We start from the raw sequence: 62,660 nt of genomic DNA, 5'->3' as shown, positions 1-62,660 counted from the left end.
CCTGGAGAGGACTCTAACCTCCCCTTGGACAAGACAACAAATTTAGGGACTCTAACCCCTGGAGAGGACTCTAACCTCCCCTTGGACAAGACAACGAGTTTAGGGACTCTAACCCCTGGAGAGGACTCTAACCTCCCCTTGGACAAGGACAACAAGTTTAGGGACTCTAACCCCTGGAGAGGACTCTAACCTCCCCTTGGACAAGGACAAAACACAAAAACGGTTGATTTCCCACCACTGTTGGTTTGACTAGGTACGATGAAACATAGTAATCGTCTAAATTTGGTTCTCAGTTCCGAATAGCAGTACTTTGAATTAACAGGTGTCTGCTTACCTTTTTTTATGTTGAGGCCTCTGACGATTACGTCTGTCTCTTCGCACCGGTGTATGGATCCGTCGGTCGGGCCGGAACCCTCTGGACTCCCTCTATTCAGCGTCGGGGTCACCAGTTGAAGGATTCAAAAATATCTATGTGTCTATTCCAATATGTAATGATAGTATTCAATGACACAAATCTGTGTTCTAGAAAGAGTGGTCTGGAGTCGCAGAGGTCCCATAATATCAGCTTTAATGCAGCAGTTGGAAATCAACAAGTACAGAGCTCTGGGGCTGTCTACGTTTCCCTACCCGCAACAGAGTTTGGGCTGGTTCACGAAGTCCAACTGGCTATCTTTCCCTGCCCCAGCATATCATATACAATGCAATTGAAAACACAAGTATCAAAAAAGGGTTGAGCTTGTTCTCTCGTGCATCAGGGAGTTGTTCTTGCCTACGCGTCCCACCTGCTCGGGTGCCGTCTCCACCCAGTTTCAAGGTTGTTTCTGAAAATGAAGAGATAGAGACACAAAGAACAGCCTGCTTCCCACACCCAGTGTGAGACCCAATGTTTAAGCCTGAGCACACTTCTAAGTTCATAACTTTAATAAGCACAATGCATAACTTTAATAAGCACAATATATTCTTTACCCCCCCCCCCCCCACCACACTCGTTCTAAACTAATTTCTCGAACTGGCTTCGACGGGCTCTGAAATTAGCTCCTTAGCCTTGTAGCTGAAAGCTAGCTGAAAATGCTAATACATTATTTGTATGTGTCTGTGGAGCTTTCAAAATAAAAGTCAATTGCGCAATATGGTTGACAGAATCAGTGTTCTTTGTGCGCCAATCCTGGGAATCAGATAAAGCACTCCAATGTGTTCATGCTTCAGTTTTTGTGTTTCAGTAATACTAATTAGGGATTTAGCTATTATATATGATAGTTCTAAGTACCACCTTTCATTAGAGATAACAATTATGAAAAATAATACCTTTTTATCTTTTTTCTTTTACCTTTTTAAGTATTTGACCTTGGTTACAAAGGGTCATTTTGGAGTCTCCTGGATGTACTCTTATAAAAACATATGTCAAATATGAATATATTGTGGTATTATGTTTGAATTTTGATTTGAATTGGATAAGGCGTCAACCTGTGGTCCAATTTAGTCTTCCAGCTAATACCTACCACCTCTAGGCCTCTTCAGGCCTCTGTTTTCAAAACAATATCTAGGCGGAAATAGAAACTTTCACTTTCCTTGTGTTCAAGCTTCTATTACTCCACGCCAGTAGGACTGACAGGGGTCCTGACAACAGGGGAAATAACTTCAGAGTGTCAGCTTTCAAAAGAGATCATTTACATGCATGTACTCCAAATGGTTCAAGAACAGCTTTATTCATTTAAAGCTTTACTTTGGGTATGCTGTTTAGGCGTTTTCAGGCAAATTTAACAGGAGTATGAAAAGGATATTACATTAGCTATTAGACTATTACAGGGGGGAGATGCAAAACACCTGCAAATAAAGAAAATATTTTTTTTTTCGGAGCACCAAAGACCCATTTTGACCCAGGAAAAACCCTGGTGAATAATGTAAGCATACAGGAAATCCCAATTTCTTCCACACTTGACAACTGGGTTCCCCTTCGTCATTTTGGTGAGCTGTCTCACAAACCCTACTTACCCGGCGTCATGGAGCCGACCAGATAAATAGTTGTTAAGCCCTGTTGTTTAAGTATATGCAGGTAGCAACCTTTCACTGGCAGCTGTGCTCCGTTTTGCTCCTAGATTCAAACCTAACCCCGGTAAATTGTAGAGCTAGCTAACTACTAGACTTCTGCTGTGTGGGAATCGCAGGAGCTAACCAGTCGACGGGCGTACAAAAATACAGGAGCACACCCCACAATTTCCCCAAAAATGGTACCCTCTCTAGTTATTATTTATTATTATTACTTTCCCACCCCTAAGGATCCCTCAATATTTGGACTACATAGACAATGTCAAAATGTTCGTATTGATCCCGATTGAGTTGCTTGTATTTTTATTTGTGTTCCATTGCACTGTTTAGGCTTGAATTAAGTTTTTGTGGCAAAAAGTGCCTTGGTCGCACAAGGGAACTCAGTGCTAGCCTAACGTCACAACGTCAGCACACGTTAGCAGCGATGCATAGATACGACGTTCTAGTAAGACAGACAGTGATAGCAGCGAGCCCTCAGCATTAGTACCGTAGCTAAAAGTCTAGGAAAGTTGAGGATACATTTCGCAAGGTACCTAGGAACATGTTTTAGGCTGTGTCTACTACCGCGCACTTCACTAAGTACACTGCAATACAGTGCACTGCAATACAGTGCACTTACATCTGTAGTGCACTCCGTCGCTGAGTAGTGCTGTCTCAAATGGAACACTTAAGTTAACCACTTGGCGGGAAGTGACGGACGCAAATCTGATTGTGACACCTGCGAATCTAAGGCGGAAGTGACAGACTCAAATCTGCTCGTGAGTCATTTCGTCCGCCATTATTTTAGAAATGAAAAGCTGCCGAAAGGGCTCCTCCTCTTCCGCTACGTAGCCAATATGGCGCCCGTTTAGGGCGAGTAGTGTCCATCGTTGTACACTGCATTTTTGACCGTTTGCAGTGCGCCATCCGGGTACTTTCAGTGCCCTGAATTCTGCTGGTTTTGTGAGTGTAAGCGCCCTAAGCACTGAAAGTCAGTGCTCGAAGTGCACAAGTGTGTGGTAGTAGACACAGCCTATATCTGCTAGTAAAGTGTGTTCCCCTTCGTTTTTTTGGTGAGCAGTCTAACGAGCCCTACTTACCCGGCGTCATGGAGCCGACTAGCTAAATAGTTATTTAACCCCATTAAATTGTAGAGCTAGCCAACTACTAGATTTCTGCTGTGTGGGAATCGCAGGAGCTAACCAGTCGAAGGGCGTACACAAATACAGGGTGTTTATATTCACAGCCTGGAAACATACCCACCTGCAACCGATGCAAGCACACCCCACAATTTCCCCCAAAATTGTACCCTCTCTAGTTCTTTCATGCTTCCCATGTCAGCTCTTCAACAGGAGATTTGAAGTCATATAAAAGTCTTGGGACATGGCAAGCAACAGCTGCAGTTGTACTTTCTTTTTAGCCTACTGTGACAATCCAAATTTATGCTCTTGATCTTCACCTTGTCATCGATGCACAAACTGTGTATAATGACGAAATCAGTAGCGAACCGTGACTCTTAAACTTTGTCCCTGTGACCCCAATTACTCGTCCAAAAAAACACGATACAGCGCGCACACAGCATTAGGCCTACATTAAATTGTGTTGGTCATTGAGCAGTATTTGAGCCAGCCCTTGCGGCACTATTCACGGTAATTGTGCATAATGATGTTGCGTTGGTACATTTAGCCTACAGATTGACCGGTCATTCTGCACAACATTATAACATATAGGCTCTCAAGAGTTTTGGTTTTCTGCACAAAATTAAGTTCTGGTGTAGGTTTTCCTTTGCCGATTAACTCCAACTTCTCATTAAAAGTTTACCTTGAAAACGGCGCATAACAAATATGAAACAATGTCCTCCTCACTAGCGGGAACGTAACTAGCTAGTTTATTAGCTTGTGATCGCATTCCCCACAGCGGGCGGAACTTGTCATAAAGTTAGCGATAACAAAGCCCACCCATTTAGAGGGAAGCTATTATTGGTCAATTTTACTGTCAATGGAAATTAGTCTTTTATTGTTTCACTATTAATCGGCCCTCTGTAAATTCATAGCTGGATCACCAATCACAGAGCTGCATAGCATTTTCCTCCCAACAACGGAGATAAAAAAATTCTGATAGGGTGACAAAAGGATATTTTTTCACATTCCAACACAAACTGAATAGGCAGGATTGAAGGGTTTATTTCAGAAACTTTGTCTTTAGCCCTTAAGGTTCCCCCCTGGACGGAATTAACCATGGAACAACCTTGCTAGATACAAACTAGCTATGCTAGTTTGAGCTATGCTAGTTTGAGCTAGCTACCCTTTTATTGTAGTCAGATGTACGAATTAGAGAAGATAAACTTTGTACCCTATGCCAACCAACATCAATAATTATCCGACACAATTGGCATCCGTCTTTTTTCTGTGATTTTATTCTACTAACTACAGTCAAAATACCGATCTCACCCCCCAAAACATTTTGTTCTCGAACCTGGTTAAAAAAACTAGGTTTTTCATAGAATAAGCTTTGCTTACCGCTTTGCACTACGTACTGCACTGGACTAAGACTGGACGAGCCAGAAGATGGTGCAGACTGTATTTCGGGTTGTCATGCATCAATATACCATTTAGCACTTTCAATAGACTTTCTGCAAGCCCAGGCTGTTAGTTTCTCTTCCAGCCACAATGGCTTCTTGATAAGGCAGACTTTTGATAATTAAAGTCTGCAATTATTTTTTATCTCATGGATGGAACATTAAATACAATAAATTACATTTACATTTAGTAGACACTCTTATCCAGAGCGACTTACAGTAAGTACAGGGACATTCTCCCTGAGGGGACACAACGTCATTTGGCACGGCCGGGAATCGAACCAACAACCTTCTGATTAATAGCTCGACTCCCTAACCGCTCAGCCATCTGACCCCCTAAATTATTTAAATGAAGACTCCAGGCTGAAACTCAGACATCAGAGGTGCTGATGGTCTTTCTCTGACTAAAGGTCCTGGCTCTGTAGGTGTGCTTGGAGCTCCTCACCTCGTGGGCAATAAAGTAGTAACAAAAGGCGTCTAGGCAGCAGGTGATGTTGGCAAGGCTCATAGAGACCTGCAGGAAGAGACTGATCTTTGTCTGGGTTCTGCAGTCTTTAATCACACCATGACGTACCTGTGGTGTAAGAGAGAGGTCTTAGACAGTACAAGCCACAGGCAGTGTAAAATTCCAATAGAAGATGAAAAAGTAAAAATATCATAGTGAGTGTGGAAAAAGGAAGAAGCAGTCACAGGCGGTTCCATAAAGCGAGTTTACCGAATAAGCTAGGATTCTGTGAGTTAGTCGGACTCATTTCCAGTGGATTCAGTTCCACGAAGCCAGTTAAATTTCAATCAAGCTGTTACTATGACAATTTATGCTGCAAATCTAATCTAATCTGGTCCTTGGCAGGCTGTCAGGACGTAACTAGACGTTCCTGTAACATTGAGCCAATTGGAAAACTATGATTTGCAACTGACTTTTGGGCAGATTCCATTTTTTACTTTATTAACCACTATCAGTCAAAACATTTAAATTGATAGAAAATGTACTTAAATAATCTAATAAATTATACAATTTAAGATAAGAGCCTACAAACATACATATGTTTTAATCATATGGTAGATTGTGATTTCAAACGTTTAGACTGATGCTGAATTTTCAACATGGTTTTTGAATCGTGAAAATAGAGGATAGAGACATGGATTTAGTTAAAAGAATTCTGATCAAAATGGTTGGGGGCAATTGTACTGTTAAATAGCTATGATCAATCTATTGGATTAATTTAATCTCAGTCTAAATTACCCCAATAGACTGATCATAGCTACATAAATAGTTAACAGTACAATTGCCCTACCTTTGACCAGATATATTGGTGAATGTATTGGTTGATAATCTATTTAACACAATGTAAAAAAGTCAATTGAGAGATGTTTATTTCAAATGTATTTTTTTTTTTTTTTATCAATGAAATCTGTAATAAAGGACCTCAACCTATGAATCGGTAATGTCAATCATGGCAAGTAATTTTATTTTGATGAGGTAGTGGATGAGCGAGCTGTAATTGTATGCATCTTAAAGAGAACGTACTTTCAGGGAGAGATCACATGGATGTGAACATTGCTTTTTGCAATGCTGGATTGCTAAGATCAATATCCTGCCTCTCGGGCTGTTTAAGAATATCATGTCCACCCAATTATCTTCACTACTTGAACATGGCTTAAATTAGTCTGATTATGTGAACTAGAATTGGCCTTTATGGAACTGCTTTATCCCCAACTGATTTGTTAGGTTCATTAATCCCAGCTTTTTTGAGCAGGCTTTATGGATAAGGCCTCAGGGAAGAAACCATATATACACACAAGGATCAAACTAGACACATGTGAAACTACTACCACAAACAAGCAAACTTAAAACCTCACACAGACATTTAACCAGACACCTTATGTGCAAATAATCACAGACACATTCTGGGAAAGACAGACAGAAAATAGGTGGCAGAAGTTACAGCCACACCGTCAACAGTCAGAAAGGTAAAGACACACCACATGTACAATCAACATATTTTGCCATCAAACTTAATTTAGATAATTTAGTACCATACAGCCATATCATGAAACCTTCAAATACTTGTCAAAATGTTGTGTATATGGTTGTAGAACAGCCATACCAGGAACTGCAGCAAGATTGCCAGATGACTGGGTGTGAAGGGGAGTAGAAAAGCACACAGGCTGCTATAAATGATCCTCTCACAGGCCCGTCTCTCCTGGCCAGAATTCTTGAGTGTCTTCACACTCTGGACTGAGCACCCCACCAACACCAGTGCAGGTCCCAGGAACCCAAACACCTCTAAGCAACCAACTACTGCCGGGGTCCAGCCCTTTTCTGAGAAACCATGGAAGCAGTGGAAGTCCTCATCCCTAGCCTGGCGAAAGCCATAGATGGGGGAGATGCCTCCTAGGGTCAAGAACCAGACTAGCACGCAGGTCCCCAGGGCAGCTTGAGGGGAGCGCAGCTGCTTGGCTCTGAATGGGTGCTTGATTGCCACCCAGCGGTCCACGGCGATGCACACAATAGTGTAGATGCTACCATACATGCCCACAAAGTACATGCTCTCCAAAAAGGAGCAAAGAAGGTGATGTTTAGCAGACCACTGGTTGTTGGTGGCATGCATCTTGAAAGGGAGGAGAAGAAGCAAGAGGAGATCCATCAGAGCCAGGTTGGTCATGTAGATTGTGGACTCAGTCCACTTGCGGAGGAGAACACAGAATACAACCAGGGCCAGTGTGTTAAGTACTAGGCCCATCAAGAAGATTGGTATATATATGACAAGTTCCAGTGATGTCATTAGACGGTCCACCTCCTCAAAGGAACAGTAGGTTGCCATGGTGCTGTTGTTGGACATAATTTACCTTTATAAAAGCCCTTTTTAAAAGGTGCTGTGATCACGAATACTGTGTTGGGACAGAAATGAAAGTCTTTCAATTAATTACTTGATTTTCCCTGCAAGTAGAAACACAAAGCACATTTTAACACACACATGCAAACGCACCTACACAGAGATGTATTGCATGGTTGTCAACTATAAGCTCTCTTTACATTCATTTGAGTAAGTACAGTCCTTCAGTACAGTGCAGTCTTTCAGTACACTTAAATACAGTGTTCCTTTTAAGTGTGCTGTGAGGAAGCCATGACACTACCAGTCTTCCAACTGCATCTAAATTGATAACAGTAGTGTTTGAATACTAACTGACCTTCAAAACACCTTTTAGATAAAGTGTATAATCTAACACTGGATAAGTTTGTATGTTACATTTCCTATGCTATGCAATCTCAATTTAAATGAAGTATTAAATTGTATGGACTGTCCTTGCTAATCTTGAGCTAAATTCGATTGTGAATTGCATTTTGGTACTTCATAAGGGCGCCCTTACCTTCCTGATTCAAGTCTGCTGGTATGTGTGTCTGTCTGCTTCGTGCTAGACACCCTTGTTTTAGACTTCTGCTTTTTCAACCTTTTCCATGACCACTTCCTGTTTGGGTCTGATGGCATCTTATTCTTCCGGTTTGGGTCTGAATCTTACCCAAACGTTATCATTAATAGAAAATGGTAACACTTTACATGTTTCCCTTTAGTAAATGTATTGTAAATGACAAATGTAGAATTTGACATTGAAAAGCAGTTGTATGCAGTGGATAAAAGGAGAGGGAGAGAGGGAGTCAGGTGGCTGAGCGGTTAGGGAATCGGACCAGTAATCAGAAGGTTGCTGGTTCGATTCCAGGCTGTGCAAATTATGTTGTGTCCTTGGGCAAGGCACTTCACCCTACTTGCCTCAGGGGAATGTCCCTGTACTTACTGTAAGTCGCTCTGGATAAGAGCATCTGCTAAATGACTAAATGTAATAAAAGTGTCAATAGCAAGCAATGCTTAAAAATGCTTATGTAACCATAGTTGAAACCAAGCAAAACAGGTGTTTGTAGAACACCCTAAATGAGCGATGCTTTCGTTTCATATCTTTTGAAAATACGGATTTACTAAAAATGTTGTCCCCAGCAAGTAAACGTGTAATGAGAGTACCACTTAACGATAGAACTTTCTTTTAGTAGTCTACCAATTCAAATGACTTTGCAAATACATTTTCAACCATTTATAAACTAGGTAACCTTACATGACATTGCACAGTATAAAGATAGCCGATTAATTACTAATTAATTGTGACTTGTGGTGATAATTGAGCCATTATCAAAACAAGATTTGTGCCTTGATTCTTTACATCGTCATCATATTTGTAATAACACCACTTCCCTTCACATCAACATGTAAATGCTGGTGCACCATTCAACCACAAAAGCACTTCTCTGAAATCAGAGAAGCGCTTTTGCATAGTTTCTGCATAGTTAAACAGAGACCATGTCTTTGATGTTTTGACTTCATAGCCTACAAAGAGAGCCTAACCTAATTTCTTAAATTAAAAAAAGTTTATTCAGAAGATATTAGAAGCTTGTAAGAAGTTCTAAAACCAATATAGATTCAAGACTTGACTGCACTCAGTGTCATTATCTAAAATATGCTCAAATCAAGTCAGAAGAAAGTCTCCTGACACTGCAGCTGATAGCAGTTGGTTGACGTCATTGAGGGTTTCATGGTTTGTGGTTCTGACTGGATTTCAGTCACATGGCCTCATTAACAACGAGACAGTTAGTCATCAACAGTCTTCCATCAAATAGCTTGCTCAGTAAGTATAATTCATGTAGTCCAAGACTGGAAAATATCCTGCTTAGGCTGTTGCCTATTGAATGTTTTACTATTGGTTAACTTTTAAACACCAAGTACAAGATAGTACCATACATGGTTGTTCTATCGTGTTAACTTGTATATTGTAACCTATGATGCAATTTCCTTCATATTTTGTTCCTCTTTCTTCAATGTTTCTGCCAGTACACAAAATAGAGCAGTTATGTGGCCTATTTCATTATACACATATATAACAGACTGCAACCCAGCACCCTCTACTGGCTAAGATATCTATATTATATCTACACTATAATGCAACTAGAAAGTGCATTTCCTGCAGAAAATGCATTGTTGAAAGCTGAAATGAATTTAAAAATATTGAAAAAAGTTGAATAGATATCAAAAAGCTGATTTAAAAAAAAATGGTTTAGGGGTTTGTCAACATTTTAAAGTTTAAATGGTGGCGGTAGCTGAAAGATTGAGGAAGAAGGATTTGAAAGTTTAAGAAGTTTAAGAAGATTTGAAAAAAAAAAACGTATGATAAATATTTATTTATATTAATTCAAGCATAAGAGCTGAAAAGTCACAACTGGAAACTCCTGAAACTTCGGAATTATTTAATAGCTGAACGGTTTTAATAGCTGAAAATGTGAAGGAGCTGAAAGGTGCGACGGAAGAAATAGAATAATAATATGAAGAAGTTGAATAAAGATTTGAAGAATAATAGTTGGAATTAGGGATGGGCGATATGACCTAAAATCCATATTGCGATATACATTGCGGCATATTGCGATAACGATATATATCACGATATATTAATTATAATAGAACCATTTCAGTACAGGTTACATAGACCCTAAGAAAGCCAAACTGCTAAATGTATTATTTTCTTTTAATAAAGAAAGAAACGTATGTAGTTTTGAGAACATTTATTGTGCAAAAATGCATTATGTTGTAATTATACAACATAATATTGCAGAGTGTCTTTTTAGTTAAGGAACAGACACTGTACTGAAAATACTTTCAGTATTAGGCAAAGAAAATTATTTTTTGTAATGCACAGATACTTTAAATAAAAGCCTTTCAAACAAAGTTTGAACATGCAGCCTAATGTAACGCATTTGGTTTTAAACATTTTGTTCTTGTAATGAAATGAAAACAGGTGTCTTGTTAATAAAGGAACGGATACTATGAATTAGTACTTCAAATTAAAACATAATAAAGTGCAAAATTAAATAATATTTTTTTGGAATAAAGAAAATACTTCCAGTATAAGGCACATATGTCAACTAAAGAAAATGTTTCAAGAATAAAAGTTTCTTTACAGTAGTGCCATGCCATAGACAGTAAAAAGAGCAAAACGGTGCAGAAGGCACCAAATGTAGTTTTAGTTATTTTCTTAAAGGACACACAAGATGCACAGAATAGGAAAAACTGGTGTCTTCTCAATTAAAAAGCAACACAACAACAAATCTTAAAATCGGGCACTCACTGAGATTGTGTTTACACCATCAGAAATCAGAAAGGGATTTATTCGCCATGAAAGTTTGCACAGACAAGGAATTTGCTTTGGCAGGAAGGTGCATACAATAAACATATACCTAAAATTTAAATATGTAGACTAACTATACTAAGGGTACATAAACTAGCAGTACTAAGTGGGATAAATATAAGTTGCCGTAAATTACAACATAAAAATACAAAAATACAAATATTACAAAAAATACAAATGTACAAGATACCATGTTATGGTGCAGTGCAAAAGCAGAGTGTTTTAGGCAATAAGTCATTTGAGTCAGTGTGGTCCCTTGGCCTTGTTGAAGAGGCCAACAGCGGAAGGAAAGAAACTGTTTTTGTGGCGTGAGGTATTGGTCCTGATAGACCGCAGCCTTCTGCCGGAGGGGAGTGACTGAAACAGGGAGTGTCCAGGGTGGGAGGAGTCAGCCACAATCTTCCTCGCTCGCCTCAGGGTCCTCGAGGTGTGCAGGTCCTCGAGGGTAGGAAGATTGCAGCCAATCACCTTCTCAGCAGTACGGATGATACGCTGCAGTCTGCTCTTGTCCTTGGCAGTGGCAGCAGCGTACCAGACGGTGATGGAGGAGGTGAGGATGGACTCAATGATGGCTGAGTAGAAGTGCACCATCATTGTCTTTGGCAGGTTGAACTTCTTCAGCTGCCGAAGGAAGTACATCCTCTGTTGTGCTTTCTTGATGAGGGAGCTGATGTTCAGTTCCCACTTGAGGTCCTGGGAGAGGATTGTGCCCAGGAAGCGGAAGGACTCCACAGTGTTGACTGGGGAGTCACACAGGGTGATGGGGGTGAGTGGGGCTGTGTTCCTCCTGAAGTCCACAACCATCTCCACTGTCTTAAGAGCATTGAGCTCTAAGTTGTTCTGGCTGCACCAGGTCACCAGGTTGGCCGCTTCCCACCTATAATCAGACTCGTCTCCACCAGAGATGAGCCCAATAAGGGTGGTGTCGTCCGTCAAACTCTGGAGGTGCAACTGTTGGTGTACAGGGAGAAGAGCAGAGGAGAAAGGACGCAGCCCTGAGGTGATCCGGTGCTGATGGACCGGGAGTCAGAGACTTGTGTTCCCAGCTTAACGCACTGCTTCCTGTCAGACAGGAAGTCTGTGATCCACCTGCAGGTGGAATCAGGCACGTTCAGCTGGGAGAGCTTGTCCTGAAGCAGGGCAGGGATGATGGTGTTGAAGGCAGAGCTGAAGTCCACAAACAGGATCCTGGCATAGGATGCTGGGGAGTCCAGGTGCTGTAGGGTGAAGTGGACCATTTGTCATTTGTTAGGCCCTAAAGATTATTTGCCAGGAACACAAGCTTTTCCACAGTCTCTGGCTTCAACAGAGACCGGTGGCATGTAACAATGTTGCCACCAATGCTAAATGCCCTTTCTGAAGGAGCACTTGTGGCCGGGATACAGAGATATTTCTGGGCCAGTCTTGCCACCCTTGGAAAATTAGCTTGGTACACCCGCCACCAGTCCAGTGGGTCAGTCTCTCCATCAACCTGCATTGTCTGCAGGTAACTTTTTAGCTCCACTTCGATGGCCTCTCTGTCAGCGAGAGCAGCTGTGCCATCGGAGGCCTTTTTGAAAAAGCTTCCCAGGCTCCGTTTCACCCTCTTGGATTGCCTCTCAACAGCTACTTCAGCAGCTTCAGCACCACCAGCAGCTTTAGCACCATCAGCTGCAGCTTCTGTGCTTGTGTGTGGCTCTGTGACCGTTGCAGCTTGCACCTCCAACAGTGACAGAATTTCTGCTACCGCTCTGGTCTTGATGAACTCTTGGTGGTCATCAGCTATATATTTACCTTTGAACCGTGGGTCGACCAAGGAGGCTATATCCAGCAGGTCAACCGTTTCTGGGTCTGAGTATTTCATGTTTAAGTACCCCAGGATGACTTTTTTCATGTCTGTGGTCAGCTCTGTGTCATCATCAGATGCAGCAAGAACAGTGTTGTTGAAAAGATGGAGAACAGGTTTGATGTACGACACACTGACATACTCTTCTCCAGACAGCGCATCTGTGAATTCCAGCAGTGGGCCGAGGGTCTTGTTTATAGATTCCAAGACATCTCTATCTTGCCAAGTGGGTACCAGGTGTCTGGTTTTCCTGTTTGCTTTCAGTACCTGTGATAGGGCCTTCTCTTGTTCAAGCACCCGCTGGATCATCAACTGGCGTGACCCCCACCTTGTTGGTGTTTCTGTGATGAGCCGATGAAAGGGAAGATGGTACTCTGCTTGGGCTTTCTTCAACTCTTTTCTTCTTTTCCAATCTTCTTGCATACGGCAACAGCACGGTCAATTCGGGGGTCTTTCACACTTTTTTCTGTTGACAAATTTGTAAGATAATATTAGTTCATTTCATCTATAATCTTCATATGAACATCCCTTAATGTTAACGAGTGAGTTTTAAATATTTCCGACGCTTCCACCAGAGTGAATTATTTGTGCAATACGGAAGCTAGCTAGCTTTAGTTAGCTTCCGTTACCTAGCAACCTAGCATAATACTCGTAGCTATGCTACTACCTGCTAGTGATACTTGTTAGCCTCCTAATTGTAAATTTTAAAGCCATAATATAGCGTTTGTCATATAGTTTTTGTCAATCGGAAAATAGTCGGTTGGAATGTTCAGAATCACACATGTGTGACGGTACTCTGTGGGGCCCGCTTTCGAACGATCACATGTGTGACGCTACTAATTAACAGGTTAACACAAATGCAACAACATTAAAATAGCATTGGCTATACAACTGAACAGAGGCAAATTCTACATCTCTAAACGCAAATGCAACATTATATTATGCACAAAACTTTTTAACCTACCGATGGCGAGGTGCAGCCTGTGCCCGAAGCACTGCAGCCTGGTCCAATCATTCAGAGACGCTGCCTTGACCACGTTCGTTCCATTATCAGTAGTGATGCATACTTCTTCCCTTTGGCACTTACTTTGGTTGTTCACAATGTGTGCTTCATGTTTTGGCTACTCGCGATGTTTTTTGGCTATCTTGTTGTTATGATCAGTGACCTATGCACTTTGTAAAGCTCTCTCTTGGAAGTCGCTTTGGATAAAAGCGTCTGCTAAATGAATAAATGTAAATGTAAAGACACAGACAGATGCAGACAGACTGAACAGTGTCAAGGCTTGGCTACAGTGGGTTTGCTTCCTTGTGTGTGATTCCAGCAGACTACATAGTCTAGGCCTACCTACATAGACTGCAGTCTACTACCCTCCTTTCTACTATTATAGTCTACTCTCCTTTCTATTACTTTTTACAAAGGATGGTAGGCTGCTCTTATGTGTTCATTGCCATCCTTAAGAGTTGCTAAAGTGTTATTTCATATATATATATTTATGTTTTTTTTTTTTTTAAGAATGACAATTACATTTATCTAGATAAACTATGCTGGGCCTAAAGAATGTATAATACATTACAACACATATTCTAGAACTGTAATCACCAGCTGCATATCAGGCACGACACTAACTATGATCCCAGTTATTAATATGTGTGGCATTTTAATCACTGAATGCATCACGGGCACTGTGCACGAGTGAATATAACAACAGGATTTATGAAGGAGGCATGTCTTAAAGAATATATTGTGCTTATTAAAGTTATGCATTGTGCTTATTAAAGTTATGAACTTAGAAGTGTGCTCAGGCTTAAACATTGGGTCTCACACTGAGTGTGGGAAGCAGGCTGTTCTTTGTGTCTCTATCTTTTCAGTTTCAGAAACAACCTTGGATCTGGGTGGAGATGGCACCCGAGCAGGTGGGACGCGGAGGCAAGAACAACTCCCTGATGCACGAGAGAACAAGCTCAACCCTTTTTCATCTTTCTGTTTTAATTGCACTGTATAATATATGCTGGGGCAGGGAAAGATAGCCAGTTGGACTTCGTGAACCAGCCCAAACTCTGTTGCGGGTAGGGAAACGTAGACAACCCCAGAGCTCTGTACTTGTTGATTTCCAACTGCTGCATTAAAGCTGATATTATCGGACCTCTGCGACTCCAGACCACTCTTTCTAGAACACAGAATTGTGTCATAGAATACCATCATTACTTATTGGAATAGACACAAAAGATTTAGAATCCTTCAGGCCTGCTGAACCTATACTTCTTCCACAGATACTGGTCAGGGAACCATTACTTCTGTCTCTGAAGACCCTTGGGGCTGGTGGGATAAACGCTCTTTGTATAATCTGAGCACCTTCATCCACCACAAGGTTGTCAAAGAACGGATACGCCATAATTGATTGTAACTTGTCTAGACGCTCTGCTTAGTTTCTAAGTCCTTATTTTATGTCAATTAACCAATGGCTTTTGAAAACAAAAGTGACATTATTTCTTAACTTGTTTATTTAAATTAATATATTTTTTGGAGATTAAGTAAACATGTAGCTAAATCATTAATGTCTGCACTTCAAAAAGTCTGAATTTACGTTTCCGAACACGGACTAAAGTGGTTTGCGCGCAGGAATTTACTCGACGGAACTGTCTTTTGAGATTCTGTTTCCGCCTGTTTGAAATTATTTGCAACACATTTTAGTTTAGCTTGACTTTTAGCCTGACACGGATCAGGCTAGTTCCGAAGTATAAGTTACCTTGGTTACGTAGCTAGAACTAAAATAAGCCACCTTAATGGAACGGAACTCTCGCGGAGAGTGAGACTTGGCGAGATAAATCTAGCTTTTCCTTAATCGACGTTGATGGAACACCCCCCTGGACGACACGGAACCTTTGAGGGTAAGTAGAGACGTTTGGCTTTGTAAACAACACCAAAGTGGTGACTGGACAAAGACGTTGACTAAACTTGTAGTTGTGACTCGATCGATCTTGAAATTTTTTACATATCTACAAGCACAAGAATCGTAGCTTTCCAATGATGTATAACATGTGTAGTAGTCAAAAAAATATTTTTATTAACATTTAGCGCGTAGTAACTGGGGGAGGGGGGGGGGCAGTGTTTCGGGCCCACGGGCGTGCCTGGTCTAAAAACAGGTTTATGCTCATCGCCTGCGTTACTAAAATGCTGCCCCCCCTCCCTCAGTTACGACGCACTAAATTCTTAACAAATATATTTTTTAGACGCTACACATGTTATACATCATTGGAAAGCTACGATTCTTGTGCTTCCATTGAAATAAACCAATTCAAGATCAAGTCGCAATAGCAAGCAAAGTCAACGTATTTTTCCTGTGAACATTCCTTCAACAATGCCAAAGAAAAATGTTTTACTCACCCTAAATGTTTCAAATAGGTCCAGGTGTGCAAATCATGGCATCAAAACTTGATCTGCTTACAGTCCCAAGGGTTCAAAGTATCTACAGTGTTTCCCACACATAGACAATTTCGTGGCGGTGCGCCACAGGTTAAACACCGGCCGCCACACATTGAGTTTCGTTTTTTTAACGCTATTACGAACACGCAGCGTACTCGTTCAGTTGCATTTCCTCTGCACACACAGCCCCTCCCCTCCGTGCACACCACGTCTGTCTCGCGTGTCATGAAAACGACATCCTATTCGGCCTAATTGGTGCAGAGAAGACGGCTGGCGAAAGTTTACGAAAGGTTGGTATCTCTTTACACAATAAAAAGTGCTATAAAAAATATTATATTTCAATACAATGTTGTCAGTGTATTAATGTTGGAGTCCCGACCCGATCCTTAGCAAATAAGCGATTCCCTGAAAGTTATCTAGTCGCAAGTTTTCGGTAAAATGCAGTTGGGTTGTCGAGGTAAAAACATTATGCTAGGTTATATGTAGCAGCTGTGAATCCAATAAACGTATTATAAATAATATTATGTTATGTTTTTACTTTAACACAATGTTTGCTGCTTCAATCCAGATGAGTATAGAAAAGTACTTTCTGAAAAAGGCACGTATTGAGGATGAGGACCAGCCAGAACCGGAAGTATCAGTCTGAAACAGCGCTGAACAGTCCGACCAGTATAGTAATTAGTTTTGTTCTTAATTTGTTTACAATATTTTCAGGCTTCAACCAGTGCTGCTCAGGCAGAAAGACAGGGTCAGGGAGAGAAAGAAATAGTTTCTTTAGGCCTTGAAGAAAGAGTAGGAGAGGATGACAGCATCCATGCTGCTGTGAGAGAGACAGCTGAAACAACAGGTAAGGTGTACAAACAGATGTGGAAACAGGCAGGTAAGAAAGCAGGTTCCAGGACAAGGGAAATAATTTATATTCTTCTGTTTCCAGCAGACAGGACTTTGGCAACATCCAAAGGCACCAAACACAGGGGCACTGGACCATCTATGTGACCAATCGACCATCTCCTGAAGCCTTCCCGTATAATAGGGCATTAGAAACTTTTTTTAGCAAGCCCCGCAAAATACGTTGCTCTAACAAAAGTTGCAGACTTTGCTCATGTAACAAGAAGTAGTATAGGGTGTGACATGTGTACTGTACTACAGTTTAGGGAAGTTTTATATAGTGTGAATAATATAGTTCTATCTAGTGATGTGTTTTTTTTATATGACTTTACGAGGCCTTATTTTAAATTAACGCCAATAAAGTTCTGTGGTAATTAATATTGAACGAATGATTCCTCCGCCCGCACCCCCCCCCCCCCCCCTCCCCCGGTCGGCACCCGGTCGGCCCCCACACATTGAGGTTGGATCTGTGGGAAACACTGATCTAACCATGTAAAGTAATTCGTCCAAGTACAATGTTTTACGTTCATGAATAGCCATTATCCTTTGTTTCATTATGGGAGTCAGGTGGCTGAGCGGTGAGGAGGTCGGACTAGTAATCCGAAGGTTGCCAGTTCGATTCCCGGTGATGCCAACTGACGTTGTGTCCTTGGGCAAGGCACTTCACCCTACTTGCCTCGGGGGAATGTCCCTGTACTTACTGTAAGTCGCTCTGGATAAGAGCGTCTGCTAAATGACTAAATGTAAAGTTAGCCGACGGAAGAAACAACTTGTTCACATAAAAGTGTTCTTTTCTCCGGTTAGCAACAGAGTATTTACGATGTGAAGGCATCAAAATGTCCGTTGAACCCTCCCCTTTCGATTGACACCTTGTTTTACCCAATAGGATAGTTTTAAGAACTCATTTGTTCCAACTTCCATAAAATTTCTCAATGCTGCTTGAGGATGAAATCTATGTAATAATTTTTATAGTGCCTTTATTACGGTGATCTTTTAGCATGTATTATTATGAGGTGTATGTATGTGTTATGTTATGGGATATGTGCAATACTGTTATGTAACTGTTGACAATGTTTGGCTGAGGATGTATTGTTTTATTGTTTGTTGTTATTGTGACTGTCAAGGCATTTATGACGCACCACAGAGACCAAGACAAATTTCCCTGAGCGGGACAATAAAGTTCACCGCATCGTATCGTAATAGGAGCTTCCATGCCCCGTTGCCAGCCCTCTAAAGCCAACTAGGTCTGTGCGTCCTGCCCCCCCCCCCCCCCTCTGAAATTAGCTTGTTAGCCTTGTAGCTGACAGCTAGCTGAAAATGCTAATACCTCATTTGTATGTGTCTGTGGAGCCTTCAAAATAAAAGTTGATTGCACAATATGGTTGCACAGTGTTCTTTGTGCGCCAATCCTGGGAATCAGATAAAGCACTCCAATGTGTTCATGCTTCAGTTTTTGTGTTTCAGTAATACTAGTTAGGGATTTAGCTATTATATATGATAGTTCTAAGTACCACCTTTCATTAGAGATATCAATTATGAAAAATAATACCCTTTTATCCTAAGTATTTGACCTTGGTTACAAAGGGTCATTTTGGAGTCTCCAAAAGGCCCTTTTAGAAAATGCCTGGCTGTACTCTTATAAAAACGTGTCAAATATGAATATATTGTGGTATTATGTTTGACTTTTGATTTGAATTGGGTAAGGCTTCAACCTGTGGTCCAATTTAGTCTTCCAGCTAATACTTACCACCTCTAGGCCTCTTCAGGCCTCTGTTTTCAAAACAAAATCTAGGCGGAAATATTAATTTTCACTTTCCTTGTGTTCAAGCTTCTATTACTTAACACTAGTAGGACTGACAGGGGTCCTGACAACAGGGGAAATAACTTCAGAGTGTCAGCTTTTAAAAGAGATAATTTACATGCATGTACTCCAAATGGTTCAAGAACAGCTTCCAATTTACTTTGGGTATGCTGTTTAGGCATTTTTAGGCACATTTAACAGTAGTCTTAAGAGGTTTTTAAGTATGCTTTGAAAATAGTTCACTTTTACATTTACATTTATGCATTTAGCAGACGCTTATATCCAAAGCGACTTCCAAGAGAGAGCTTTACAAAAGAGCTTAGGTCACTGATCATAACAACGAGATAGCCCCAAACATTGCTAGCAAGAATTTGAAACCGTTACAACTAACCAACAAGAGCAACAAGTCTCAATACAAGTCATTGTGATCCTGGAGGAAACTAACATCAGGTCCAGCCAAGCATTCCTAAGTGCCGTTGTACTCCTGGAACAAGTGCATCTTGAGCCTTTTTTGATATACTTTTAAGAAGTATGCTTAGAAACAGAAAATGGTATACATTTCTTCTGGAGTAGGATGTACGTTTTCTATTATTCAGGTGTCAGGTTGCTGAGCGGGTAGAGAATCGGGCTAGTAATCAGAAGGTCACTGGTTCGATTCCCGGCCGTGCCGAATGACGTTGTGTCCTTGGGCAAGGCACTTCACCCTACTTGCCTCGGGGGAATGTCCCTGTACTTACTGTAAGTCGCTCTGGATAAGAGCGTCTGCTAAATGACTAAATGTAAATGTATTATTATACAGAAAAAACAGTCAAAATACTTTTAAAGTACATTACAGGTAACATTTTTTAGATCCAACTTGTATATTCTAATTATTCATGTCTAGGAAAATTTATTATGGATTGCATATTGAATATTTTTTTGTAACCTTAATTACTGCCAAAACATTTTGAAGCCATATACTCTTATACTAATAATTATCAATTGGAGTATTAATTGAAAAAAACGAAAAAGCTACTTGAGAAAGAAGCAGGCAGAAGGGTTGCATTATGCTTGAAATGCAGTGAAAAAATGAAGATAGCGTGGCTCATTTAAATATATTAGTAAATCATAGTTAATGGACATGTATTTACTTCTTGAAGTACTTACATTAATTGAAAGTGCACTTGAAAGTATTAAAAAGTATACTTTGAGGTACTTTAGGAAGTATACTTCATGAACTGAAAGTGTTCTACACAGGCTACTTTGCAGTATTCAAAAGTAAACCTCAAATACACTATAAGTGTACTTGAAAGTCTACTAAATGACCTAAAAAGTGGGCCAATTCAGTTTACTTAGTACAAAAATAGTATATAAATAAGAACACTGCTACTATACTGTAAGTACCATGATAATAGTATAATTTTTATACTTTAAGTATAAGTATACTTACAAATTAAACTTGAAGTATACTTCTTTTTTGTAAGGGCTAGTATATATCCGCTATTGCATATTTGTACAAATCTGGGATGTAAAGGAAGATTTTTTACAATCTTATGAGTAGCTGGTGGTTATTCTGTGCTTACCATCCACTACAATTAACCACAAAGTCACTTATTTTTCTTATACGAGTTACAAAACTATGTCAGATACAATCAGGGACATGTGATCAATAAGTGCCCTTATCGTAACAGTAGATAGCACTGATCACATTTGGGAAAGAGGAGGAAGAAGAGGAAAAATAAATTAATTGTTTACCTCATTCACCTTCACTTGACTGCTAGGTTTTGCTCAATATCTCAAGTCCTCAACCTGATTTTTTCAAATTTGGCCCAATGATGCAACAGGTCAGTCAATACTCCCAGATGGCTAGTGGCCCACAGGTTACGCTATAAGCCACGCCCAAAATCTACGTGATTTCCCCTGCGCCCCATTTCTCCAAAATGCCTGAAAATTGGTATGCATGTTTTATTTCTCATGGGGAACATAAAAGCCTCAAGGACCCATAAGGTCTGCCATGATAGATTTAGCTCTACTGTCCAAATTTGGTCCAACCTTCAAAACCATTCTCCTCATGAACCATAGATCCAATCGAAATTAGTTACAGATGTGTAGAATACATATCTTTATATAGGGTGAAATGGAATAAGACATGCAATACAAAATGGCTGAAAGGGGTGTATTTATGTAAATGTCCACATCAATATCTTTGTGTCAATAAATCAAATATAATTTTGACTGATGGTTTTTCAAACCTTATTAGCTTCAAGATTACATCATTCTGCAGTACCATGCGCAATTTCACCTTGATATGTCAAAAGATCACTGAATTACAGCTGTTTAAACTTTGGACGAACCTAACAATGCGTGCTACAGGAGAAATGGCTTCCTTTTTTATACAGTTACTGACCTCTTTTCCTCCAACACTGAGAATAGCTCAATGGGCTAGGGGAAGGTCAAAGGTTCAGATCTACCTACAGTCTTTGGGCCTGTCATAATTTTGAATATCTGTTTAGTTAAACAGGATGACATCATTCTGAAATACCATACGCAAATTTCACCTTGATAAGTCAAAATATTATTGAATTACAGCTGTTTAAACTGTAGGCCAAATCGAACAATCTGCCACAGGAGAAACGACTTACTTTTGTATACAGTAACACACCGACTCTCAGCACTGAGAATAGCTCAATGGGCTGAGATGATGTCCTGCAAAGTGCATGGTCACAGGTTTGAATCCAGCCTCAGCCTTTGAGCCTGTCTTAATATCTGTTTAGTTAAACAGGGTGACATCATTCTGAAACACCATGCGCAATATCTATAATCTATTTATAAAATCTCAAATTACATTTAGTCATTTAGCAGACGCTCTTATCCAGAGCGACTTATAGTAAGTACAGGGACATTCCCCCGAGGCAAGTAGGGTGAAGTGCCTTGCCCAAGGACACAACGTCAGTTTGCATGACCGGGAATCGAACTGGCAACCTTCGGATTACTAGCCCGATTCCCTCACCACTCAGCCACCTGACCCCCCAAATGTTGGTGTGTAGCATAGAGGATAGAGAGGCTGACTTGCAACCTTATGCTCCTGAGTTCAAATCCCCATTCAGCCTATTGTTGTTGGCCAGACATGAAGTAGTTTTGCTCTCTTGTTGTCCAACCCCTTGATCTTCTACAATGTACATTTTTATAATATTTTGCCATTTTGCGGAGGAACCCGCATCACTGCTTGCAGCTATATTTACATTTATTTACATTTATTCATTTAGCAGACGCTTTTATCCAAAGCGACTTCCAAGAGAGAGCTTTACAAAGTGCATAGGTCACTGATCATAACAACAAGATAGCCAAAAAACATCGCGAGTAGCCAAAACATGAAGCACACATTGTGAACAACCAAAGTAAGTGCCAAAGGGAAGAACCATAAGAGCATGTAGTTAAACAAGTTACAATTAAACAACATGAACAGCTATAAGTGCAAGTGTACCTGTGGAAAAAAGCAAGCAACAGTAATAAAACAATATATCACAGCGAGAACAAAATTTTAATCAGTTACCACTAACCACAAGAGCAACAAGTCTCTAAGCAAGAGTCATTGTGATCCTTGAGGAAACTAACATCGGGTCAAGCGAACCGTTCTTTAGTACCGTTGTACTCCCGGAACAAGTGCGTCTTGAGCCTTTTCTTGAAGGTGGAGAGACAGTCAGTGTCTCTGATGGAGGTGGGGAGTTGATTCCACCACTGGGGGGCCAGACAGGAGAAGAGCTTGTGTTGGGACCGGGCGGTCTTGAGCGGTGGGACCACCAGGCGGTTGTTTGAAGAAGACCGTAGGTGGCGGGTGGGGGTGTAAGGCTGCAGGAGAGACTTGATGTAGACGGGTGCAGTCCCGTTCACTGCTCGGAAGGTCAATACCAGGGTCTTGAATCTGATACGGGCCAGTGGAGAGAGATGAGGAGCGGGGTAACATGGGAGCGTCTGGGTAGATTGTAGACCAGGCGGACAGGTTTTGTTTTTTAAACTTTTTTGTCCCTTACTAATTTACTGTTCAGTGTAATTGTTTGAGTGATGATTAAATGTTAGTGCAATAATAAATGACCATTTAAACTTTCATGATGCATTATTTTAATGTAGGATTTTTTTTATAAAATAGTATCTGCCACAAAAATGTGTAATCTTGGCAGATTTAGATGCACTAGCATATATGAGAATATGTTTGCAGTGGACGTATTGAGGCCAGGGGATAAGATATCAAATGCACCCCCCCCCCCCCCAATCAACCCTCAATCGTGTGATGCCGAGGTGTGGGATGACATGATCCGCCTGCGGTTGGCCAGGCCAACATTAAGGGTAATTCGCAGCAAAAACTGTTTTCCCAAATGTAATCAGTGCTATCGACTGTTACGATAAGGGCACAATGGGTTGATTAATTCATTTTTCATCAACCATGATAATTCCATAATTTCCTGTGGGAATTGTGACGGTTGCTTAATGGCAAAATAAGTTACACACTATCATCACAAGGTGTTTTTCTGTAATTCGTCGGAGCTTCCGGATGATTTAGGGCCAGTACAAAGACTCAAAATTAAAACTGATCCTGAGTCTAATAATAAAACACGGAACACCATATTTGGTGGTAATATTCACAATAAAAGACTTCCGTAGACCACTAATTCAAACTGTGATGTGTTCTGTGGAGACGACTTTTATTTTGACATGCGAAATTATTTATTTTCACTCCTACACGGTATTGCCCGTCACTGCGTACGCTTCGATGAGGTCAGAGAGACGGTACTATTCAGCGGGGGCGCAGTAGGATTAAAACTATATAATCTCCATTATTTGCATGGTAAAATCAGTGTGCTATAAAATACAGACATGGTGAAGATTACTTTTCAGCCAGTCTCGTCGCAGAAACCCGATAAGGAGAACGATGGCGATAAAACCGATATTCTTATGCCTCATGCACACGTGAGTTTACGCTACATTGCATTTCTTTCATTGTTCTAATCTAGACAGTTGACACTGTTGTTGTTAAAACCTGGCGGGCTTGCTAAGGACAAAGGTTATACAAAATAGTTGTCTTCCACCTTCAGATGCATTATATATACGCAGTTTATTTAATGCAAATTAGCTTAAACAATAGTGTCTTTCGACAACATTCCACATAAAATGGTGCATCTAATCGTTGTTACAGAAAGTAAGAAGAAAGTAGGAAGAAAGTAACAATCTCTAATACAGTCAAAAATCCTGCATTCGAGTATGTAACTAAATATGCTCCTCGAGGAGTTTGACGCCATATTTTGGGGACACAGCAGATGCTAAAATGATCTGGGTAGGCTGATCTCGTTCCCTATACAGGATGCCTCTTTAAATACATTCAACTGCCTTACAAAACGTTGTTTGGACAATTACTTATGTTGAGTGTCGTAAGGGACAGTGTCATTAGAGGGTACACTCTAAATGGGAGCAATTTGCTATGCGTTTATCGCACCGTGCAATATATAAATATTGATCACATTTGATTATAATATAGGCCTAAATAAGGCTAATTTCCATTTGTCATATAAATGAATATTAGTTCTGCGATGTTTTCACCATCCTCCTCTCTGGGCTTTGACTTTAAGGTTGTCTTTCTGTTGAAATGTGTTGTGTTGATATTTGAAAAGCCTACAACAAAAAAACATAGGTCTGGTACCCAGATAGTATACTGTAAAACAAGAATTTAGCTACTCTTGATAGGTGGTGGGTGAGAGGGAGCAGTTGTAGAAAGGCATTTTTCTGCATCAGAGTAGACGGTGTGTTTGTAGAACTAGTAATACAATTTCTAATTTAGGATTCCGGACCCCCGCAATTGTTCTGATTTACCTCCAATGTTGGGTGTTCTGAATGAATATAGAGTGTGGAAGTGAGGCTCCATGAATATAACTCCAACATTAGCGTCCCTGCTACAGCGTCATACTACCAATACAATCTGCTTATTTTCCTTCGGTTGTCCATGGCATCAGTGTCAAATGTGTGTACAGCATGTGCGTGTTGCCTCATTAGTAGATTGACTGAGAGACTGGGGATCATGTCTGGTAAGGTGCATCATCTCAGCCCAATTATGTCCTAGAGATGTCCATACTGGCGACTAGTGGGGCGTGTCCACTACAGCGGAGCGGGCAGCGCGGGGCGTCAGCTTCCAATTAATTTTCAATTAAACTGGGTGTTGACGCTCGCCTAGAGCATTGTGGGAAGGCGAGCGGGGCGTTGCAAGTTGAAATTTCTCAACTTTATATAAATGAGGAGCGTTAAACGCAAGCGTTGGCCAATCGGATTGGTTTTCTTGTTTCTTGTAACGTAGCAACCGCTGGTCATGGTAAACATTTCTAGGTTTTACGATTTCAAGATGGAGAAACTTATTGTATGTAAGGCTGCACACCCAGTCCTGTTCAGAACAAAGTTACGTAATGTGACAAGCCTGAATTTAAAGATTACATTAAAATAATAATGCATGGTGCAGCGTTGCCGATGGTGTTCCTGGTGTGTTTTTCATACTTTTAAATTCAGTCTTGTCACATTATGTGACTGTTCTGTGCCACTGCTAGCTCGCTAGCCCAGCCGACTAACGCTAAGGTTTAGTGACCGGTGGCTTAACATGTACTGTAATTTTGCACTAGTAAAATATTGTGTATTTTTACTAGGGCTGTCAAGCGATTAAACTATTGAATTGCGATTAATCGCAAATGTATTCAATTTAATTGTTCAAATTTTACCCAAATAAAATATTTTTTTGTGAAATAACATTAAAAGGTTGTAGCCTACTTAAAACTTCAAATAACTGGAGGATAACAAGGAAATTGTGAGGGAGTTTTATTCACTCAACATTGTCGAGTGTGTTGTCTGCCGTATATTACCGGAGCGAACGCTGCTGCTGCTACCGCTGTTACTGCTAACGCTGCTGCTGCTAGCTGTGTGCTTTACTTGCATGTGATATATTAGGCTGGAAGTACTCAGGTGATAACTAAACTCAGCCTGACAATCAGTACACACAGCCTTGGTTTTGTCACCAAGCCATCTGGCAACTTTTTGAAATGGAACTTCACATCTAAAAGCCCTCTCTCCATCATTCAACTACCATCGGCAGTCGAAGTCAAGGTGATTCCCAGGGTCAAAAAGAAACCTCCGTTAGAACTAGGAATGGGCCGGTATCAGATTTCTATGGTATGATAAGCTTGAGAAAAAATACCACGGTTTCACGCTATAAGGGTATTGCGATTACAGCTCTAACATATTTTTGTTGAACACAATATATTTAATTTTTAAGCAATATACAATTGTTTTAACAGTAAACATGTCAAGTTAAATAGTTAAATTCGTATTTATTTTTTTTACTAAAAAGAACAATACATAATTATTGTTTTAATTTAACTTATACACACACAGACGGTGGAAGAAAATAAATGTATATACGTGAAACCAGCTAAATATATGCACTAATTTTTGTACTAAATTGTCGTGAGATTAGCATACCGTGTTTCTTATTTTCTGTTTTTTAACTCTGCATAACTTGAGACAACTATCAACTCCGCAGAAATCTGCGGTTCTCAGGGTGAGAAATGGTTGAAATGTGTGAGTCTCAAAGCAAATGCATGACATTTGAGAGACCTGTAGTAGGCTAACCTGCTCCTCCCCAGAAAATATTTGTCTATGGCTCTGGTGTAACGTAACCTGAAACTAGCTGACGCTAGCTTGTTAATTAGCCGTGTTATCTGCTTCAGTCAGTAGCATGCCAATAGTAGCCTACTGTTCAAAGTGTATTTCACTACTGCTAAACGCGCTTACTCTCAACTTGTTGCAAATGTAAATTTCAAGACACCGTTATCTTGAATTTTGCGAATAGTGACTGGTGGTGCTCCCGTAGATGGGTAGTTGTATTTCCTTCATCTGTGGCCTTCTGAATGTTTTCGGTCCACAAAAAATTCCCATACTGCAAGGTAAAGTTCCAGGAGTGCACCTCCTTCGGCTATTCTGTATACTGACTGCTTGCTTGCACCAACCCGGAGGGTTACTTTCTCAACTGTGTAAAGCCTGAGGGATTCCTGCACTTTCCGTCTTTGACGAACCCCCCCAAAAAACAGCTCATACCGCAGCAACGGTATAGCAGAAAATTAAGGGGTATTTAAACTGTGACTTTTTCAAACCGAACAGAGTCCTGATTGTAGGAAGGAACTAAAGGGACAGCAAACTCCAATACTATACAATTATTAACGTTTTCCTTTGATTTTGATGGTAGTCAATGAGGTATCCCATCAACCCATACCCCAACACTGAGCTAGCTTCTATTTTCTTAGGACTAACTTAGTTTTCTTTCTTGACCCTAGGGGGAGCTGGTGCTTCCTCTTAGGCCCAGGAAGTCTCCCCTAAATGGCCTGTGCTGCCTCACCTTTGGCCTGGTGGTCTTCATGTCCGGCCTGGTGTTGGTGTCCATCTACGTTTACCGTTACTACTTCATACCTCAGGTAGATATAGATGTCAAACATATTATTTTGATAATGGTTGGCTGCACTGATTTATAGCCTAGTCCAGAATGTGAAACTAACCAAAGTTTTGGTATCTTCGTTCTCAATCCAGATCCCAGAGGACAGCCTGTTCCATTGCAGGGTTCTGTATGAAGACTCTGTTTATGCTCCTCTGCGCGGGCGCCAGGAGTTGGAAGAGAACGTTGGCATATACCTCGATGACAACTATGAGCAGATCAGTGTGCCTGTACCCCACTTTGGAGGGAGCGACCCCGCCGATATCATTCATGATTTTCACCGGGTAAGAGAATGACATGTCACCCTGTTGGTCAACCCTGGCCATTCCTCCAGAGTAGGTGCTCACAACACTGACAGTGCCAAAGAATCCATGTGAAGAGGTCTGTCTTTAACCACTGATCAATTTACAATGATTCAATATTACTTTTACTTTTATACTGTTTGGAATGCTCTGAATATAATAAATAATGTTTGAACTATACCCTGCTATATTAGCTCATGAGAACATGGAACGTCAGGGTCTTTTTTAGTTGCCAATCTAAAGCCTAAACAAAGGCTATCTAGCACCATGAATGCAGCGTCTTCTGTCTGTGCTTGCGAAGGCTGTGTTGAAGATCACCCCCAACGTTTCTGGTGGGAGTAAAACCTCCCATATTGTGATACTATTTAACTGCCCTTCATTACTGTATTCTTTGTGCAGTCCTCTGATATGCTCAACTTGAGTGTATCAGACAGCTGCACCTTATAGATCTGTAATAAATACAGTTAGGTCCATAAGTATTTGGACATTGACACAATTTTCATCATTTTGGCTCTGTATACCACCACAATGGATTTGAAATGAAACAATCAAGATGTGCTTTAAGTGCAGACTTTCAGCTTTAATTTCAGGGTGTTTACATCCAAATCAGGTGAACGGTGTAGGAATTACAACACATTTTATATGTGGCCCCCCTTTTTAAGGGACCAAAAATAATTGGACAAACTAACATAATCATAAATCTAATTGTCACTTTTAATACTTGGTTGCAAATCCTTTGCAGTCAATGACAGCCTGAAGTCTGGAACCCATAGACATCACCAGACGCTGGGTTTCGTCCCTGGTGATGCTCTGCCAGGCCTCTACTGCAACTGTCTTCAGTTCCTGTTTGTTCTTGGGGCATTTTCCCTTCAGTTTTGTCTTTAGCAAGTGAAATGCATGCTCAATTGGATTTAGGTCAGGTGATTGACTTGGCCATTGCAGAACATTCCACTTCTTTGCCTTAAAAAAGTATTTGGTTGCTTTCGCAGTATGCTTCGGGTCATTGTCCATCTGCACTGTGAAGCGCCGTCCTATGAGTTCTGAAGCATTTGGCTGAATCTGAGCAGATAAAATTGCTCGAAACACTTCAGAATTCATCCTACTGCTTTTGTCAGCAGTCACATCATCGATAAATACAAGGGAACCAGTTCCATTGGCAGCCATACATGCCCACGCCATAACACTACCTCCACCATGCTTCACTGATGAGGTGGTATGCTTTGGATCATGAGCAGTTCCTTCCCTTCTCCATACTCTTCTCTTCCCATCATTCTGGTACAAGTTGATCTTGGTCTCATCTGTCCATAGGATGTTGTTCCAGAACTGTACAGGCTCTTTTAGATGTTTTTTGGCAAACTCTAATCTGGTCTTCCTGTTTTTGAGACTCACTAATGGTTTACATGTTGTGGTGAACCCTCTGTATTTACTCTGGTGAAGTCTTCTCTTAATTGTTGACTTTGACACAGACACACCTACCTCCTGGAGAGTGTTCTTGATCTGGCCAACTGTTGTGAAGGGGTTTTTCTTCACCAGGGAAACAATTCTTCTGTCATCCACCACAGTTGTTTTCCGTGGTCTTCCGGGTCTTTTGGTGTTGCTGAGCTTACCAGTGCGTTCTTTCTTTTTAAGAATGTACCAAACAGTTGATTTGGCCACACCTAATGTTTTTTGCTATCTCTCTGATAGGTTTGTTTAGATTTTTCAGCCTAACGATGGCTTGCTTCACTGATGGTGACAGTTCTTTGGACTTCATATAGAGAGTTGACAGCAACAGATTCCAAACACAAATACCATACTTGAAATGAACTCTAGACCTTTTATCTGCTCCTTGTCAATGAAATAACAAACTCCCTTTATGAGAGAATAACATACACCTGGCCATGGAACAGCTGAGCAGCCAATTGTCCAATTACTTTTGGTCCCTTAAAAAGGGGGGGGCCACATATAAAATGTATTGTAATTCCTACACCGTTCACCTGATTTGGATGTAAATACCCTGAAATTAAAGCTGAAAGTCTGCACTTAAAGCACATCTTGATTGTTTCATTTCAAATCCATTGTGGTGGTATACAGAGCCAAAATGATGAAAATTGTGTCAATGTCCAAATACTTATGGACCTAACTGTACGTTGATTTTATCTTGAACTTGTGCTTAACTATTCCCTTCATTGACTTGGTACTTTCAGAGCAATTGGGTACTATCTAATACGTCTTCATTAAAGACCCAGATTGCATCTCAAATGTCCAAAGTGAATTTCTGTTGAGTTCCTCTACAGTCCTTCAATTGTCCATTTGTGGAAGTTGGAGGGACATGGGCAAAGTTATGGAAACAAGGAGATGAATTGAGTGGCCTTAGATTATAGGATATGCTTTAAGATATGGTCATCCATATAATAGCTGCACGTTGTAATTGAGGATCTTTTGAATGGCTTCAGTATGCTTGACTTGTCACTTTTGTATTGCAGGGTTTGACAGCGTACCATGACATTGCCTTGGACAAGTGTTATGTCATTGAGCTGAATACAACACTGGTAATGCCACCACGTAACCTGTGGGAGCTTCTGGTCAATGTTAAGGTAAGCTCTTTGTGTGCTTGACTCCTGTTTTGAGAACTGAATAGGGATGTGGTGGTTTGTATGTGTAGAGGATAGTGTTGTATTGTGTATGTGTCCTGCAGAAGGGGACATACCTACCCCAAACGTACATCGTGCAGGAGGAGATGATGGTGACGGGCCGTGTGAGGAACATGAGACAGCTGGGGCCTTTCATCAACCGGATGTGTTATGGCAGGGAGACCTACCGCCTCAAACGTCGCAACCAACACAGACGTGAGTTCACACACAAAAAACACTCCCACTCTTGGCATTACACACAATGTAATGCCAAGTCATGGTTTTGGCAGCTCTACATCAATGGATACCAATGATTATAGTGTATTCCATATCGGTTGAGTCATGGAGAATCCGTAGGCTGTTTGGTGTGAGAACAGATGACTGCTGTGAGATGACAGCAAGCATAGAGCAAACAGACATGGTTCAGTCTTAATGGAAGCTTATGCCACATAGCAGAGCAGTGTTTCCCACAGAATGTGGTTATATTTGTGATGGTAGGCAGGGGCGGAGCCAGACTTTGAGCGATTAATTTGAGCGCAAAAAAGTTTCGCGCTTTACGTAATATAAACATTACGTTAGACTCATATTGTTATATTTGCCGAATGTATTTATGAATATGATTGTATTTAACTTGACTATCAGTTTACACATTTGTGCAGATAATTATATAGATAGGCCTACTTACCGTTTGTAAAATCCGGATTGATTCTCCTGCCATCTTCTCTGAGGGAAAAAGCTGTTTGTCCCGCGCATTGATTTAGAGCAGGGGTCCCCAAACTACGGCCCACTTATTTGGACCGGCCCTCTGAACAATGCCAGACTTTTTTTTGTTGCCATGTTAAACAGTAAAAAAAAAAAAATAGTTAATACATTTGTGCCGGTCAATTTTTTATTGTGGCGGGCCGCCACGAAGAAATCAATGTATGGGAAGCACTGACAGTGTGTAAGCAAGTATATGTGTTCAACCAGTGTTGCATAGTACATTTCTGTAACAGAGCTGCCCACGTACCACTCTTCCTAACCTGCAACTCCTCTACAATCCGAGTAAAACACTCGCATATGTAACCAAATTTCATGCTAGACGATTAAAAATTCTTTAATTAGCCAATAGATAGTAAATTGTTCGATTTCACTTGCCTATGATTAAGTTTGAGGCAAATATTAAGCGCAGATTGCAACGATGCACCGTTGCTTGAATGAGAGAGCACCCTTTGTCCAGTGTTGCCGCTGGGTGGAGGGGGGTTGGGGTGCGAGTTAACAGAAGTACAATTAGTTGTTTTGCTGCTGCTCATAAACAAGCGGAGATTGCCAAAGTAACAGAAAGTCGCTAGATTTGCTGCTAGTCGCTAGATATGATTTGTTGTCGCTATGGAATAGGGCTGAACGATGAATTGTATGTGCGATAATATCGCGATGTGACAAAACGAGATTTTGTAATCGCGAAGGCTGCAATTTTACTTTGGTCATGTGACACGCGAGAGTGACGCATTTTGCAGACGAAGGATCAACCTTGCACGCTACACTTTACCTTGACCTGCACGATGGCCTCAGGCTCGACAGAACCTGACACTACAGACACTATGCCAATTTTGCCTTTAATGCTTGTGCAAAACTAACTAGAGAGGGGGTGTGCTTGCGTCGGTTGCAGATGGGTATGTTTCCAGGCTGTGATATCAACACCCTGTATTTTTGTACGCCCTTTGACTGGTTAGCTTTTGCGATTCCCACACAGCAGAAGTCTAATAGTTAGCTAGCTCTACAATTTACTGGGGCTATGTCTGAATCTAGGAGCAAAACGGAGCACAGCTGCCAGCTGTAGGTATATGCAGGTAAAAAAATTATGTTCACTTAATTTATGTACTGAACCAGACTATTTTACTTACTGTAATATAATCCTAAACCGTGCAACGATACAGCGACGCATCACACAAGCTTGAGTTCAAATACATTATTTAATGTAACATTAGGTACTGTACATGCAAGTCTTAAATTGCTTAAATGTATGATGCGCTTGTTGATCAGTCCTCTTACACCACAGCACGATACTTGCTGAGCAACAGTCTTACTAGCACATCAATGCACGTCGTATCTATGTTTCGTTGCTAACGTGTGCTGACGTTGTGACGTAGGCTAGCACTGAGTTCCCTTTGTGCACACAAGGCACTGTTTGCCACAAAAACGTTGTAACCTCCTAAACCAGGCAACGGAACGTAAATAAAAAAACAAGCAACGCAAGACGAACCTTTTGACACCGGCGTTTTCTATGTAGTCCAAATATTGAGGGATCCTTAGGGGTGGGATAATAAAGAATAAATATATATGAGATAGAACAATGGTTGTGCTCTTGCCAAAGGTAACCACACCCAATAATAATTCTGACAGATGAAGTAGGTATTTTTTATTTTATTTGCATTGTTCATGCATTCCATGTAAAAAGTCTGGCGAGTAAAATATGAAATTTACTAGCCAATAGACCAATTATCACCCTACGTCACACGACTGTCAAGCATGCTCAACTGCGCATGTCGGATGCAAAAGACAAACTTATCCCGGGTATAATACACTTGGAGTGTCGATCAGGTCATCATACATCTCTGGCCACTGGATTTCAGGGCTTGACTAACCCTGATTAACTTGATTAACTTTTGGAGGCACTTGTCCTTTGGACAAGTACATTTACGTTTCATTTGTCCTTGCACAAAAGTCACTTGACCCCGACACCTTTAAATAGCCTGACCAAGTGATAGGGCAAAACTAGCCTGACTAACGGAGGTCACTTTCTCAGGCAAATGACGAATGAAACAGGCTCAGTTAAAGAAATCCGAGATGCTGGCTATCTTCAGCAGGCTTGTATCTACTAAAGGCAGTCGTCCCTGACGTTTATAGTGTAGAATGGAGTGAAATACAACATTGTGTACACTGCCAGTGAGCGACCTGAGGCTAACAACGTCAAAACTGTAACGGGGACGCAGTCTCACCCAGATTGCCAGTTTTACACAAATCACAAAAATAATCGGACCAGCTGGCTAAAAGCAGAATTCCCATATCTCTTTAAAGCTGCCCTGCTCGACTTTTTAGGTGTAAAATTGACTGTAAAACTGTAAAATTATGAACTTTGTGACATGACGTGAAGACATGGCTGCCGCCCGCCTAAGACTATGCGGTCTACCGGGCGACATTCTCACTCAAATTTCAAAACTTTCGTAACCCAACAAAAAATTCTGATATGACAGATCAATGGGGAATCGCTTTTTCTCTTAAAGGCTGTCCTCCTCGACCTTTTTGGTCTTTTTAAATCGAACTATTTGTATAATCCGTGTACTTCTCTAGCCATTATAAAGGCTATCCTTTCCCGGTTTTCTGCAGCCACATTGCGCGTGCATCTCGAATGTTTACAAACAAATAATTGGTCTATGGCAACTCAAGGTTCATTGTGTCCGTAGAGCACTACCTGCGTGAAGTTGGGACCCCCACCCAATGCAAATCGGTAGCAAAAATAGTCTCAATTGTTTGTACGGGTTTGTCCCTTTTAACAATTGTTTGTGCTACTGTAATTATTTTGATATTAAAGAATATTTTATAGGTTATTTTGATGTCGCTCTGCCCTCCAATATGCTCCAAATTCACCCAAAATAGTAATGTTTGTGTTGTTAAAGGGGCAATTGATTGCAAAACCGATTTTACCTTGTCATAGTTGAAAAATGACAGTTTGGTGTGTAAAATAAACATACAGTGAACCTCAAAGTCCAAACGCTAGCTTTTGAAACAGTGCAACTTGTGACGTCACAAGTTGCAGCATCAACTTTGTCACGCCCTAAAATTTACATTTACTCGCCCTCTGGTTTTCTGGTCCAGGAACATAAACGGAGGTCGCGTAGATCTCCGACACTTTTTTAGCTAGCTGCGTGCTGCTCTCTACTTACACAGGAATTACAAATAAGAAAGTTAATGTTTTCAAGATATTGAAAATGGAGCGCCGTAAATGCAGTGTTCCAGGCTGTACAGGGAATCCTGACACTTTTCACCATCTTCCCAAAGAACAAGACACTAGACAGGCATGGCTGATGTTTATCTATGGGAATATTCCTATTAAGTACGATGCTAAAGTATTAATTTGCTCGGACCATTTCACCGAGGACACTTTAGAAAACTGGGGACATTTTAAATCAGGATTTGCTATGATGCTGTTGCTGAAAAGAGGTGCTGTTCCGACCTTATGTTCATCACAGCCGCAAGCAAAGAACTTATATTGACATGCTTCTATACTCTTTGGCTGTAGTATGATGTTGTCGCTCACAGTTATTAGCAATGCTAACGTATCCTGCCTGTATCTAGCATCGGTAGAATGTGTGAAATGGGACTAACGTTATTTCATGTTCCTGACTGTGTTTCATTCAAATAAATAACCTGTGTTGTCATGTAAATCTACAATTCAAGATGCATGTTTGTCCTGATCTATTTTTCAGCAAGATAGCTAGAAGAGCTAACTGAAGCTGAGTTGACTCACGATTGCTAAGCTGTAGCTAGTGCTAACGTTACCCACCTAAGTCGATCCTGTTTGCTTCGACCACAGAAGTGGAAACAACTAACGTAATCATTTCATATGGTATCTAGTCAATCTGTTGAAAACAGTGTTATGTAGACACAATAGATTTATTTGTACGTTTTTATTTCAAGTCTCCACCGTCGTTGTGTCAGTGAGTTCTGTGGCCGTGTTGTGGCTTTGCTCAGCAGCTTCACTTGTTGTAAACCAACCAATCAGCGCGCAGCTCATCTATATATTCATGAGCATACCATAAAAGGAGAAAACCCAGCCTTTTTTCCTGGTAAAATTTCACTGGATGTATCAGGGGGCATAGAATAGCACCCGGGCCATTTTCAGCCCAACCAATGTTACATACCCTATTCAGAGACCTTAAGGAACAGTGTGAAATACCCAAAATACCCAGTCTATCACCCCTTTAAAAGTTTTGTTTGTGCCACTTCAGTTTAAAAAATATCATACATTACATTATAGGTGATGACGTCATCAGACCCCCATACTCCAAATTCACCCAAAATAGACTTGTTTGTTTGTGCCTCCTTGTTTAAAATAAATATTATTATTGTATCAGAGTGTGTGTGTATCAGAGTATGTGGGTTTCCACATGGAGCTTCTTGCATAATCAGTGTGTGACTCACTCCTAGAACACTATGTAGAATCAAACATTGCGGAGGAGGAAGTGTTGCGTAGTAGTGACGTCTTCTGAGAGTTGGCGGATGGAGGCATTGCTGATGTAACATGCTTCCTATAGGTGCATATATGGTGTTGGAGTAACTAGCAGTATCTACATTGATGCTATGGAGAGGTAGAGAGTGGGAGCTCTCAATTGTATTGGCAAACGTAATCCACTTCTCTAACTGTGACTAAAATATATCTCTCCCTTTCTCCTTTTCCTCCCTCTTTCCAGGCATCATTAAACGTGAGGCAAGGAATTGCCACAGCATTCGGCACTTTGAGAACACTTTTGTGGTGGAGACCATCATCTGTGATCAAATCTATCTCTAGAACTGAGATATCCGCCACTCTACACATTACAAAGCCAATTCTGAAATCAGACCTCTTGCATCTATTAGGCTCGACTGCACTTTATGAGCATGTATTGTGTTTTACAGGAGAGTTAAATGTTAGTCTTTATTTTTTTGGTCCCTAGTACATTGTCCTGATGTCATTTTTTTAAATTAAAATAGACTATACATTTTGATAGTGTGTATGGTAAAATACATCAGTAGCTTTATGTACTTTTTATCATGGTCCACAAAATGTTGATTTCTTTTATTTGAGATCATATGCATAATCATGAAAGCTCTTTGGTAGAATGTGGAAAATGGATTGATTTTGCACGTTTGTCTTGTTTTTCTCCGTTGTTCATCTCGTAACAAAGGGTATGTGTTGGTGGGTGTGTGTGAAGATGTGGGTGTAAAGATGCTGCTTGCACTGTATGCGCACATACAGTTACATTCCTTCCTAGGTCCATCTAAACAGAACTGGGCTTATTTGTTTTGGATGTCAAGAAAAGCTGAAACATACCTCATATTTTAGGCGTAAATATTTTTTGCCTGTAATGTTAACCCATTTACTTTGCATTGTTCTGAAGCAATATATATATATATATACTGTAATTTTTTTCAAATTATACAATGCACAGATTTTTATTCAAGTTCATTTTGTGAATTATTTATTTCATGATTATCTGTCCTAGTAGTATCTTTCACCTTTGTTCTCACTCATCTGGCATTGGGTGTATTCAGTAGCAGTGTTTTGGGGGTGCCAAAACTAGAACCAACATTTGGGTTATATGTGCAGTGTTTGGGGTGGTTTTAAAAAAAGTAAATAATTTTTTTTGGAAATACAGGCAAATCTATATAGGTTCCTCCCGAGGAAACTTTCAGTTTCTTTCCTTTTTTGTTTTCCTCTTTCCATTCCTTTGTTTAGCTGTTACTCACTTTAAACTCCATTTACTTTCTACATTGCTATTCTTTTAAGCTGCTCTCTTTTTTTACTACTTGTGCAATATCTGCTATCTCAACTTCTACTACCACTGCTACCGTATCTAATATGATATTGGACACATTTGTTGGCTTTGGATGAGATCTATGATATGTCTATCCATGACTTTCTCTTCTGAGTCTCCCTGCTGTACAGTCCTTCCGCCTTCAATATCTGACCACATAATAAATAAACAGTAAAATATATGTTCCTTGGAATCTTTTTCTCAAAATTCTAATCTTTGATTCAAATCTCAGTTATAAGTTACCCCCGAAGGTAGCACTGTTAGACCTAAGATCATGAAGTACCATATAAAAAAAGACAAATAGAAGGTGGGTTTGTGTTTTTAACACACTTAATCTACAATGCATTTAACTGATACTGGTGATGTGACAAAGGACAAGCTGTTCAACTGACTGCTGCTTAGCACTATGGGCCAGAGCTGCCAAGTCTCACGCATATTACGGAAATCCATATGTGCCAAAACCAAGCCCCTGCCTTGAGTCAAAGGTCCTGGTGGATCTTTGTGGTATTGCATTTCCGATTGGGTACCCAGCTTGTTCGAGAAGGGTCCAACCCAGACCCCTATGGGAGGCCTAGTGGGCAAGTATTAAGACGCCCCTGTGTGTCAACCACGCGTAATTAACACCGACTTGGCATCCAAAGCCGGCGTCTTTTACGCCTTGCTTGACACGGCCCCGTCTCAACCACGCGTAAAAAACCTTTTCGCCTCGAATTGAACCGTGTCACGTGACACATTGCAATTTACACACGTAAATTTTGTCTAAATTTTTGAGACGTGTCTAGCAAACCACACAAAATTAACGCCTGGTTTGGCTCAATCAGCGTCTGGTTTTCCAAAATTAAAGTCTGCTTGCTTGAATCTCCGATGGGAAATTATGACAACAATTGTAACAACTAATACGTAAGTAAAGTAGGTCTAAGGATGCTCGTGCAAGCTACTATCAAATACAATGTTGGTTAGCTAGTTAGCTATTAGTATGAAGTTGGTGGTCACAATTGGTTATATGCCACGTACTTCCGCTCCACGGTCTCAGCCACCAGGTTCACTTCCTGTCTGTCTGTCAACGCAACATCAAGGGCTGCATTTTTTACCTTTTAAGTCATCACACAGGTTCAGTTCAGGTTCCTGAGGAAGTTACTCAAGTATTGTATTTAAGTAGTATTGACGTGTTTGTACTTACTAGGTGGTGGGTCGAAGCCTCGTATCTGTTCAACTTTGCAATTAAATTTGGGGGTGACCTGGATTTCTAAAGTTGGGATGATTATTGTATTTCTAACTATAAACCAGTTGTTGCCACCAAGTTTTTGCCCATTTTGTCAAAACCATAGTGTCAAAGTTGGTTAAACTCGCAGGTAAACAAAGTGTTTTACAGGGGCAGTGAACCAGCTCAAGGATCACCTCTGGAGCTGGTGGAAGTGACATCCAGTGTCATAATTATTATCTTAATTCAGAATCAGAATGGGATTTATTTGCCATGAAAGTTTGCACAGACAAGGAATTTGCTTTGGCAGGAAGGTGCATACAATAAACATATAGGGACCTAAAATTTAAATATGTGGACTATCTATACTAAGGGTACATGAACTAGCAGTACTAAGTGGGATTAGAATAGAATTAAATATACAATAAAATAAAATATAAGTTGCCGTAAATTACAATATAAAAATACAAATATTACAAAAAATACAAATGTACAAGATACAATTTTGTAATGCAGTGCAAAAAGCAATGTGTTTTAAGCAGGAAGTCATTAGAGTCAGTGTGGTCCCTTGGCCTTGTTGAAGAAGCCAACAGCGGAAGGGAAGAAACTGTTTTTGTGGCGTGGTCCTGATGGACCGCAGCCTTCTGCCGGAGGGGAGTGACTGAAACAGGGAGTGTCCAGGGTGGGAGAAGTCAGCCACAATCTTCCTCGCTCGCCTCAGGGTCCTCGAGGTGTGCAGGTCCTCGAGGGTAGGCAGATTGCAGCCAATCACCTTCCCAGCAGTACGGATGATACGCTGCAGTCTGCTCTTGTCATTGGCAGCAGCGTACCAGACGGTGATGGAGGAGGTGAGGATGGACTCAATGATGGCTGAGTAGAAGTGCACCATCATTGGCTTTGGCAGGTTGAACTTCTTCAGCTGCCGAAGAAAGTACATCCTCTGTTGTGCTTTCTTGATGAGGGAGCTGATGTTCAGTTCCCACTTGAGGTCCTGGGAGAGGATAGTGCCCAGGAAGCGGAAGGACTCCACAGTGTTGACTGGGGAGTCACACAGGGTGATGGGGATGAGTGGGGCTGTGTTCCTCCTGAAGTCCACAACCATCTCCACTGTCTTAAGAGCATTGAGCTCTAAGTTGTTCTGGCTGCACCAGGTCACCAGGTTGGCCGCTTCCCACCTATAATCAGACTCGTCTCCACCAGAGATGAGCCCAATAAGTAAGTAAGTAAGTAAGTAAGACTTTATTTATATAGCACATTTCATACAAGAATTGTAGCTCAAGGTGCTTTACATAAAATCAATAACAACAATAATACAAGTGATAAACAATTCAAACAAAAATAAAAATCCCAATAAGATCTCTGTTCAAGAGAGAAAACAACTTTAAAAGTAGGAAAACCCTTTTGAGATAAAATTACTTAAATGCTTCGGTAAAAAGGTAGGTTTTAAGCTGTCTTTTAAAAATGTCTAGAGTGTTTGCTTCCCTAATATTTATGGGTAATTAGTTCCATAGTTTCGGGGCGTAATTGACAAAGGCCGAATCACCAATCTTCTTATGACTGCTTCTGGTGACCTCTAATAGGCCTGCATTTGATGATCGCAGTGTTCTAGCTGGTGTGTAGTTTATAAAGGAGTTAGTAATGTAGCTAGGTCCTTGTCCGTGTAGAGCTTTGTAAAATGACCTTAAAGTAAATTCTGAAGGTAACAGGGAGCCAGTGTAAAGTAGCTAGGACAGGACTAATGTGTTCTCTCCTTTTAGTTTTGGTTAATAATCTAGCTGCAGAATTTTGAATGTGCTGTAGTCTTTCAGTGGTTTTCTTGGGAAGACCAGTGAAAAGTGCGTTACAGTAGTCCAGCCGGCTGGATATAAAAGCATGAATTAACTTCTCTGCATCATTTTGGTTTATGAATGGTCGTACCTTTGCTATATTCCTCAGGTGAAAGAAAGCTGTTTTGGTCACTTTATTAATGTGAGAGTTGAAATTCAAATCTGAGTCCAGGATTACACCGAGACTCGTCACCTCTGGTTTAAAACAGGGGGTTAAGCCTCCAAGATTCTTAATAAGCATCTCTCTTTTGGATTTGGGGCACATAGTAGGACTTCGGTTTTGTCTTCATTTAATTTAAGAAAGTTATCATTCATCCATTTGTTTATTGCCAACAGGCAGTTGGTAATGGAATTGATGGCCGTTGCATCGTTCGGTTCAGTGGATATATATAGTTGTGTGTCATCCGCATAGCTATGGAAATCTATGTTATGTTCTCTGATTATGTCGCCGAGTGGTAACATATAAAGAGAAAAAAGTAATGGACCTAAGCAGCTTCCTTGAGCAACCCCGTAGCAGTTCTCATGTTTCTTGGACCTATGGTCACCTAAACTAACATAAAACTTCCTTCCTGTGACATGATTTCAGCCAGTTCAATACACTATCCGTGAACCCAATAAGCTTTTCCAGTCTATTGATTAGGATGTCGTGATCAATTGTATCAAATGCTGCACTGAGATCTAACAGGATAAGGATAGAGACTTTATTTGCATCAGAGTTTAGTCTGAGGTCGCTAATTATTTTGGTGAGAGCAGTTTCAGAACTGTGATATTTCCTGAAACCTGACTGCAAGACTTCCAGGATGTTATTTTCTTCAAGAAAATAATTTAATTGGACTAAAACTATCTTTTCCAGTACTTTACTAATAAATGGAAGGTTTGATATTGGTCTGTAATTTGCAAGTAGACTGTTATCCAATTTGGGTTTCTTTAATAGGGGCTTTACAACAGCTGTTTTGAAGGCATCTGGGAATACGCCAGTTCTAAGGGATGTGTTTATAATCTCTAGCACCGGACCTGAGACACTATCAAACACTCGCTTAAAGAATGTTGTGGGTATAGGATCAATATCTGAGGTTGTGGAGTTAGATTCGCTGACAATTTTGGAAAGTTCACTAAGTGTGATACAGGTAAATGTGCTCATGGTTATGTTGCAGAATCTACTGATGTCAGTTTCGACCCCACTATTAATAATACTCGCTCTGATCAAAGTTATTTGTTCTTGAAGAACAAAGCAAGCTCTTCACATTTAACTGCTGAGGATGGAGGTGGGGCAGGGACAATGTTTAGCAGCTGGTCAATGGTGGAGAAAAGAACTCTGGAATTTCTGGCATTTTCTGTAATAATGTTGGAGAAATATTCTCTCCTTGCTAGACGGATGGTTTTGTTATAGGTGGTTAGTGTATCTTTGTAGATATTGTAGTGGATAGGGATCTTTGTTTTCCTCCATTTTCTCTCTGCTACACGGCATTTTCTTTTCGTTTCATTAACATTTTTATTTCTCAGCCATGGGGAGGTTCTGCTTGTGCACTTATTTTTGGTTTTCAGTGGTGCAACAGTCTAAAACAGATAATAGTGCATCATTGAGGTTCTCTACCATTTCATTCAGAGAGCAATCATGGTTAGTCGGCTCATATAGAGCAAATTGTTCAGAAAATGTCATCATAGCTGTATCGTCTAAATATCTTCTATGGACTAAGAATTCTTTTTTGTTTTTTGTTAGGATAATTTCCACATTAAAAAGTATATAATGATGGTCTGAGAGGGGTAGATCAGTTTTGAAATATTATTGATATTTAGTCCAGTTGTTATGACTAGATCTAGTGTGTTTCCGTGCCGGTGTGTTGGGTCTGTTATGTGTTGAGTTAGATTGAAACTGTCAAGGAGATTTAAGAGCTCAATAGTTCTTGGGTCTGCTTTTTTATTTACTTGGATATTTAAGTCTCCGTTTAAAACTACTTTGTCATATCTAGTGACACAAAGTGATAATAGTTCAGAGAATTCTTGTATGAATATTGGCGAGTGCTTGGGTGGCCGATATATAATAACAAAAAGTATTGATGTATTGATTGATGCCGTGTCATTGTTTAGCCAGGTTTCTGTTAGACAGATGCAGTCTAAGTTGTTTTCTTTGACCAGATCATTAACTAGGAATGTTTTGTTATTTAGTGATCTAACATTTAGAAGGGCCAGTTTCATCTGAGGGGTATTAACAGATAAAACAGGGGTAGATAAATCTGTTGGAAGAATATGGATAGTTCTGTGACTTCTAACACTAGTTTCAGGTTTGTAACCATGCATTTTACCATGCCATTTTCTGTTTGTGATGATGACCGGTATGTCCAATGAAATAGCATGGTGGCTGTCCTAGCGTAGCTTTTCTTTGGGAAAGTCTCTGTCACTGAGCTGTTCCATCACAAGGGAATTCATCCGGGGGGTGCAGATCTGTGCAGGGCCCATGTCCTTGCAGGAGGCTGTTTGAATGTTCTGTTCTGTTCCATGGGAGGTTGTTTGGGATGCGTCAGTCAGCTTAGACACAACAGGGATAGGGAGAGAAGCTTGATTTGTGGTCAGGAGCATGTGATTGATGTTTGCTGTTAGTAGTCGAGATCCTCTACGGTTTGGGTGGAGTCCGTCAGCTTGAAAACGGTCTGCACAGTTCCAGAACACATTGAAGTTATCGATAAATCTCAGTTTGTGTGTCAGACAGACAGATGCCAACCATGTGTTGAAAGATAGTAGTCGACTGAAGGCTTCTTTTCCTCTGCGAAAGCATGCAATCGGTCCACTGATGAATACATCTTGATATCTGTTAAGTGTGTTCAGTAGCTGGGTGAAATGTTTTTTAAGTATCTCAGTGCCAGTTTTCTTGTGTAGGATATCAAACGAGCCAGTGTGGATGATTATCTTAGGGTTGTTTGGTTTATTGTTGAGGATTGTTTGTACCTCTGAGGACAGTTCCTCGACAGATGTGTTGCTAAGACAAATATTTTCTGTCTTAGCCAGTTTAACATGTGCTGTCATGGCATCTCCAATCAAGATAGTGGCCATATGTGGTGTTGTGTTTGCATTTCTAACGTTTGCCTTATCAGTAGCTGCGGGGACAGTTCTTATCTTATTTGGGTTAGCAATGATAGGACCTTGTGCTAGACCAAGGTTAGACACTGCGTTAGTGCTAGCAGTAGATTCTATAGTGCTAGCAGTGTTAGCTCCTCTAAGTGTTGATGGGCTGTGGGTAGTCTTAGCATACCTTGGATCTTGATAATCCTGTGATATTGTTGTCTGATTAGGCTTGATAGGGGGTCGAACAGCGCCCCGAGTGGTCCGAGAGGGGCTTGGAGTGAAATGGGGGACTCCCGGTCGCAGCAGACGATGATGTGTTGGATTTGCATGTGTGTAGTAGCTACCATGTGTCGGCGATCTGGGCCCTTCATGTTTGTTAGCTGCGTGGCTAGCACTCCTGTGCCTCTTCGCCTTGGATTCCACACACAAGGGAGAGAAAGTTCCCAGTGGTTCGAAACTGTTTCTGAGTGTGACAGGAGGAGAGGTGATGCGGGAAGAGTTTCTGCCTCGCTTTTTTTGCTGTATATCCTTGGTGACAGTCCCATCTCTGATGAAGGTAGAAGCGGCGCTAGGCCTCTTTGGTTTAGCGCCGAGAGCAGGCCATGACTCATCCAGTCCAACGGCCGGTGGAGAGAAAGCTGGTTCCAAGGGTGGCTCATTGGCAGGTAGCTTAGCCTCCGGGCTAGGTAGCATGGAATCTATGAAGTCTTCAGTCTCTCTGATATCTAAGAGGGTTCTGACTCTTAGCTCCAGTTCGACTATCCTCTGAGTAAGTTGTTTGCAGTCATTACAAGCCATAGTTCTACAGGGAACAAGCTTTAGTTTGCTTGTCAGTCTTGGAGGGCACCCCAAAATACTTCTGTTCTCCTTGGGCTTCAGTCCTCTCAGGTTGTTCCTTTTTGTAGTATTTGATTTTGAGTAATATCTTCAAAAACTATCCAAATGATTGAAACTTCAGAGCAGTTCTCCGTGAATAACTAGACAATACGATAGAAGCCAAGCAGGGAAACAAGCAGGGAAGGTCAGGGGGAGGAGAGGGAAAGAAAATGCGACTGCCTTCGTTGGGAGCGTACTACAGTGTTTAGTAATAATAAAGGTGGTGTCGTCCGCAAACTTCAGGAGTTTGACGGACGGATGACTGGAGGTGCAACTGTTGGTGTACAAGGAGAAGAGCAGAGGAGAAAGGACGCAGCCCTGAGGTGATCCGATGCTGATGGACCGGGAGTCAGAGACTTGTGTTCCCAGCTTAACGCACTGTTTCCTGTCAGACAGGAAGTCTGTGATCCACCTGCAGGTGGAATCAGGCACGTTCAGCTGGGAGAGCTTGTCCTGAAGCAGGGCGGGGATGATGGTATTGAAGGCAGAGCTGAAGTCCACAAACAGGATCCTGGCATAGGATGCTGGGGAGTCGAGGTGCTGTAGGGTGAAGTGGAGGGCCATGTTAACTGCATCGTCCACAGACCTGTTGGCTCTGTAGGCAAACTGCAGGGGGTCCAGTAGAGGGTCAGTGATGGATTAAGGTGTGCCAGCACCAGGCGCTCGAAAGACTTCATTACCACAGAGGTCAGGGCGACGGGTCTGTAGTCATTATGTCCTGTTGGCCTTGGCTTTTTGGGCACAGGGATGATGGTGGAGGACTTGAGACAGGCTGGCACATGGCATGTCTCAAGGGAGGTGTTAACAGACAAAACAAGACAAAAAAGAGCGCACCCAACGACCGAGGCAGCCATCATCGGCGCCATCTTGGGATTCATCTGTCAAACAATGTCCTTATTTCTTTGTGATTTCTAATAAATTCACATGCCTTCTTACAATGTTGCTTTTCGATTGATATCGTAGGCAACTGTGTTTGCCTATGAGTTTAACAAACTTTTACACTATCCATGTCATCCCCAAATTAAATTGCAAAGTTGAACAGATACGAGGCCCACCACCTATACTACTCCCTGATAACCACCAGCTGCCACTGGAAACTAGATTGCGTTCAGAGTTCTGTACCCTGTCTTACTTACCTTTCTCTTCTGTTATCTTGAATGAGTAAAGTGAGGGTAATCTTGAAATATGGACAGTGTTAGGATATGACCCATTTAGTACAGGCTAAATTGACTTTTATGCTTAACATCTCACTTGTCCTCTCAACCTAAGTTCTGTTCTTAAACTTTAAAGTTCTCAAACTGTTTTAAAGATTGTATACATGGTGCAGTCAGTAATGCTAGATGATGTGTAAGGCTGAGTACTCTCAACAAAGACACACATAAGCATGTATGTTTGTTGATAGTCAGATTTATCCAATATGTTTTTTTTAAACAGTTTATGGTATTTATAGAACCAGGGGCTTAAGAATTATAGGGGTCTGTCAGCTGAATGCACTTTATTTGCTCACACATCTCTTTATGCTCACTGCACCTGTAATGCTGTAATGTGTTGCAAATGCAGTATTATTTTTTGTCTTAACACGTGTATTGTAACAGATTGTGCTGAGGGATCCACGCCCTGTAGAGATCCACAGCTGCCAGTGTTCTTGTGTGGCCGGTACTGTTCAATGCAACCATGTAGCAGCTGTCCTATATCAGACTGCTCAGTACTCGCAGCAAAAGCTCACCTCTGTCCCACCAGTGCACACCAGTGCACAGCTGTGCACTGGTGGGACAGATGGTGCACAAATGTTTTATTTGTGTGCTGGTGTGTATAGTTTGTTTACCTAATAAAAAATATATATATTTTCTCTCTGCAGGGTATTAAACCAGGTCCGGTCAACGACATGGTGATCCTGTCAGCCCTACCAAGGGAAAGAAGACTGATGGAAGGCATAACGTTTGTATTGTTACTTACTGTATCAAACTTGAATCACAATCTCTCTTTGGTTTTATAATAATTTAAATAATAATAATACTCACCTTTGTGTTGTTTTGCCCTTTTTTCACAGGAGTAACCTGTATAGAGGAGTAACATCACCTCTGCCTGAACCCTCTTGTTTGAATGTTGGTGTTATATACCAGGACCTCCCTGCTTATCTGGCGCCCATGATCACAACTATGGCCATCTCCCATGACGTGCCGCTGGTCGACTCTTTGTTTGGGCCTGTTCAAGAGGACAGCGTACTGTCTTATCAAATGCCAACCAAGGCAGTGCCCAGAACCTGCCCACACTCAGATGCCCCATCTCCCTCACAGCTGCCACTCTGTGATTACAGGCTTGGGCCCTCTACCTGTTCTTTCATATACACACTACAACAACAACATCACATGGCATCCCTTGAAACATCTATGGAGACAGACCACAAAATTGAAGAAGCTACGAAAGAACAGAGTTCATGTGCAGAGTGGCACCAGCTTAGGCGGTCCCGCATCACTTCAACCAAGTTCCGTGAGGTCTGCCACACCAGGGCACATAGCTCTGCTGAAAATCTGGCCAGGAGATTACTTACACCTACCCATCAGACAGCAGACATGAGGAGGGGGTTGGACCTCAAACCCACAGCCAGTGAGGAATACTGTAGGGTAAGAGAAGTCAACCATTACCCATGTGGGTTCCTTATCCACCCTGATGCCCCATGGATGGGTGCATCCCCTGATGGGATTGTCTTCGATCTGAATCAAGAACCTGTGTTTGGACTTGTTGAGGTAAAATGCCCGAATGTAGCTAGCTATGTGGACTGCCCATATATTATGAGCAGCGGGGGAAAACACAAACTCAGGAAAACACATCCTTACTTTTGGCAAGTCCAGGGCCAAATGTTAATTTCTGGATGTCATTGGTGTGAATTTGTTGTGTACACACAAGAGGACATGTTTATATAAAGGATTACCCGTGATAATGAAACAACAAACATCATTAAGGAGAAGGTTGACTTTTTCTTTTTTTATGTCTTTCTCAATATTTACTTGTCTGATTAGTTTTGAAATGTGTATGTATGTATGTATGTAATTAAATTAACTCCTTGGTACATATTAGCACACTCTACAAAGATATTTACAATAAAAGCCAATATAAGCACTTACTTAGCCCATACTTTTACAAGAGGCCCGTTCTCATAACTTGTGAGGAGACAGGCTACAGTGTGACGTGGAAAAATTCTAGTGGCACTGTGTAGATTTGAATAGTCAAGAGATGGCGGTTTCAATAAATGTATTTAGCTTGTACAAATTAAGAATTAACAAAGTACTTTGTGATCAGTCATAACGAAGGGGGTGCTAGCCACAGATCGTTCGCAAGAGTGATGAAGAACAACCCTAAAACCCTGCCTTATATAAACTTTAGATCAAATGGTTCTTCTGATGGTCAATCCATCAATGTAGCAAACTCTGTGATTGGTCAGCACTGCTCAGTGACAGTTTGGCTCCATACCAAGTTTCCCACAGTTCTTTGATGTGGCATCTCTCCCCAAACCAGTAGATACTAAAGCCACAGGAGTTTACCAGTCAAATGGTCAACTGTCCTTTGTGTGGACATCTTCAAACAAGTATTTAATTAACACCACCCATGCAACAGGAAGGGTCAGAGCAGCTTGATCAGTTCATCTATCTTAAACTACTCCCTCAGATCACAATACAATTGAATCCACATCGTCTCCAGACCAGCTGTCTCATCCTCCCCAGGTGTCATAAACTGCAAATGGCATCTCTACCAATTGGAGTTGATTCAACATTCATTGTATCAAGCTTCTTAACCAACTTTAAACTTCTCTTAAAACACTGTATTGTAAATTTACACCACACAGTGTAAAGTTGATTAGTCAAAGAATTTGTGCTCCTTTACCCGCCAAATTAAACGCTCAACATGGACCCTGAGACGTGCAATGGCCTGGGTCTCCCTAACATCACAAGCTGACATTTGAGACCTGCCGGACAGGAATGCTGGCCTGTAAACTTTGCACGGTGCGATGTCATCAATGAGAAAACCTCTGTCTACCATGGCGGCCATACCACGTTTCAGGAGTTTAAGCACACCACATTCACGTGTGATCTACTTGTCGCTGATTGACCCGGCGTACAGTCCAGGTACAAATGTTATTGCCCCATGTGGGGCAATCCCAATGAGTTCTTTTAGAGTGCAGTGGGACTTGTAACTGGAAAATACCTCACTCTGGAGGAGTGGGGATGATGGGTACTGACACCTCAACTCAGGGATGACAGTAGTGTCAGGGTAGTCCTTGAAATCTGCTTGCAAATATTCCTGGATCTGCTCCTGGGGTAGACATTTCCTTGGCACTGAGTTAATAGGCCTGAGTTAATTGGCTGCAGTTGCATTACCTGGTGAAGAAACGGATGTCTTTGTCCGAGGAAGCAAAACGGTGGATGCCGAACCTCTGCGTCAACGTAAGGCTCGACCTGCTGTCTCAGCTGGCAGGTTTCCTCTTGAAGAGCTGCATTTTCCTCAAGCACAGGTCCACAAATGCGGGATCAGGACCCACGGCGTAGTCATGGTCATCTTGGCCTGATGCATCTGCGCTTTCTGGAAGGCTCTCCTTGGGTGGCGGTCTCGGTCTTGGAGGGGGAAGGGAGAAGTTGTTCCACTCGAATAATGCTGGAACAGCTCCCTATTTAAGTAATAGCCGCCCGTTCTCGGATGTAGGCTCTCGTATGTCCTCCTCTTTAAAATGCCGAATACACACCCGGGCGTGAGGTGCAATAACGAAGTGATCCCTGCGGATGGCGAATACCCATTTACGTCTGAGCTCCTCATCCACGGGAAAGGTAAAAAAACTAAGCACACCGTTGTACTTACTTGAGTTCTGGCATAAAGGCACACAACAGTGTTCGGCAGTTGTACCAGATGTTCGCTGATATTTGAACTTTTTCGTCGATTCTCTTCTCTTGACTAGCTTTGGACAATCAATTTGGTCCATCAAGACGATGGATGCCATTGCAGCAGAAGTGAATGTGGTGGCTGAGATTTTAGGCTGGAAGTACGTCAGCTCACCGTGGCATAACGGCAATTGCAATACTAAAAAGGGGTGCAGAGACAAATAAATGCAGTAATATCAGGCTGGCTGGCTGTCTGGCTTGGAGCTTTGTGAACTTCCCTTGCACTGCGATTGCGTTGCCTCAGTATTGTGCGCAATTTGGTTTCACTGCCAACGTTCCTTAATGTAAGAGGCAATGCGCAAACTCAGTTGGTGGCAATATACAACTGTTGTTAGGCTACTTTTCAAGACAAGTGTATTTGTACATTGTACATTTAGTATTTTATTGTAATTTTCAATGACATATGGTTATTAAAAAAAAGAAACTGCTTTTCCCCAGGACCATGATGCCATATAAAACAACATATAACAGTAATTGGTGCCAGTGCAAACATGTAGCTTACAGTGACAGGACAGTATGTACAGTGATTGGAGGTAGCAGTTATGAAGTGATCATATCATCTATGATGTCCCAAAGGCCCAATTCCTTCTCAGGTCGCCTTCTGGCAACAACCGAGCGAATAGTGTCTTACTGAGTGTACTTCGTGACTACCATCTTGACTGTAAGTAACCAGAGTTTGTTTCATTCATTTGTGTTTAGCTAAAACTTTGTCTCAAGGACAGAGGGTAAGGGTATAGCAGCTAAATTGGTCAATAGGTAGCTAGCTAGAGGTCGAGTTTCAGGGTACTTGCCGTCGAGTGAGACCCTGGCTTTGTTTACATAATTAGGGCCATTGTCAGTTCGTGCCTTTAGCATATTTAAGGCGGCTAGCACTGCAGAGGCAGCCTCGTCTGGCAGCCTTAGTGCACGAAGACTTGGTCGAACAAAGACAGGGAGTCTAACGCCTGGGACACACTGGCTGCAAAGCGCCTGGACGCGCAGCGCAGCGCCACGATCGGCTACGACCATCAGTACCCAAGCCACTACCTTCTCCTTCCACTGGGATATGCCAGCCTTATCCAATGCTGTAGACAGAGAAACACTTGTTTATTGTTGTAACGTTATTCAACAAGTGAAAACACGGCAACACAAACAGATTCAATAGCCAGGCTTACCAGCGCTCATCGCAGCATAATGGCCAGGCGCTGTGGCGTGCTGGAGCTATTCTACACCAATAAAGATGTTCTTGGGACGTCCAATGCTCAAGATCCTGACAAAAAACCCTTCCAGGTCTCTGCCACTAACGTCTGTAGACGAGTCTGACAGGACACTTAAAAAATGTGCCGCTTTAATTTACGCAGCAGGGCCCTCCCACAGCTCATTAAATATAACATCAACAAATCTTCAACAATTCACTCACCTCAGTGTTCTTTTCTTATTCGCAACGGACACAAAACTTTAAACTAGCAAATTAGCTGTCTAAAATTTGCTAGCTAGCAACTAGTGTAATGTTACCTGCTGCGCTGCGCTCTCAGCAGTTGGTTATTATGAGGCTACCATAGCTTGGCTAGAAACATAAATGGCTAGCTAATGTGGCTTGGAAGGGGAGCTTACTGTTCACAATGTGGTAATCGGTGTTGACTCAATCTCACTCAGTACACTCAAGCAGTCACGTTTTGTGTCTACCATCCTTTGTGAGCAAAGTTACAGTAATATCATAGTTAGCTAGCTGAGTAACTTACCTTCGACATGCTACATCTGTGAGGTACTGAGAACCAACGTCTTCTCCGTTCTTCTTCAGAAGTGTGATCGTTTTCTCGTAAGCGGTGAAGGGGAGCTCACTGTTCACGATGTGGTAAGCGGTGTTGATTAACTTCACTATCCGCTCGATTGTGTCGTTGTTTGGCCTTTTTTTTACTAACGGCTGAAGTGAACATTTTAAATGTGATCTCATTTGTTTCACGTGCTTCGCGCCACTTCGCGCTTCGTGTTGTCTGAAGTATGCTGAGCCACAGCGACTGGCCCGGACGGGCCAGCGACTGGCCAATCAACTTGCCCGACATACTTTTTTACTGGCCCCGGGCCATTGCTTATGTCGAACCCTGCTCTCTGTCCCCTGTCAACCAGGCCTGCACAATCTTCTCCCTCCTGCCCGTGGCTCACGGATGTGATTCGTGAAGAACGGTCCATCCTTCGGGCAGCTGAGAGGAGATGGCGCAAGTCCAAAGACGGTCTGGACCTCGATAAGTATCACTCCCTCCTCAAATCCTTCTCTGCCCGCATAACTGATGCTAAAACCCACTACTTCCTGAACAAAACTAACTCTGCCTCAAACCCTCACAAACTTTTCTCTACCTTCTCCACCCTTCTTAACCCACCTCCCCCACCCTCCACCCTGACAGCAGACGACTTCTTTGAGAAAAAAGTTGCTGACATTAGCAGTCGGTTCCCTAAACCCACCTTTCCTACCCACTCATCCTCAATGACTGACCCAACTAAATGTCTAAACTCTCTCCCCTGTCCGAGGCAGAGATCTCTGACCTCATTCTCTATCATCGCCCCACCTCCTGTCCTATTGATCCATCATAACTTTTCTTCTCCATGTCCTTAACTCTTCTCTTACTTCCGGCACTTTGCCCTTCAAACAGGCCAGAGTTAGCCCTCTACTCAAAAAACCCTCCCTTAACCCAGACGTCCTCCAGAACTACAGACCAGTATCACTGCTACCCTTCCTTTCTAAAACAATTGAACGCGCTGTATCTAACCAACTGTCAAACCTTCTCTCTCAGAACAACCTGCTTGACCCCAACCAATCGGGCTTCAAGACTGGCCACTCCACAGAAACTGCCCTCCTGTCAGTCACCACTGCCCTCCAGTCTAGCAGAGCAGCTTCGAGGTCATCCGTCATCATTCTGCTGGACCTTTCTGCAGCATTTGATACGGTTAACCATCAAATCCTGCTGGCCAGACTTTCTGAGATGGGCATCACTGGCACTGCACTTCAGTGGATCTCATCCTACCTGTCGGGAAGATCCTACCAGGTCTCCTGGGGAGGCAAAGATTCAAGACTCTGGTACTGACCTTCCGAGCGGTGAACGGGCCTGCACCCGACTACATCAAGTCTCTCCTCCAGCCTTACACCCCCCCCTGCCACCTACGGTCTTCTTCTGACAACCGTCTGGTGGTCCCACCACTCAAGAGCACCCGGTCCCAACACAAGCTCTTTTCCTGTCTGGCCCCCCAATGGTGGAATCAACTCCCCACCTCCATCAGGGACACTGACTGTCTCCCCACATTCAAGAAAAGGCTCAAGACACACTTGTTCCGGGAGTACAATGGCACTTAGGAATGCTTGGCTGGACCTGATGTTAGTTTCCTCCAGGATCACAATGACTCGTATTGAGAGACTTGTTGCTCTTGTTAGTGCAGTCTTGCACTTTTCGAGTTTCATGTTGTTTAATTGTAACTTGTGTAACTGCATGCTCTTATGGTTCTTCCCATTGGCACTTATTTGGTTTTTCGCAATGTATGCTTCATGTTTTGGCTGCTTGCAATGTTTGGGGCTATCTCGTTGTTATGATCAGTGACCTATGCTCTTTTGTAAAGCTCTCTCTTGGAAGTCGCTTTGGATAAAAGTGTCTGCTAAATGCATAAATGTAAACGTAATATAAACACTATGGAGCAATAATTAGACACAACACAAAAGAATGAGAACACAGCATCCAGGGCATATAGTTACATGTAAAGACAAATTTGTTTATGTATACACAGTAAATGCATGTATGTAGCAAAAAAGAAAATTGATTTTGGATTTTGAAACACTGGATTTTGGTGTTTCAACACCCATTGACACTTTCCTGATGTTTAGCTTGTGTTCTGCACCTCTCTCTCGCGAACCGTCTCTGGAGGAGGGGATCCCTCACTGAATTGCTCCTCCCAAGATTCCTTAAATTTTTTCTTGTCTACTGAGTTTTTCCTTGTCTTCCTTGAGGGTTGAGGTTGGCTGAGGGGCAGTTCTATGGGTGTATGTGAAGCCCTCTGTGACATTGCTTGTAAAAAGGGCTATACAAATACTGTACATTTGATTTGAAAATATTACAGTAACCATCACAACTTAGTACTGTCAACAAAGAAAAAGGGGCTAAAAACCCTCTGGTGTGCTGGATCCAGCCTTTAAAACCCCTTTAAGCCTTTGTACTCGCTGTGAATTATATTATTGTTGTTTGCTTTTTCTACAGGTACACTGTTGCACTTTTGAGGTTCATGTTGTTTACAGTTTTTTCCAGTTGCTAACAAGCATTGTTCAATACTGAAACCACATTTTCAAAACTGTTCACACAGTCAGCGAAACAGAAGTCAATGCAGACCAAACTGTGAAGAATCTTTCATTGCTTTCAGACAAAATCCATTCAGTGACCACACTTCAAAGTTCAGGAACTCTTTTCCCATTCGTACTCCACAACATGCAAAATACTATGTATTTTCAGCACATTTTTCTAATGCTAACACACTGCATTCAAAATGATTAAAAACACATTCAAAACAGAATGATGGCAAATTCCAAGCATTTATGCAGTAATTATTTTAAAATATTCTCAATTTTATAGCCAAAAAAATAAATAAAAAATCATCACAAGATAATTGCAATTTTAGCTGAAATTCCACCCAGGTGTTCTGCCTTAGTCTCATTACCATGATTTGGTATAAAAGGGGATAGTTTGGAACAGAATTTGTTGGCCAATATGGATCAAAGAAGAGCGGTTCAGACAGGGAGAGTGTGTGGAGGACAAAGGAGAGGAATCAAATCAAATGTATTTGTATAGCCCTTTTTACACGCAAGAATGTCACAGAGGGCTTCACATACGCCCATAGAACTGCCCCTGAACCAACCTAAACCCTCAAGGAAGACAAGGAAAAACTCCCAGAAAAACTCCCAACAGGAGAAAAAATGGAAGAAACCTTGGGAGGAGCAATTCAGAGAGGGATCACCTCCTCCAGAGACGGTTGGTGAGAGAGAGGATCAGAACACAGGCTAAACATAGTCATACAGTGTCAATGGGTTTTGAAACACCAAAATCCATTGTTCAACTTTATAGATGTAGGACAGGACCGGGGGACTCGCTGTTGGCCGTCATGGAGACTGGTTTCCGGTTGACGACCAGGTCCAGCGTTGGCCGACCGCCGACCAGGCAGATGCTGACAGCTCAAACCCCCACACCACAAGGGATGTGTGTGGGGGGGACGGACAGAGGAGAGCAGGGATTACAGAATGCCAGGAGCAGGCTAACAGTTACAGTCAAAATAGAATGAAATCCCCGCCGGTCAAGGTGGACTAGTGCAGCAATTTAACAGAGCAAAAAGGGGTATTTGATGCAGCCCTTGTGGAAGAAATTGGGATTTCCTGTGTTCTTACAATCACTAATTATTAGAACTAGTCATTGGATACTAGTTAGTACATTTATCATGTAAGCTTGCTATTAATAACAGTATATTGTGTCTATGTGTCAGGTTAATAGATGTTCGGGGTCAGGAGAAAGTACTGGCTAAACGGTCCTTGTCATGACTACAAGGAAAGCTCCAACTATGAACTCTCTAGTGTGAGAGTTGTTATGTGTTGGGAGCAGTGAATCTTTTTCTCTGAGACTGTTGTAACGTCATTCCTGCCTGACTGTCACAATCTATGTTTACATTCTTGTGCCCTATAAAAGATGGTCCTCCGGCTTTCGGAGCGGAGAGAGACCTGGTTGAGACCTAAGCTTGGTGTTGTGTTGTCATTTATGGTCAGAAGACTGGTTTTCTCTCCCAATCTGCAGATTGATAAATACGTATTAAAATCCAGAACTCAACTGAACTTAGTCAGTCCGTTTATGAAGAGACGGACAAACACTTTCTTCATCAATTGGCGTTGTCGAGCAGCAGGATTACAGAACCAGATCCAGGAGAGACCCACGGTGGCACCAGTTTAAAGCAGAACCCGTGGTGCACAAAACTAAAAGGTAAGGGGATCCTTTTCCAAAACCCCATTCACGGACTGCTTTATGCTTGGTGCGCCTGCTGTCCCTCTGCGATGCTGGTAACGTAAACAATTTAAGAACTTTTTATTGTGACGTTCAGTTGGGAGCCTGGTCTTAGCAGACCAGAGTCTGCTAGGCCTCAACAGGAGGAAGATAATATTAGAGTTTTGGTTTAGTAAATTTGGGTCATTAATTGGCTTGCTATTTTTACTTTGTCTAGGTCAGAGTTGGCGAATTCTGATAGCGTACAAGAACTCTTGTCGCGTGAAGTACTTAAAGAAATATGTAAAAATCTGTATTCTTGATCTGAGGCAAAGGATCTGTTGACAGAGAATACGGCCCATACTCTTGACCTGGGAGGGGTCTGTTAACAGAGTGTATGGTTTTATATATACAGACCAGGGGTGAACCAAATGTATATGTTACTTTTAAGATGCATGTTTAAAGTTGTTTTTTCTCTTTTGAACAGAGATCTTGTTGGGTTTTTATTTTTTGTTTGAATTGTAACTGTATTAAGTGTTGTTTTGAGTTTTTCTTAAAGACCAAGCACAGTAGGTGGGCGGTCATAATGTATTAGGGTCAAAGGCTTTATGCGAAAGACCGACTTTTAAGGGTAAAGTGTTTTAAACAAGTTAGGGATACTTTGACAATGTAAAGGGACAGTTAGGTTTTTACTGACAAACTTGGCTTTAAATGATCAGCGAGGGACACAATCAAATACTGAGGGAAAGATAGACTGGCAGTTTATGGATTAACTCGTCTCTCTTAAGCACGAATTGTGATTATTTTGTTACTTATGAGGTAACGGAGTTGAGGAAATTATTGTATGCGCGTTCCCAAAAGGGTTGGGTCTTTGTAGGCGCGTCCCATGATCGAGCGCCGGAGGGCGAGGATAGTATGGCTTGAAAAAGGCCATATTTGTAGTTCACTACCACATGATATTGTAGTTATTTTTATTCTTCAATATTGTGACCGTTTTACAGTGCTATGAGATTGTGCGACTGTTTAATAGTGCTATGTGATTTTGTGACTATATTCTAAAGTGCTGTGTGATTCTTGCTGCAGTAAATCATAAGAGTTGGCTACATAGCCTACCGTTATGAGATTTGTTACAGATACCTTGTATTCAGATACATTGTAATTCAGTATGGGTAATTTAGCTTCCACTACGAGAACGATAGAGACGTTGTTACCTGCGAACAGTCCAGCCAGATATATGTTTGAGCTACATGGAATTCAAGCAGTGTCAAGCATTGAGAAATGGCATGCGTGGACTAATCATGAGGGAACGTTTGACTTAAAAATATCGGAGAGTCTAAAAAAGCGGTTTTGAAAGACAAGGAAACAAGTGGGAAGTGTAAACAATTTGTCAGCTGGCCAATGTTTATGATATGGTTAACTGAAGCTACGAGACGACGTGGCATTGTCTATCTTGAGAAAATACGGTCAGATCAAGCTAAAACTGATTCTGATAGAGAAGCTAGGAATGAGCCAAAGCGTCTTGAGAGACAGAGACAAGATGAACAGAAAAGTGAGCTAGAACGTTTTGAGCAAGACAAACAAGAGGCTGCTAGAATTGAACCAGAGCAGTTTGAGAGACAGAGCGTCCAGGAGTCATTGTTAAAACGTGATCAGATTGTTGCTATAGCTGTGGCTATGCAGAGGAGAGCCAGAGATAGGGAAAATGCAGTGTTAGTGGAAGCAGCTGGTCAGGTGCAACCAGCACAGAACCTACAAGGGAAGGTTGAGGTTCATACCAAAGAAAATATGATTGGTGAAGTTAGTCAGGAAGGCCTAAGAACAGAAGAAGCACTACTGCTTATGAGGTTGAGGAAAGGGTTCAGGTCAATCAAGCAGAGAGAGCCCCAACCATGAAAGGCCTGTAACTATCAGTTGAACCCCCAGGTATTAAAGAATATATTGTGCTTATTAAAGTTATGAACTTAGAAGTGTGCTCAGGCTTAAACATTGGGTCTCACACTGAGTGTGGGAAGCAGGCTGTTCTTTGTGTCTCTATTTTTTCATTTTCAGAAACAACCTTGAATCTGGGTGGAGATGGCACCCGAGCAGGTGGGACGCAGAGGCAAGAACAACTCCCTGATGCAGGAGAGAACAAGCTCAACCCTCTTTTCATCTTTCTGTTTTAATTGCACTGTATATTATATGCTGGGGAGGGAAAGATAGCCAGTTGGACTTCGTGAACCAGCCCAAAACTCTGTTGCGGGTAGGGAAACGTAGACAGCCCCAGAGCTCTGTACTTGTTGATTTCCAACTGCTGCATTAAAGCTGATATTATCGGACCTCTGCGACTCCAGACCACTCTTTCTAGAACACAGATTTGTGTCATAGAATACCATCATTACATATTGGAATAGACACAAAGATTTTGAATCCTTCAGTATCAATGAACCCTATGTGTGCATATCCACGTCCTGATGTATAACAGCCTATGTACCTTATTGCCCATGGTCAGTGACTGAGCTGAGGGAGCTAGGAAAGGGATTTCCTGACATGAGAGGACTCAGCAACATTTCTAAGAGATTTGCAAATAGTTATCAATGCCATACATACTTTTATTGATTTGAATCAAGGGTTAGAGGTTGCACTCCAGCCCGGTGTGTTGAGAAATAGATTCCTGATGGTGTTTAATGGCAGTAATACCGAAGGGGTGTTGCTTGACTGGAGCAAAGTGTATGATTGCAAACAGAGAAAAGATGAGGATCCTACAGATTAGCTGGAAAGACTTACTAGGATTTTTGGAAAACATTCTGGTTTTACAGCAGCTGCATCCCCATGCCACTTTGTCATGTGTTCATATGTGGATTGCTTCCTGAACTCAAGGTAGAAGTTAAGAAACAGGTTCTACATTGGGAGAACAAAACTGTTGATATGATTATGGATTATGTCAAACATAATTGTACATTGATGCTGGAGAATGCAGAAAAGAAAGTTGAGAAATTAATGACATTGCAAATGAATGTCTTACAGAAAGAAAATAATATGTTTAAAGGAAAAAGGAGAGCCAGGGGCAGGCAGCAAGGGGAGTAAGACAGGGATATGTGCATACTCTGTAAACAGATACGCCACAGGGCTGGTTATTGTCACAGTATACAGAAATAGTCAGTACCCTTCAGTCATATACTCCATACTACTGCACTCAACCCCTCCCGTTTTCTTCAGAACGAAGAGCTTGCTGTGGCCTGCTCAAGGACACTCAGACAGTAAACAGCCACCATCAAAATAATAATAATCAAGAATAGGGGAGGCAGAGAGCTCCTCTTTTTCAAGTAAGACACAGAGCTACTAGGTTAGCTAGGTCAACAGTACACAGTACCCAAATCAATGAGATGATAGTGGTAGTTTCTAGGATTCCTGTGGACACAACTATCAGTTAGCTCTTATGGGTGGATAGATGGATCTTTGAAAGATGAACATGTATTTTCTTTCAACTATGTAAAAGTAAGTAACAAGTAAATCTGTTGGAAAGGAATTTGTTGTGCAAACTGAACCGAAATGAAATGCACTACTGACTTTTTCTTATCTATTCCTTAGGATAAAGAACACTTGGCCTAGCAATCCCATACACATCCCCCAGCAGTGGAATGCAGAGATTTTAGCGACCGCAGATGTGGCCTTGCTAGAAGCTGGGCCTGAGCTACTGTGGTCCACACACACTAATCATATTGGGCGCATTAAGAATGCTACCCAAGTTGTTATTATCATTGATTGTAGTACAACTCTTGAGAGTTTGGTCCACATTGCCGGTAGTAAGTCGAACTTGTTCCCGGTGAGGGTTGGACTCCGCCAGGGCTGCCCTTTGTCACAGATTCTGTTCATAACTTATATGGACAGAATTTCTAGGCGCAGCCAGGGCGTTGAGGGGGTCCGGTTTGGGGACCTCAGGATCGGGTCGCTGCTTTTTGCAGATGATGTGGTCCTGTTGGCTTCATCGGGCCGTGACCTCCAGCTCTCACTGGAGCGGTTCGCAACCGAATGCGAAGCGGCTGGGATGGGAATCAGCACCTCCAAATCTGAGGCCATGGTTATCGACCGGAAAAAGGTGGAGTGCAATCTCCGGGTCGGGGAGGAGATCTTGTCCCAAGCGGAGGAGTTCAAGTATCTCGGGGTCTTGTTCACGAGTGAGGGAAGGATGGAGCGCGAGATCGACAGGCGGATCGGTGCGGCGTCCGCAGTGATGCGGGCTCTGCATCGGTCCGTTGTGGTGAAGAAGGAGCTGAGTCAAAAAGCGAAGCTCTCTATTTACCAGTCGATCTACGTTCCTACCCTCACCTATGGTCACGAACTGTGGGTAGTGACCGAAAGAACGAGATCGCGAATACAAGCGGCCGAAATGAGTTTTCTCCGCAGGGTGTCCGGGCTCTCCCTTAGAGATAGGGTGAGAAGCTCGGTCATCCGGGAGGGGCTCAGAGTAGAACCGCTGCTCCTCTGCATCGAGAGGGGCCAGTTGAGGTGGCTCGGGCATCTGATAAGGATGCCTCCTGGACGCCTCCCTGGTGAGGTGTTCTGGGCACGTCCCACTGGGAAGAGGCCCCGGGGAAGACCCAGGACACGCTGGAGGGACTATGTCTCTCGGCTGGCCTGGGAACGCCTCGGGGTCCCCCAGGAAGAGCTGGTGGAAGTGGCCGGGGAGAGGAAAGTCTGGGCCTCCCTGCTTAGGTTGCTGCCCCCGCGACCCGACCCCCGGACAAGCGGAAGATGATGGATGGATGGATGTAGTACAACTCTTGAGAACCGTACCTCAGTATGCTAGTAATAGAGAAGTAGGGAAAGGTATTGTCCCAGTTATTGATGCTTTGTTGAAACAAGGAGTCATAGGTAGATTTAAGGTCAATTTGATCCTTTAAGGCTAATAAAATACTTGGAAGTTTATTATGGGTTTATAAGCAGGTAATGCCTGTGTTATATATCCCGTTGTGCCTAACCCTGTTACGATACTTAGCAAGTAACCTTGTTACTTTCTTGCTCTGTGAATGACTATTGTTTGCTTTCTTCTCTGTTCCCATTGCAGAAGAGAGCCAGTATCTGCTTGCATTCACGTTTCGCCAGGTCCACTATACATTTCAGTTCTATCACAGGGGTACACCGAATCACCTACGTTGTTTAGTCAAGCATTACGAGAGGACCTCCAGGATGTCACTTTAGCACCCGGCTCTACTCTGGTGCAGTATATTAATGACCTTTTTGATATGTTCTAAGAATCTTGCCTCCTGCCAACAGGACACTATTGCTGTATTACATGCACTGGCTGAGAAGAGCCACGAGGCCTCAAAGGCAAAACTGCAGTTATGGTCTGAGGAGGGAGAGACCTGCCCCGGCCCTCTGCCCTGCCTCCGGGCCTCGACCCGGAGGCAGGGCAGAGGGCCGACGCAGGTCCGGGGGTCGACCCGGAGGCAGGGCAGAGGGCCGACGCAGGTCCGGGGGATGACCCGGAGGCAGGGCAGAGGGTCGGGGCAGGTCCGGGGGTCGACCCGGAGGCAGGGCAGAAGGCCGGCGGCCCGGAGGCCGAAGCAGGTCCAGGGAACCACCCGGGGGCAGGACGGGCACAGGGGACGGGCACGGGGGACAGGAGACGCCTGGGAGCGCGGACGAGGGGGCGCCTGGGAGCGTGGACGAGGGGGCGCGGACGAGGGGGCGCCTGGGAGCGCGGACGAGGGGGCGCCTGGGAGCGCGGACGAGGGGGCGCCTGGGAGCGCGGGCACGGTGGCAGGCTGCAGCCAGGAGTCCTCGGGCGGAGGAGGATGCGGCCAGGAGTCCTCGGGCGGAGGAGGATGCGGCCAGGAGTCCTCGGGCGGAGGAGGAGGCGGCCAGGAGTCCACGGGCGGAGGAGGAGGCGGCCAGGAGTCCTCGGGCGGAGGAGGAGGCGGCCAGGAGTCCTCGGGCGGAGGAGGTGGCGGCCAGCAGTCCTCGGGCGGAGGAGGCGGCGGCCGGGGCACAGGGCAGGAACGAGGCAGGGGCACAGGGCAGGAACGAGGCCGGGGCACAGGGCAGGAACGAGGCCGGGGCACAGGGCAGGAACGAGGCCGGGGCACAGGGCAGGAACGAGGCCGGGGCACAGGGCAGGAACGAGGCCGAGGCACAGGGCAGGAACGAGGCCGGGGCACAGGGCAGGAACGAGGCCGGGTACCGGCGGCAGGCGGCCGAGACTCCCCGGCAGGCACAGCCTCGGTGCTCTGGGTGCTGGGCGGCACAACCTTTTTCGTCCGGGCGAAGGGCGGCACAACCTCAGGATGAGGCAGGGGCACAGGGCAGGACCGAGGCTGGAGTCGGGGTAGGAACCAGGACTTGTGGTGGGCCCTCCGCTGCAGGCTTCGGGGTCCACCAGCAGCAAGTCGGGTCCCTAGGAAAGGGTTCGGGGAACTCTCTGCTGGGTCCATTAGTGGTCTTGTCATTCTGTCAGGGTGTGAGGAGGGGTAGGACCCAAATGCACGAGAGTACACAGCCATACTGAAAACAAAAGGGTTTATTCCCGAAAAAAGCCAGGGACACGGATAGGGTACTCACATAGACAGGTAAGGTAATGACAAGACAAAAACTGGACACAAAACAGAAACCTAAATACACAGAACCAAACGACACACAGGTGGACACAATGACGCTAACGAGAACGAGACACAGGTGAAGACAATGACAGGGAAACACTAGGACAGGGCAAAAAACTGAAACTGGGGGGGGCACGGCTGTGGCCGTGACAATGAGCCACACCGAGAGTCACTATTGCACGCTCCCAATTATACTGATGTGAACATTGAGATTCATCATAAAGCACACATGAAGAACAATCTGTACAACAACACCTTACCGTGGACGGGAAAAATGACTGGACGCAGCATTAGAGGGGACAGACCTTGCAGGGTTTGTGGTTAGAGTCCCAAGCATTCTGGAGGTTATCCAGGGATCTGTCCCTCTGCCAATGGCTGATATGTGTAAGGTCAAGAAGTGGCCTTGTGTAGGGTTGGATGTTACAAATGTGACTGTTCTGTCGAATGAGTCAGTCATCTCTTGAATATGCCCCACCTGCATGGTTATGTGTATGGCACAGTGGTACAGTGAGAGTGAAACAATACATGTGAGGATACGGTTTCTATGCATGCTCACACTCTACTGGATGATTTGTAAGTTCAATTGTATCTGAGTTCAATGTTACTTGTCCTGTATACCATTTGGGCGGGTGACATAAATTCCTGATGTTGTTAACTATGTTATTCCTACACCTTTAGCATACTACAGAATATGTAGTATATGGTTGATTAAATGTTTAAATAATTATGGGAAGGTATTTGGAAAAATACATGTAACCACACTGTGGTATGTATGCTAACAGCCTGTTGCATGATTTGCCTGTTGCAGATGGACCTGTAAGTATAAGGGCATCACCATTTTGGGTTCCTCGTGCAGCTAACAATGGCACCATGTGGGTATGTGGTAAGAGTGCTTATTATTTCCTGCCGGCCGACTGGTCAGGAAAGTGTTACCTTGGGTTTATTGTAGGAGCCCTCAGACCTGTAGATGGGTTTCTCCTGCACCCCTTTCCCAAACAATGGTGGCACCGCCACAAGAGAGAAGTATTATTAATGCAGATGCTAAGAAGCTGGGATCACATCACGTAGATTCAATAGTACACAGTCACTTTTCACGTTTTCAGCTGCCATTCTCCCTGTGTATCACTGCCTTTAGAGATATTAGGAGCTTAGCAGTAGGGTTGGAGTCCATTGGTAATGAGACAGCCGACGCCTTAACTGCGGTTGCTTCTGAGATGAAGGCCATGAGGCAGGTAGTGCTACAGAACCGAATGGCACTGGATTATCTGTTGTCAGCTCAGGGAGGTACCTGTGCTGTGATAGGTCATGACTGTTGTACTTTTATCCACGATGAATCTGCAAATATCACAAGTATGGCTGCTCACATTAAAACATAATTTCAGCTTTGGGGGGACCTGAAGCTTGGAATTGTGCTGACTGGCTGACTGGCTGGCTTCCTCTGTGGGGGGTTTCTTTTTCGACTATCATTCAAATGGGAGTCACTGG

At 42.5% G+C, this 62,660-nt stretch overlaps 2 protein-coding genes across 2 annotated transcripts; one reads left to right on the top strand and one right to left on the bottom strand.

Annotated features, from left to right (window-relative positions):
• Positions 1-4,197: 4,197 nt before the first annotated feature.
• LOC136959355 (G-protein coupled receptor 55) lies at positions 4,198-7,989 on the bottom strand. Its single transcript, XM_067253667.1, has 4 exons — positions 7,976-7,989; positions 6,712-7,544; positions 4,773-5,177; positions 4,198-4,642 (listed from the first exon to the last, which is right to left on the bottom strand). The coding sequence occupies exons 2-3, from the start codon at positions 7,444-7,446 to the stop codon at positions 4,974-4,976; spliced, it is 939 nt and encodes a 312-aa protein (XP_067109768.1). The 5' UTR covers positions 7,447-7,544; positions 7,976-7,989; the 3' UTR covers positions 4,198-4,642; positions 4,773-4,973.
• A 15,537-nt stretch (positions 7,990-23,526) lies between these two features.
• itm2cb (integral membrane protein 2Cb) lies at positions 23,527-36,907 on the top strand. Its single transcript, XM_067253834.1, has 6 exons — positions 23,527-23,710; positions 27,106-27,243; positions 27,356-27,544; positions 30,028-30,138; positions 30,240-30,390; positions 35,625-36,907. Exons 1-6 carry the CDS (start codon positions 23,618-23,620, stop codon positions 35,720-35,722), a joined length of 780 nt encoding a protein of 259 aa, XP_067109935.1. The 5' UTR covers positions 23,527-23,617; the 3' UTR covers positions 35,723-36,907.
• Positions 36,908-62,660: the final 25,753 nt, after the last annotated feature.

This window comes from Osmerus mordax, chromosome 16 (assembly GCF_038355195.1).
Source record: "Osmerus mordax isolate fOsmMor3 chromosome 16, fOsmMor3.pri, whole genome shotgun sequence".
NCBI classification, from domain to species: Eukaryota; Metazoa; Chordata; class Actinopteri; order Osmeriformes; family Osmeridae; genus Osmerus; species Osmerus mordax.
Note: the sequence above shows the minus strand (reverse complement) of the source record. Positions and strands in the feature narration are given on the sequence as shown.

What these genes read in the sequence shown, in the direction of transcription:
- itm2cb (XM_067253834.1), top strand. Translation starts at nt 23,618, where the DNA reads ATGGTGAAGATTACTTTTCAGCCAGTCTCGTCGCAGAAACCCGATAAG. An exon ending in GTTACTACTTCATACCTCAG is followed by an intron (nt 27,244 to 27,355) that starts GTAGATATAGAT and finishes TTCTCAATCCAG; the next exon opens with ATCCCAGAGGACAGCCTGTT. An exon ending in AGCTTCTGGTCAATGTTAAG is followed by an intron (nt 30,139 to 30,239) that starts GTAAGCTCTTTG and finishes TGTGTCCTGCAG; the next exon opens with AAGGGGACATACCTACCCCA.
- LOC136959355 (XM_067253667.1), bottom strand. Translation starts at nt 7,446, where the DNA reads ATGTCCAACAACAGCACCATGGCAACCTACTGTTCCTTTGAGGAGGTG. An exon ending in CAATCTTGCTGCAGTTCCTG is followed by an intron (nt 5,178 to 6,711) that starts GTATGGCTGTTC and finishes CTTACACCACAG; the next exon opens with GTACGTCATGGTGTGATTAA.